Raw genomic sequence first — 71,397 nt, 5'->3', positions numbered from 1 at the left:
CGAAACACAAATGCATTCATCTTTAATCATTGTATATAACATAATCATGCACAACTTGCACTTATACAATAGAATTACTACTAAAATTTTACTCATAAAAAACTAATCATGTTTTTCTTTGCATAAATCAGAAAAATTATATGGTGATTATGGCAAGAAAAACTAATTATATGAATAATTGTTTGAAAATTACAAATATGGTAAGATTAATTCAGACATCTTCTATTGTAGAATTTGAATTTTGGACTATTTATCATTATTTAATTTTATGTCATTATGGGTTTTATCCTTCTTTCAATCTCATGATGTCATATTGTTATTAGAGAACTTAATTTTTTGGACTTGGTTTTGACCAAAAATAAATGACAAAATGACTGGCGTAAGGCGGTAATTCTTCCTAGGAAATGATGAAGCATTCTCAATTCTCAAGCTGCCTCTCCTCTAGTGCTGTCTCTTTCTCTCCTCTCGCCAGTTTGGAGCTTCACACTAATTTTTACTTCGCTTGATTGATGTGGTTTTAGACGACAAATTAAGAAGAAAAATTGGAATTGGTAGGTTTTTGTTTTTTTTTCTGTGATTTTTATTTTTTTCTTGTGTAAATAGGACATGGAAAACAATTCTTTGCCTTTTCTTTTACCATTTTTATTGCCGTTGCTCCTCTGAACGCTGCTCACAGCCAGCGGCATTAAATTTTTGTTTTTTTTTTTAACAATTAAAACATGTATATCACTTGTGCATCGGCTTTTATCCTTTTTTTGGTCTTCGTTTTTGGGTTTTATGGACTTTTTCTATACTTTTTTTTTCAGATCAATCTCCTGCGTCTTCTAATTTATTGATAAGTTATTGGCATTCATCTCTTCAGGCACTTGTCGTACCAATACACTTAAAATTAGTGAATTGGGTTTTATGCAATTCTTGATTATATAATTGAATGCAATGCATTAGCTCTTGCTAACATTCCCCCCCCCCCTTCCCTCCATCTTCACAGCGATTAGCTTCAATTTAATTTGCGACTTCTTACTTTTTAAATTCAAAGGTATGAAAATATATATAACAATTTAAAATTTTGAAATTTTATATATAAAAAAAATGAAGAGTTGGAAGCATTCTAACTTAGATACATTAAAAACCCCTTCTCAAATTTATATAAAAGGAAAATTTTGGTAACCTCTCTTGAGATTTCTGACAATTTCACTCACCTCCCTTCAAATTTGAATAATTACACTAACCTCTCTTATACAGTAAAATGACTATAATATCCTTCACTTATAAATAGTTCTTACAAACAATTGTTGGAACTAGTCTTTCATTTTAAAGTAATAGTTGTCAGAAAAAATAAACTCTTTGTTCCTGCCTCTCTTTCCTACCTTCTTTCTCCTTCCTTTCATAATCTCCTCTTTGTTTCGCAACAGTCATCTACACTATAGATACTCCCTTTTTTTCATTTTTACTTTTATTGTAAGTATTATCGAATTGAAGTTATATATCAAATGCAAGTTGCAGTATGAAATTTGTTGCAAACCAAATGAAAATAAAAAGGGTGGTAGTGATACAGAATATAGAAGAGAAAATAAAAGTGATGGCTAAAAAATGGGCATTGATTAAGAATTGAGGAAGGTTACACTATCATGTCGATTGTGCAAAAAAGATTTTTAAGATAATAAAAAATGCAATTAGATTTGCCTAGAGATATGGGATTTGGTCTCTAAGATTGCTCTAGGTTGCTCTATGTTGGTATATTGGTGGGTTAGATTTTTTTCTCCCTAAAAACAAAGGGGCATTTTAGAATTTTTTTAGAATAAATTTAATATATTGGGTCTATATTGTTATTGTAATACTAATAATAGAAGAGATAGGTGTAATTTTTTAAACTAAAGAGGAGCTGCCTGCAATAGTTAAAAACACGAGAAATTTCTAAAATTATTCCTTATATAGATGTAGATACATTTTTGATCAAAGACATGTATATCAAGTAATTATCACCTGTCGAGATTAGTTGTTTTTACCATATTTGGTTAACCTCGAGTGGATACGAAGCACCACATCATTCAATTATCGTTTATCTACGTTACGAGAATTCACCTTATCTACTTAAAATTCGGCACTTATCACAATTAGAGCTAATATATTTTATTTTAAATAGACCAAAATTTGGAAGAGTAATAAAATTATAATATCTGTCAGTATTCCAAAGAAATTGTCGCCACTCTTTTTTTTTTATGACATTTTTTTTTTTTTTTAGTATAAACAGGAGGACTCGAACCCAGACCTCTCACTTACACTCCCTGCCCCCGTACCACCCAACCCGCCACTCGTTACCATTAATTCTAAAATAGTACAACAATTTTGTTTTTTCTTTGATAACATACCATCATTAAATACTTTTAACAGAGATTGTAAGTTCAGCTATATTATGCGTTGTGCTAGACATATGACTTTTAATTTTTAATGCAAATGTATCTTACAGCAGATTGAACTTTTCTATCATTAATGGATAATGGTTATTGCCCTTTTCCTTTTTCACATTTGTTGGAGTTGACTTAAAAATAGAGTGAAATTTGGGTCTTTTGGAGGAACTATAATTTTTATTGAGATAGTCTCCCAAAATTCAGGCAATCAAGCATCGATTCTAATCTTCCAATTGTCAGAGAGAGTTTTGAATAAGAGATAAGTTCCGTAGATGGATGAAGGATAATTGCATGGTGTCAATTTTCATCGGTTAAACAACTATAGTTAAGACCAACCAATCTCAACCTTTGGTAATTTTCTGATGTATGTGTCTTCTCATCAATACTGTCTAATACCATTACAGATGATTTTTTAAACATTTCTTTGATTAGGTTGTACCTCTAAATATAATAAAACAATCATGCAGCAATAGTATATTACTAGTGTGAATACCCGTGCTACTACACACGATACTGATATTATTGAAAAAATAAAATGGTGAACAAATAAAGGTGAAAAAATTGGAATAGTTTAGCACCTTTCAGCAGTGCATGACCTTCATTGTATTGAAATTGAATTTGAAAGGCATAAAATTCACGCATTGAAACAAATTGTCTCATTCCCATCTATAATTTGTAAAATTCATATTTGTCATTGTCATTTATATTTACTATGCTACTGTAAACGTTTTCTATTTATAAAATTTGTTTATAATTTTTGTTTCATTTGTTACTAATCTTAACTATCATCTACGTTTTCCACTTTCTATATTCATCGTAACTAATTTTACTTAATATATAAGTCTAATTTTTTTATTTATTTTCATAGCTTATTTTTCATTTTTTATAAATTCTATCCACTTAGAATCTGTATAGCTATTTTGTTTTTTATTTTTTGAATCTTGAGTATTTGATAGTGGAGTAACCTACTATCGTTAATAAAAAAAAATGATAGGATCCAAGAAATAGAGAAATTAAAAACAAATCTTTTAAATATTTAGTGTTTTAATGTGTTTTTATTGTTTTTTGTATTCATGATTTTTTAGATTTGTAAAATTAAACACCTTCACGGAGGTGTCAAATATTGTATTTTTCGATTTGCAAGTCTATTTTATATTAATGATTTTATAGAGTTCTAAAATTAAACAATAATATTGATTTGTAAAATGTTGTATTTCATGATTTGCAAGTCCATCTTATATTAATGAGTTTTTGGAGCTGTAAGATTAAACAATATAATTGATTTGAAAAATAATATATTTTTTAATTTGCAAGTCTATTTTATATTAAAGATTTTGTAGAATTGTAAATTTAAATATTATTATTCATCTGGAAACTATTGTATTTTTAGATTTGTCAATTTAAGTCTTTTCTTTTTTCTTGGCAGAAGGAATTATAACCCTGAAAATCTGATCCTACGTTATAGGTTAACTGGTCACTATGTAACCATTCGAATTGAGGTAGGGCATGATTAGTTAAATTGAAAATGAATTGATTATTTGGCCCACGAACATCCTTAATTTGCATACTTAAGATTGCATTCAAGAAAGTATTAAATATAATTACATGAGAAAGGTATGGAAATATTACAAGTTTGTTCTGCTGTAACCATGTTAGCAGGCTCGGTGTTGTGCGTACCAATTTGTTGTGCTGTAACTAGGTTAACAGGCATAGTATCTTGCGTAGCCAGAACAAATTCTTTAGATGAGTCTGCATAATTTTAATAATTCACAAACACTATATCATGAATAGTAAATATAAAAAAAAGAGGTATAAGCTACATTAATAAAGTTGAAAATGCAATGGTAATGATTAATTATGTGTTTAAAATAAGCGAGAATGCTAGATCTTACCATCGTCATGGCCATTACATGGCGACGTTGGTGTGAGAGGAGCTTCAAAAATAGTTGACTCATTATGTATTCCATCTAATATTATGTCATATAAAAAGTTGATTTAGCAAGATAGGGCAGCCAAAAAGTGTAAATGTAAGATGAGTTTGACGATATAAGAAACTGTATATTTACCATGATCACGCAAAAGTATTGGTGATGCGGATGGCTGTCAAACTTGAAGAGAGGCAGTATTTTCATTTATTTGATCTAGAAATAAAATATATATTAAATAAAAAATAAATAGTTTTTGTATTTATTTTATGTGTAGTAAGTGATACATTGTATGAGAATTGTTAACAAAAAAATACAATAGTTAATATAGAAGTAGCATTAATAGATTTTAATACAACTGTGTTGTAATCAAATGAAAATTACGCACCAATAGAATTGGTGTTACAACCCATACAATTGTATTGTTTCTAACGCATTCGATCCTACACCCAAATTTTCCGTTGAAAGGGTCTACATACTTCTCCACTAATCCAGAGATCAAAGACTTAAACGTTATTCTAGTAGGCACTTAAAAAAAATGCCATATATGAAAAAGTATATTATTTCCAAATTTCCCTCTTAAAGAATGTAAATAATAGTATGTTAATCGCTTTCAATCTTTATTTTCTAATAATGAGTTGTACTTCGATTGCACTTGAATATTTTTAGTCCAATGAAGCTACTGGCAATTTCCCCTTACTGAACCTCCCCTTAGCATAATCCCGTTACTGGAAATTTTTCCAACTTCCAGCAAGTAGCCCACCAGCGCCAGCCACACATATTGGCAACCCAACCCCCCAAACCCCGCAAAACCAACCACCACTTATTGAAAACAAACCAATAAATGCACTAAAATGTCTTCCATCTATACCTCAAATTGCACTTTAACCCATGAATTTTTATTTTAGGTACTTTGACAGCTTATTGTTATTTTTTTGTACGAAATTATCCCTCTAATTGCTTTTGTTCTTTTCGATTTTTTCACATGTTGCTAACTGCCTCATTCCATCTGCTATCACTTGTATATTTAAAATCAATTTTTAATATTAAATAAAAAGGAATGTATTAGTTTATAATATGTTCATAATGTAGATAAATTATTAAATTTGGAAAAGGGCGTATGTTCTTATAGGCTTCTTTTTTTTTCTTTTTTTTTTTTTTGGGAAAATGAGTTTGTTCTTGTAGGTTTTTTTTTAATTTTTTGGATACAGAATTGTTTTTCAAAGATTTTGGTTCGTAGTCCCTACTATGTTTAAACCATCTGTTAATATCCAATTGAATATTGTCTTTTAATTTGGTAGCCTCTATAATATTTCATTTATTCTTTTGGTTTAAGTTCAGTTAGAATTCAGAATTTTTCAAATACCAAGAGAAACCAGATTTTTTTTAAAAATCACCGTCTTGAGTCAGGTAGAGCGCCGAAATATGAGTCAGGATTATTTCCTTTATGCAGTTAGATTCTTGATATTTGGTATGATATATAATTATGTCCCTTGGGTTTTTTTTCATGTAGATATCGTTAGGTCTTTGGCATCACTGCTGAACATAATCCAAGCTTAGAAGGGCGCGTTTTTCCTAATCCAGTGGATGCAAAAATACAAAAATACAAAAAATGAAGGTAACTGAGAAGAATAAAAATACAAATAAAAAATCCAGTGGACGCATTTTTAATCAATTGAGAAGAATAAAAATACAAAAAAAAAAAGTAACCGCTGCGATGACAATGAAGGTAACATTTTTGCTGAGCTTAGATGGTATCTGGAAGGTGCTTATGATCTCCCCATATTTTACTTTCCAGAATTGCTATAGCATACAACTATAATCGTAAGTAGTCTTCCTTGGCATCAGGTTGTCCTACGTTGCGCTTGTTATTAAACATTATTGTGCCGGGTCCCGTGATACACACATTGGATTTTGGGATTAATTCTCGAGGATATGATTGTGTCTTAACACTTAATGATCACTGGGCTAGAATAACTTGTATGTGGTTATTTTTTCTCTTTTCTTATTTTATTTGGGCAAACCCATGAAGTTAATGAAAGGTTATTTAGGCTCTGTTTGATAAAACTGAATCTGAATTCTGAATTCTAAATACTGAAACAATTAATTTGCTGAATATCAAGCACTGAAAAGAGATATATGAATATCTGAATCTTAATACTGAATATATTTATACTGTTTGATAAACATTTATAACTTAATGCTTAATAAGCTAAATTGTACAATTTTGCCCTTCTATCTTTTAATCCAAAAAGGAAATAGAACCTATGATTTAATTAGCTTAAAATTGTTAGGTATGAAAATGACAATATTTATTTTTAAATCAAAGTAATATAAAAGAAGAAATATATTATGGAAAAGTCCAAATATCGGTGCAAATATATTTTTAAATTAGAGTTTGATAAGAAAAGTCCAAATATAAGCAAAAGGAAGCTGCAATAAACAAAATTTTAAATTCACACCAAATTATATAGAAATTTAATTACTTCAATGGAAAAATGTTGACGCTACCTTGGAAATAATGAATTTGAAATCGGTGAGTACAGTAGCAATACAAAAATTGGGAGGAAAAAAATGATAAAATTATGAAAGAGTAGAAAGATGGAAAAAGATAAGGAGTAGACAGATGTGAATAGTATGAAAAAATTGTAAAAATGTCATTAAATAGGGAGAAAATAGAAGTAGAAAGCCATTAGACAGAGAATATCAGGTTGTTTAATTAGATAAGGATTTTGAATGTAATTAACAAACAGGGATAGATTTGGTAGATAAGATAAAGTAGTTGAAGTAAATCTCTTGATTCTTATCAAATTAAGCATTCAGTTACGATTCTTGTGCTGAAAAAAATACATACAAATTCAGCACCACTTAATAAGTTCAGCAGAAAAAATTTTATTTATCAAACACTCACAATATCTGAATGTTTGAATGAATTCAGTTTCAGCACTTTTTTATGTTATCTAGTGTCTGTTTGATAACATAAAAAAGTGCTGAAACTGAATTTATTCAGACATTCAGATGTTGTGGGTGTTTGATAAATAAAATTTTTTCTGCTGAACTTATTAAGTGGTGCTGAATTTGTATGTATTTTTTTCAGTACAAGAATCGTAGCTGAATGCTTAATTTGATAAGAATCAAGAAATTTATTTCAACTACTTTATCTTGTCTACCAAATCTATCCATGTTTGTTAATTACATTCAAAATCCTTATTTAATTAAACAACCTAATATTCCCTATTCAAAATCCTTATTTAATTAAACAAAACAACCTGATATTCTCTATTCAAAATTTTTTTTTAACAATAATATTTTTTTGCAGTAATTTTCATCCACAAACATTTATATTTTGATATTTTTTTTGTGCAAATAAATATTATTTATGTGATGCAGCTTATCCACACACACGTGGCTTTATGACACCATATCGAAATATTAGATATTGGTTGTCTGATTTTCGAAATGCTTCTCGTCCAAGATCAAAAGAAGAACGCTTTAAACCAAGCACATGCAAGATTGAGAAATGTAATTGAACGTGCTTTTAGAGTATTAAAAGCTCGTTTTTTCATTCTCAAAACGATGAAACCATACCCTTTTCCCACACAAAGAAACATTGTCATTGTATGCATTGCTCTTCACAATCATTGTCATTTTCATACCTAACAATTTTAAGTTAATTAAATCATAGGTTCTATTTCCTTTTTGGATTAAAAGATAGAAGGGCAAAATTATACAATTTAGCTTATTAAGCATTAAGTTATGAATATTTATCAATTAGTATAAATAGATTCAGACATTCATATATCTCTTTTCAGTGCTTAAAATTCAGCAAATTAATTATTTCAGTATTCAGAATTCAAAGTTCAGAGTTCAGAATTCAGATTCAGTGTTATCAAACGGAACCTTAGTGATGGTGGTCGGACATGGGTTTTTAAAAGAGTCAAAATTGGTAGAATATTATCATTTGATGGATTGGTTTGCATGCTAAACTTGTTCCATTTAATAAGGCTAATGTCAGTTATCAAAGAAGATCTTTTAGTAATATTTATGTTCACTGGTCTCTCTTTTAGAGAATTTGTAGAAGTGGTTGTAGGATAAGTTAAGATAGTGAGATAGTGGGAATGAGATGGTGGGAATATTGATTGGTGATAAGGTGGGTTATAACCCACTACATTTTATATATTAAACTAAATACAAAAATCTAGAAAAAAGAATGAGAAATTTAGAAGTCATTGAGAGGGTTTCTGCTAAAAACTCCTTCCTGAATACATATAGATATAGACTTCTGCTGCAAATATTCCTTCCCAACTAATTAATTAACCATTCATTTACTCGTTTACGATCATCAATCCCAACCAATTAATTAACCATTTATTTTACTCTTTTACGATCATCAATCCCCCACATCCATTCATGATATTTGCTTCACCTCATAACCACTGATATATTATACATATTTACCAAAATTTGTAGGACTAAATACCTTTTTAAGGTGACTGCATTGCCAAAAGCGGATAAAAAGGTCAATTATCATGGATGCTTAATAGTAGGAGAGGCGGTAATCGGGAATTTGGTAAAAAAAAAAAAAATTGTTCAGTAATTTAGGAATCAATTTTTTAAAACCAATATCCGCTTATCGTCCAAACTTTAGTTTGGTCAATTGGATTGAAAAATCGGCAATTTGGTAATATCTGAAATCTGAAATATCAATAGTGAGTTAAAATATTTTAATTTTCTCTAAAGAATTATTGTAACAAAACATTATCTCATATGTTTTTCCAATAAAATTCAATCACCTTAACTCAAACAAACATGATATGAAAAAATAATAATAATTAGGTTCATAATATTAGGTCCTAACTCATAATCTCAATTGTTAAATAACATTAAAATAAACAAGAACTCAAAATTTAGTTGTCGTTAAACTCCAACATATCAACTTCCATCAAAAATTGACTTCCAAGTATATGTATGGTTAAGTAAGTTAATTAGTAATTACTAATTTGTATTTGTAATAGGATTAAGATTCACTCTTATATTTAATTTGATATATATATATATATATATATCATTTTATTACAAAAATTTCAATAATATAGCCGGTAATTGATAATTCGATAATGTATTTTTAATATCCATTCCCAAACTGTTTTACCAAATATTACATTTTGGGTTTTCTGAATTCCATTTTATCGAAATTCCAAGTCCAATCTAGATTGGATCCCGATTTTTTAGTTTTTTCCAAAATATGAACACCCTGCTTAATATTCCCACATATATTGAATAAGAAAACAGAGTAGTGAACAAGGGCAACAAAGGAAAATAAAGAAGGAAATAAGTACCACAAAGTTACCAAACCCGAATTAAGTAATAATGCTTGATCAGATTTTATGATCAGTAAGTAAGTTGTGTGATGACCGATTCTTGGAGAAGAGTTGCCAAACCAACAAGGATTGATGCTATCCTGCAGCTAAGGATGTAACTGACACAATTTCTGGATCAAATTCAAAGATTGGCATTTCAACCTCATTCAGGTTTACGCGAACCTCAACTCCAGTGCCACATTTGGTGTCCAACAAACAAAACATCTCAGGACGTCCTCCGACATTACCAAAAATAATCCATGACGGCTTTCCCCAACCAAAATCAGCTCCATATAGAGGGAACCTGCACAAACTTGTGGAAAGCCGAGTATCAACTTCTTTGTCTCCTAGCTCCTTTTGTACTTGGTCCTGAAACTTCTGAACCATTAAGAAAATCTCATCTGCTGAGGATGCTTTCGTGTAGACAGTGCGTGCTTCTTGCAATGTTGTCATGATTAACTGCACAAAGTGATGCAGCTCCATTTTGGTTTCATCGGGGATGAACTTTATAGGAACAGCCACAAACAGGTTGCCGAAAGAGTTATCTTCAATTCCTAGAGCTGTTTTCCCTCTCAAATTTACAGAGATTGCTGTCATAGACGCTCTTAAATACCCATGCCTTTTCTGAGCAGCACGGATAAGACCCCTCCAGATGAATGCGGTGACAACCTCAAGCCTTGAAGGGCGAAATTCCACCGATGCATCTATATCATCATGCAGAGCTGCAATTGTAGTACTGCTTTTCGTTGCCTCGATGACTTTGTTTTTCAAGCTTTTTATTGCAAATTCATCGAACAAAAGCAGCTTACTTACAACCTTAGCTGAAGGTCTTAGCACAGGACGAGGCACTGCAGGCAAGTCTCTAGATGGAAAAGTTGAAGCTAAATTGAAACTTAGGCACTTAATATCGCAAATGTTGTTATTATCCTTGCCATATCCACACATTTTTGCCCACTCATCGAAAAATGTACAACCAGTGAATCCATCAGCTACCGTGTGTGATATGCTGCAAGCTAGAGCAAACCCTCCACACAGGAAGAAAGTGACTTGTACCCTCAATAATGCACCATCGCCATTCAGACCGCCATCAGGAATGAAATCTGCAAGAAGTTCAACATCTTCATACGCTTGATTCAGAAACTGATTAAGCTGGCAATTCACCTTTGCTTCTATGTATAAAGCTCCTTGATCTTGGCAATCAACTGAGCGCCTCCCATCATCCGAAATCCTTCCAGCAAGTGGGCGAAAGTGACTTAACGTCTCTGCCAGCGAAATTTGAAGTATTTCATGCCTCTGGACAACTCCAGCCTCGTCGTAATTGCCCTTACAACTATCATTATTTTCGTAAAAGTAAACAAGGTGCACAAGTGACCGAGGAGCTAGCTGATCAAATGAGGATAATTTGTAGTTTTGCAGGTGATTTGGTGTTGGGGACGATGGTTTGACGAGTTTCTTGGTCAGGACCTCAACATGCTGCAATGGCTTCCGGTTGAATTTGGTCGTGTCACACATTTTTTATGGTTCTTGACACAGAGGGTGGGAAATATGTCAAAAACTTTAACCTTGAAATTTCTATATATCTAAGAATTTACTTATCACGCTGATTCAGTCAATAAAATCTTGTCCTCAATGAAATTATACAGGAATATTTAGCCCAAATTCTTGAAGATGAATTGTTTGCACTGGATTGCACTTTTCCTTTCTTCTTTTTTTTAGGGGAATTATTTTTATGTTTTGAATTTAGAAACAAAAATTTCCTGTATTTGGAGCCTGTTTGGAAGTGAAAATGCTGCAGCAACAAAGGATAAAAGAAAAGGTAAAGATATGATGATATGCATTACCAGGGTAATACGCACAGCATGAAGTAATTTAGTGCTGGTTGAGCAATTCTTGCAGCAGGTTAAGCTGTTGGTTGAGGTCCAGCCTGATCTCCGGCAGCTTCCTGATCTCCGGCTGCTTCAGCCTTCAGATGAGATGACAGCTAGGACAAAGGAAAAGCATGTGTGCATGTCCTTGGATACATGGTTCAAAGTCGCGGTCGCGGCTTGGACCGTTTCACATCAGTTTCGACATATCGGTCGCGATCTCGACGAAACGCGAATTTTTAAAATATTTAATATTCTAAAAATTGTAAAAAATATGATAAATAAAAATAATTAAAAATTAGTAAAAATAATAAAAATTCAAGTTGACTCGGAATGACTCGGAGTGACTCGATCGTTTCAACCCTTCACGGTGACGTCTCGGTCTGTCACGTATCTCGAAAACGTTTCGTCGCGGTCTCATCTTGGACTAGGCCGAGACGGAGACGACTTGACCGAGTCTTCGAACCATGCTTGGATAGGATCACCAGCGTCACAAGTTTTATTTCAAACCAGTTGACGATCGGGTAGTTTTTTTTTTTTTTTTTTCAATACCAAAATCCCATTTGTTTATACTTCACCTCTACTTGAGAGAAAAACTTGTTTGAAATGGAACTTATGAGGCCCTGATCCGAAATAGAACAGATTTAATTAGAAAGCGAAGAGGGGAAGAAGAGAACAGCGGTCATGAGAAGAAACAAATGAAGCAAAGCATAGCAATGACAATATTTTTTTTTCTATTTTTCATGTTTGAGATTTTAGAGATGATATAAACCTTATTGACGTTTGGCTTGTCTAGACCTTCATAGTTCATATCACAAAGTCAATATTTCTTTTTTTTAAAAATACTACCATTATTGGTGAGGAAGTAAATGATAAATAATAAAAAGAGAAGTAACTGTAGAATGGTCTTTTCTGGTGTTTCCCTCTAGTTCCGAATGGATGCATAATTGGCACTTGGTGGTGATGATGGTAGCCATGATTTAGAGGGAGGGGGGAAGATGGTGATGGTGGAAATGAGCCTTGGGAAAATAAAGCGTGAAAGGATGAATTCATTTAATTGGATCAATTTTCTTTAGACGATTTTGCCTTGAAAACCTAAGACATGAACATCATGTCGACTACATTTTTGTTTGATTTAACTCCAAAAATAGACAGAATGATAAAAAAAATCACATTTTTCAAAGTTAATAATTTGATGATCAACTTAATTGCTGGCCTTGCTCACGAGTAAATAAAGTGAAATTTGTATGTATACCCATTCTAGAACTGGGACCTGTTAATTTGTGATGACTAATCAACAATTCACTTCACCTAATTCACCAAGTGCCCATTAATTTAATAGTACTAAATTAACTGGAATACGCCAAAAGGAAAAAACAAATGTCTACAGATTTGATCACAATTTGAGCCAAAGATTTTCATCAATATATATATATATATATATATTTTTCTTGGTACAATTGCGGCTTCCATAAGATATCGCTTTTCATACGAAAGTTGTCATGTGGTATAAAAAATGTTCGGTAGTTCAATCAACTCACATGAAACTGCATGAAACTGTCTTGTTCGTTCAAGAATTGCGGTTTTCATAAGATATATCGATTTCACAAGAAAATTGACAGATGGTGTAGAAATGCTCCTTTGTTTCTGATAAATAACACTGCAACAAACTGTCCTTTTAATTCATTTGACCAATGCGACTAAGATATTTAGTGAGGTATGGAATAAGAAAGCCCTAGCATCCTTTTGAGGTAGGGGAGAAAAAAGCTCTAGCACCCCTAAAAGCAAAGCCTGAAGAGAAAGAAGCAAGCCAGGTTGATCCCATGGTTTAGTTATTGTGCAACTGACTGTGATGTGCTAATCTAATTTTGGGTTACAATATAAACCATGCTTTATGCCAGCAAGAAGTTGAGATTCATGCTTTATGCGATGTAAGGCTCGTCCCTTTTAGAGACAATTATGACCCACATGATTGATTTTAAAGTGACTGTGATTGATATTTTGTCAATAATTAATTAGTATCCCCCGTTTATTAATGATTTATTGGTATTTTCTATTAATCAATATCTTATTCAATCAGTTAACCAATCAATTAGTCAGAAAAGGCTATGGATTATGGCAAAATTTTTTGATGGAAGAAAATCCTTGGGATTTAAATACTTGCCAGCAAGGGTCTCTAACCTTACCTATAAATAACCTGTGATATTCTTTCAACACACACTTTTTGGTTAGGCATATGTTAGAAACTCCCTGCTCTAACTTCTTCTTCTTCTACATATTTTGATTTATTAGAATAAATAAGAAGGAATCAAAGACACAAGAAGAGATTAACTTGTGCTTGATAACAATGATTGGAGGTGAGTCTATTTAGATTTCCGCTCCCTAATACATTCACATGTACATAATTAGTTTAACATGCCGTACCAAATCTTGTAGTATATACTTTTGAAAGATAAGTCATCTTACTGCCACTTGTCTTGCTTAAGATGTTAACGATTAGACTGAAATGGATCAAATTCGTGAGTTTGAATGCGATGTATCTAAAATTGCAATTTATGATCAAAATAAAAATCGGATACAAGTTAGGGTACCAAGTGGAAAGTCCGTTAATGCACGGGGAGGAAAGATAACTCCTAATTATAATATTTTGGAGGGTGGAAACATGGGATCATTGCCATTAATTGAATGAAAACTGCAATTAATAGTAACCTGCAACTTGCTACACGGTTCGAGTCCTTATGGATTCTACTTCAATAGCCGGAAAAAAACAATTTTTTCAGGGTTCATATAATAGTAGACTAGACATCAGTGAGTAAGAAAGATGCTGGAAATTGTGGTAATATCAAAGGAGTTTATCAAACCATCACGTCCAACACCCCAATGATAGTAAGGACTTTAAAGCTGTCCTTTCTAGATCAATTGCAATAAGCACCAAAATCACGAGTCATCATCAAATATTGATGAATCCCAAAGATCCCAGCATCTAAAACAGTCTTTACTAGAAGCACTAGCAATATACTACCATTTAGCTGGAAGGGTCAATGCCAAATTTTCTTAAGTTAATTGCAATGGCTCAGGTGCCTTTTTTGTTGAAGCTCAAGTTCATGCCATGGTTCAAAGCCTCTGCTGAGTCATCACCGAAACGGAGCTCTCCGTTCTGATACCAGGACAAAATAACTTCGAAATACATGGATCGCCTAGAACTCAGCCGAGAGTCACCGAGAACTCGAGAAGTTTTCAATACGGATAGAAACAGTCAAGTAACCCCAAGTTATCATGAGTCAACTGGCCAAGATTTTCTTGCCAGTGCACAACTTGCTATTATTTGCACCAGATGAAAAATAATCCTAGCTCTTTGACCAATCGTCGCATCCTATTTTAGGTTTGTGTTAGATGTTAATTCCAGTTATAAGTCATCCCTATCAACAAACATGCTTCCCTAGCACAATTTTTTGTCCTTTTTTTTTGAAAGACCATTGGCACGAAGATGCTTCCTTTTTTAATGATATTGGTGAATCAAGACGTGTCAATGTAAATGGTGAAAGGAGACGGTTCCATTTCTCCGGTTCCTTTGAATGGTAAGTAAGTAAAAGATCCTAAATTTAAAAACTTTTATTTACACTTGTAAGACCCAAAGACAACCTAAGAGGGGGGTGAATTAGGTTGATTAAAAACTTAATTGAGTTTTCTTTAATAAAAATTTACCTTCTTTTCTAGTAATGATCAACCAAGTAGATTAGAAGAAGAGAGCAATGTTGACTAGAAAAATAAGTATAGATAAGCAATGAGAATTTTATTAAACAAAAAGAATAAGATAGAATATCAAACCGATTGTCTACCAAGCTTTTCTCAAACTTGAAGACCAATCACTAGGTTGAGCAACTTCACTTTGATGAAAGATGATCAACTAGATGTACAATGGAGGGAGCACTTCCTCCTTGCCCTAAACCTCACTTAGTCAAGCTAAGAAGTTTTACAATCACTCAGATAACCCTCAACAAAGCTACACTAATGAAACTTTCAACCACAAGAGAAATGCTCACAAGAAATTCACACCACTTGGAGAACAAATCTAGTTTTGGAGACTATTTTCTAGCTAAAATATCTCTTGAGATCTTGTAAACAAAGTGTGCAAAAGTTCCTTCTTGGTTCAGAACAGTTTGTTTTTAAAGGGGACCAAAAATGGGTTTCATCAATGCTTCTAACGGATAGAAGGCAGATGAAGAGTCAGCTAGCCGTTGGGGCTGTCGGACGTCCGACAACCAAATCATCGTCCGAACCTATCGTCCGAAAACAGCCAAGTTGTAGTTCGGACGTCCGATGCATTTTTATTGTTCGACAGCATCAGCGTCCGATCGTCGTCAGAGAGTTGGCAAGTTTTCTTGGAATTTTTCGGACGTCCGACGCGGTTGATGTGCGTCCGAGGCGTGCGTCCGATCCTTCTGGAGGTCCGACGCTTCCTTAAGAGCGTCCGACAGAGCTTCCTTCTTGATGTTCTTTATCCTTTCGGACGTCCAACAGATTCCTTCGGACGTCCGACATGAGTGTCCTGTTTTTGCTTCTTCTTTTGGTTGATTTTCATTTCTTGACATATTCGTACCTGATTCTTTGATAGGCAAAAAACACTTATATTTGAAGAGAGTTAGATAAACATTTCAAAATACTTTGTGATCATCAAAACCAAGAATAACATTCTCCCCCTTTTTGATGATGACAAAACAATGGTTTGAAATGAGATTTGATGATTGCAATATAAGCTCCCCCTTTCTCAATTGACAAAAACTCCCCCTTACTTAGTGGATCATAGAGCAAAAATTTGAAAAACTCCCCCTCACTTGGCTACCAATTCAATCCATCAAACAATTCAATTTTAATTAAATCATCAATCAATCCAATCCAGTCCTCTCCCCCTTTTTGTCATCACAAAAGGCCAATCAATCACATATCCATACAAAAACATTAACCAATAACAAAAACATTCATCACATCCATACATTCATCATTCAAAATATTTAAACATCCATCCACATATCCATAACCATTACAGCCATAATCATCCATCAAAAAGTACTAAACGAACACAACATAAACATAAGCATTACATCTACATATCCATTGTTGAACACCACAAACACTAGAAACACATGAAATAGTTAAACAAAATGCAAATGACTCTATGTGATCCTAAATGGTGAACTAAGTGGATCTAGGTGTCCTTCGAGAAAGTTGATATTGGGAGAGGTCCTCCTCTTCAGTTTCTTCATCATCTTCAACAGCTTCTTCAACTGGTGCCTTGCCTTTATCTGATGTGGAAGAGCCATGAGGAGTCACGAGAATTGATGAGTTCGGGTCTGGAATTGATGAATTTAGATCAGTGGGGCGTGGCTCTTTGCCATGGGAAACTTCCTCAACCACAGGTGGGGGAAAAAGAAGGTTCTTTTTGTCTAGGTAGGCTGTTTGTTGCTCAGAGGACATGGTGAGCATTAGACCATGTTCCAGAAGAAGAACATGCTGTTTGAGTTCACGAAAGAGCTCAATCACTTCATCATTGGAGGAGGAAGATGCATTAGTGGCAGACTTCTTGGGATGAATGGGAGTGAGTGCAACAGATGAAGGAGTGTGTAGTGGATCATGTGCAGCCTTAGATCTAGGTTCACTAGATGATGCCCCCTTATAAGCCCAAAGATTATCTTTAAAGACAAGATTTTTCGTTTCAAAATGTCCTTTGGTAAAGGCATAAGAGGATGATTCTTTGGGACAAACACCTAGAATTGGTATTTTGTAAAACTCAAAAATCTTTTGAAGAAATTTTTCATAAGATAATTTTCTGCGAGAATCAGTGACATAGCGAAGTAAAAACTTGCACATGATAAAACCAAAATCAATACGAATCTTTTCTCGAAAACAGTAAAAGAGATACAACTCCATTTTGTTTGCATCTGTTCTATGGCCATCAGTAGGCACAAGCAGGTTTGAAATGATTGAAAAGGCAATTAGATTCACAGGGGCAAGATCATTCAGTTTAGCATCAGCAGGGGCAGAAAAACTTCTTTTAAAATAAGTTAACATCTTAGCCCCATCAAAATGATTATCAGCAGTAGGATGCTCTTCATAGGAAAAGAATTTACAATTTTACTTTTGCATCCATGTTCAATAGTAGTATTTAAGATGGCATTCACAGTTTCAGAATCAAATACTAAGTTTACCCTATTAACCCTGGATATAATCTCAGTTTGATCAGTGCCCTTCCTAAGATTGGCAAAGAATTGAAACAGCATTTCAGGATAATAGACATTAGGCATAGAAATGAGATGTGACCATTTCTGGAAAGCAAGCAGACTCAGAATGGATTCTAAACCTATTTGGCGAAATTCAGAAGAATTTACGGTGCGTTGAGGGATGACACATTTCTGGGATATCCAGGAGTATTTATCTTTTGCAGCATCATCAAAGAATGTAGGGACTGTGGTTGATTTTGGAGGCGGTTGAGATGAGATTCCCTGTCCAGGCTCAGGCTGAGGGGTGGGTTGTGGTGTAAGCTGTGACATTTGACCCTTTACAGCTCCCCTCTTGAAGCGTTTGGATGATCGTTTGACCGTAGGAACATCATCATCCTCATCCCTGAGTGGATGCTTGCGTCCGGCAGTGACCTTCCCTCTTCTTAGATTCACCATTGTACAAAATGTGTGGAATGAATGATGCAAATGATGCACACAGTAGTATGGGAGTGAATCACACAGAAATTTTGGGACAAAAAGGCCTTGAAGAAGATTGGACAGAGCGGTTATGAGAAAATAGGGTTTTGAGGAAAATTTGAGAATTTGCGAAATGTTATGCGAGTCGGTGAAATGATCAGGAGAAACAAATCGCAATTGATCAGGAAAAGTTTTGGTTGAGTCAATTTGGGAATGAGAGCTTCAGAATGGTACGAATTTGAGAGTGAGAAACGAGAGAGTTTTCGTCCGAGAGGAAATAGAAGAAGAAGAGTTTGAAGCAAATGAGGAAGAAAGTTATTTTAAAAAGTGAACCGTTGCACTGTCGGACGGCCGAACGTAGTCGTGCGTCCGACGGTTTCGTCCGAACAGATGTTTTCTGGGAAAATAACTGAAGAACATTATCGGACGTCCGTTCATTTTCTTTCGGACGTCCGAAGGTTTTGAAAAATTTTAAGATGATTTTTCGATTATCCCTAATTTTGATCTTAGATGAATGAACTGATCTAATGGCAAAGCTTTTATAAAAATATCAGCAAATTGATCTTTAGAACAAACATAATTTACACATGCTTCACCTTTTTTAACAAGATCGCGAATAAAGTGGTGCTTTATATCTATATGCTTTGTCCTAGAATGTTGAATTGGATTTTTGGTCAAATTGATAGCACTAGTATTATCACAGAATATAGGCATGCATTCATATGACAATCCAAAATCATTCAAGGTATGCTTCATCCATAAAAATTGAGCACAACATGCACTAGCGGCAATATATTCCGCTTCGGTTGTAGACAAAGAGATTGCATTTTGTTTCTTGCTAAACCAAGAGACTAAGCAATTACCAAGAAAGTGACAAGTTCCACTAGTACTCTTTCTATCCACACGACAACCTCCAAAATCAGCATCCGAATATCCATATAGTGCAAACTCACTAGATCTAGCATTCCAAAAATCATAGTCTAATGTACCTTTCAAATACCTAAAAATCCTTTTAATAGCATTCAAATGTGATTCTTTTGGACAAGATTGAAATCTAGCACACAAGCAAACAGCAAACATAATATCGGGTCTACTTGCGGTTAAATAAAGCAAGTTTCCAATCATACCTCTATAGTGCTTTTCATCCACATGTTTACCTTCTTCATCTTTGTCAAGTTTTGTTGAAGTGCACATTGGAGTTCCAACTTGTTTTGAGTCCTCCATGCCAAATCTTTTCAGCAATTCCTTAGTGTATTTTGCTTGATTTATGAAAATGCCCTCTATGGCTTGATGTATTTGAAGTCTAAGGAAGAAATTTAATTCTCCCATCATACTCATTTCAAATTCTCTTTGCATAATGGTTGAAAAATTCTTGCATAGATACTCATTAGTAGCACCAAAGATAATATCATCTACATATATTTGCACAATAAGGAGTTCATTTAGCACTTGCTTAGTAAACAGTATGGTGTCCATAACTCCCCTTTTGAAATTATTTTCAATCAAGAAACCACTCAATCTTTCATACCAAGCTCTTGGAGCTTGTTTTAGCCCATACAATGCTTTTGAGAGTTTAAACACATGATTTGGAAATTTTAAAATTTCAAAATCGGGGGGTTGATCCACATATACTTCTTGATCAATAAAACCGTTTAAGAAGGCACTTTTAACATCCATTTGAAACAGTTTAAAACCTTTGAAGCAAGCAAAAGCAAGAATCATTCTAATTGATTCTAATCTAGCTACGGGAGCAAATGTTTCATCAAAATCAATTCCTTCTTCTTGAGCATACCCTTTTGCAACTAATCTAGCTTTATTTCTTACAACTACACCTTTGTCATCCAATTTATTTCTAAATACCCACTTAGTGCCAATGATAGGGTGATTTTGAGGTCTATCAACTAGTGTCCAAACCTCATTTCTTTCAAATTGATTGAGTTTCTCTTGCATTGCCAAAATCCAGTTTTCATCCTTTAAGGCATCATTGATATTTTTAGGTTCAAAAAGAGAAACTAAAGCAAAATTGTCTATCAATTTCTTAGATGAGGAACGAGTGTTTACCGTCTCGGATGGATCACCAATTATAAGTTCTTTTGGATGATTTTAGCTAAATTTCCAAGCCTTAGGAAGATCTTTGAATGAATCATCATTTTTGTCCTCATTTTCCCTTTCTTGATCTTCATGAGCTTCATTCTCCATTTCCTTTACTTTCGGTTTAGAGTTTCCTCCATCTCCAATTTTTAGTTTTTCCATTCCTTCACGAACACCTACATCATCATTCTCACACGAACTTTTGAAATTATCATCATTAGTTTCATCAAATGTTATGTGTATGGCTTCTTCTATCACAAGAGTCCTTCTATTAAAGACTCTATATCCTCTTTTGTTCTCACAATATCCCAAAAATATTCCTTCATCAGATTTTTTTCTCAAACTTACCAAGATGTTCCTTTAAATTTAAAATAAAACATTTACAACCAAAGATTTTGAAATATCCAACCGTAGGTTTCTTATCAAAAATCAATTCATAAGATATTTTATTCAAAATGGGTCTCAAAAGAATTCTATTCATCACATAACATGCAGTGTTTACCGCTTCAACCCAAAGGTATTTTGGCAAACTACATTCACTTAACATAGTCATAGCAGCCTCTTGTAGTGTCCTATTTTTCCTTTCTACAACACCATTTTGTTGTGGAGTTCTTGCAACAGAAAACTCATGTGTTATGCCATTATGATCACAAAATTCTGAAAAACCACAATACTTGAATTCCGTTCCATTATCACTTCTAATCCTAACAATTTTTAAACCAAACAGATTTTGCACTTTAGCAAACAATGAAGTGAAATTCTTGAAGGCATCATCCTTATGAGTAAGAAATATCACCCAAGTATATCTAGAATAATCATCCACAATCACAAAGCAGTATTTCTTACCTCCCAAGCTAGTGATTTGAGTAGGACCAAATAAGTCAAGATGCAAGAGTTCTAAAGGTTTAGAAGTTGATACACACTTCTTTGGTTTAAAAGAAACTTTTGTTTGCTTTCCAAATTGATATGCATCACAAATTTTATCCTTTTCAAAACTGATTTTTGGCAAGCCTCTAACCAGCTCCTTTTTCAAAATTTCCTTTATTAATTCCATGTTAAAATGACAAAGTCTCCTATGCCACAACCAAGGATCTTCATTTGAAGCTTTAAGACATTTGAAGCTAGATGAATCAATTTTATCAAGAATCACAATATATATGTCATTAAACCTCTTACCTTTGAACACAACATTGTATGTGGAATCAAGCACAATGCATTCATGCTTTTTAAACAACACATTCAAGTCTTTATCACACAATTGACTAACACTAAGCAAGTTATAACCTAAGTTATCAACTAAGAGCACATTATGAACAAAAGTTTCACCATCCTTACCAACATCACCTATTCCAATTGTTTTAGCTTTCACATCATCACCAAATGTCACCTTTCCACTTGATTTTGATTTTAGCTTTATGAACAAAGAAGGATCACCGGTTATATGCCTTGAGCAGCCACTATCAATAAACTATTTGGACTTGTTTGAGCCTTTTTTTTTTGAAAAGAAAAAGTGTTTGGTACCCTTTTTAATTTTTGGGTCCACAATAGTTAGCATTGTGTCTAACTAACCACATGCATCTCATCCCTTTGTTCAGATTTCTTTTCACATAGCAATCTCCTTTCAAATGCCCTTTTTGACAACAAAAATCACATATAATGGAAGAGTCCTTAACATGAAATGGTTTGACATATCTCAATCCACTTCTTCTATATGTTGTGAAATCATGTGCATTTTTGTTGTGTGCTAATGTTCTTTGATGAGCAGTAAGAAAGGTAGATGACATGTTCTTTTTGAGAAAATCTTGCTTTCTTGCTTTCAAAGTCTCATCCAAATTGTCCATTCTTTTCTTCAAATCACCATGTCTTTCCTTCAGCCTTTCACAAATACTTGTCTTTCTATCAAACTCATTTTGAACATCAAATCCGGCTCTTACAAGACATTCATTGTCAGTCTTTAGTTGTTTATTTTGTTGAAGAAAACTTGCATTTTCATGAATGAGAAAAGCAATTTTCTGTTTTAGTTGCTTGTTTTTATCATAAGATTCCTTCAAGGCATTATGCAGTTTTTCAACAAAAGATTCAAGATCATCATCTTCTTCATCATCACTTTCAGATTGAGAGTGTATGGAAGTTACCTCATTATCTCCAATAGCCATGAAGGTCATTTGAGCTGATTCTTCCTCTTCTTCAACTTCTCCTTCGGAGTTGCATTCATTCCAAGTAATCTGGAAGTTGTTGAATCTTGGCTTTCGATCAGTTTTTTCATCTTTCATTTTCTTCATGGGGCATTCGTTTGCATAGTGTTCAGGCTGTCCACATTCATAGCATTTGTCCACTTGCTTCTTGTTGAATTCTTGTTTTCCTTTGTTCCTTGCATTTGATGAATAATTTTAAGATTGATTGCTAGGTCCTCCCCTTCTAAACTTTCTTTTATTCAAGATTCTCTTGAAGCCTCTTGTGATGAGAGTAAGATCATTATCATCACCATTCGAGTCTTCATCATCCAAGTGAGATGGATCATCTTCACCTTGTGTAGTCTTTAGACCAATGTTTCTCTTTGCTCTAACATCCTCTTCCTCCTGCACTTTAGATTTCAATTTCAACTCATAAGAAGTTAGTGAGTTAATGAGAGATTCAATAGGCACAGAATTTAAATCCTTAGTTTCCTCTATTGCAGTCACTTTATTTTTCCATTCTTTACCCAATGTATTGAGAATTTTCCTGTTCTTCTTTCCCAAGGTGTACTCTTTGCCCAACACCTCAAGATCTTTGATCAAGTCATTGAACCTGCAATATATTTTATCAATATCTTCAAGAGGTTCAATTTTAAATGATTCATACTTTGTGACCAAGATAGCCTTTTTTTGTTCTCTCACGTTGTTACCACCCTCATGGATTTCTCTTAACTTATCCCACATTTCTTTGACCGATTTACAGCCTTTTACTTTAATTGATTCATTTGAATTTAAGGCACTATAAAGAACATTCATGGTTTTGGCATTCAATGTGAGATTAGTCCTATCTTGAGCATTCATTTCAACTCTCGTTTTTGGCCGAAGTAAACCTGTATCTGCATCAAGAAAGTTAGATTCATGCGGTCCTTCAATCACAATAAACCATAGCTCAATATCAATAGGTTTCAAAAAGATAATCATCCTTTCTTTCCAGCTAACATAATTGGAGCCACTAAACATGGGAGGTCTAGTAACAGATTGCCCCTCAACAAACATAGCATGACTAGTTGTCATCTTTACTCCAAGCCGCTTGAACTTAATCTCTAGGAGACCAAGTTCTGATACCAATTGTAAGCCCCAAAGACAACCTAAGAGGGGGGTAAATTAGGTTGATTAAAAACTTAATTGAGTTTATGTACTTTTTCTTTAATAAAAATTTACCTTCTTTTCTAATAATGATCAATCAAGTAGATTAGAAGAAGAGAGCAATGTTGATTAGAAAAACAAGTATAGATAAGCAATGAGAATTTTATTAAACAAAAAGAATAAGATAGAATATCAAACCGATTGTCTACCAAGCTTTCCTCAAACTTGAAAACCAATCACTAGGTTGAGCAACTTCACTTTGATGAAAGATGATCAACTAGATGTACAATGGAGGGAGCACTTCCTCCTTGCCCTAAACCTCACTTAGTTAGGTTAAGAAATTTTACAATCACTCAGATAACCCTCAACAAAGCTACACTAATGAAACTTTCAACCACAAGAGAAATGTTCACAAGAAATTCACACCACTTGGAGAACAAATCTAGTTTTGGAGACTATTTTCTAGCTAAAATATCTCTTGAGATCTTGTAAACAAAGTGTGCAAAAGTTCCTTCTTGGTTCAGAACAGTTTGTTTTTAAAGGGGACCAAAAATAGGCTTCATCAATGCTTCCAACGGATAGAAGGCAGATGAAAAGTCAGCTAGCCGTTGGGGCTGTCGGACGTCCAACGACCAAATCATCATCCGAACCTATCGTCCGAAAACAGCCAAGTTGTAGTTCGGACGTCCGATGCGTTTTTATTGTCCGACAGCATCAGCGTCCGATCGTCGTCAGAGAGTTGGCAAGTCTTCTTGGAATTTTTCGGACGTCCGACGCGGTTGATGTGCGTCCGAGGTGTGCGTCCGATCCTTCCGGACGTCCGACGCTTCCTTAAGAGCATCCGACAGAGCTTCCTTCTTGATATTCTTTATCCTTTCGGACGTCCAACAGATTCCTTCGGACGTCCGACATGAGTGTCCTGTTTTTGCTTCTTCTTTTGGTTGATTTTCATTTCTTGACATATTCGTACCTGATTTTTTGATAGACAAAAAACACTTATATTTGAAGAAAGTTAGATAAACATTTCAAAGTACTTTGTGATCATCAAAACCAAGAATAACAACACTTTAGAAAAACAAAAGTAACTAGAGAAACGGGACGGGAGATGCCAAATCTAATCTAATTAATCTGCAATGGACGATCAAGATCTAGGCCTGCGGACACCAGTTAATGGCCTCCGATATTTAAAGACTCCGGTAGATTGATCGACTATATACGGAGGCTGAAAGGGAAATTAACTTAGGTGAAACCTGATTGTTGCCAAGTTCCTCATTTCCAGCCTTAGGCCGCTGATTTCCCAAGGCCATAATCACTTAGAATCTCACTTTCCACTTTAGGCCCGACTCTGCAGGACCTATTGAAGCTCAATCCAACCATATAATTGGTTACTCAGTCAAGTTGGGTTCCCTCATCATGGTCTTTTGTTTTTGCTTTTTTTTTTCATCATTAAGTTGTATGTTTTCCCATTAAGGTACAAACGCCTAAAAATGAATTTTCAGCTCTTCTTCAGAACTCAACTCAATTGATAGGGACATTACACTCAGTCGACTGACTCGACTCTCAAACTCTCTCTCTCCCCTTTCTCCTTTTCCTTTGTAACTAGGAGGCATAAACGCGCTTCGCGCGATAGAAATGTAAAATGCCCTACCCACTTTTGTATACAATGCAAAATAAAATATATGAAGTAATAAAAATTGTAATTTATGCAGAAAAAGTATGCGAATTATTAGTAAAATCTGAAAGGAATGGATCCTTAAACATGCGAATTATTAGTAAAATCTGAAAGGAATGGATCCTTAAACAGGTAGTCTATGGAGTTAAACCGGTAGTCTATGGAGTTATGTCTGTTCCATACTTTGTTTTGCATATGAAAACCATTTGCAAAGAAATGACAATAAATTGTATCTACGTCTCATGTACGACATCATAGCCATTTCTTTGGTCTCCCTACCACACTTACCTTCATCTTTCCTAGTAGAAAACCCAGGCAGCCATTCAATTAACTCATTCTTGTGGAGATTATACACCATCCACATTTGTATAAAGAACTTTGTTTCTGAAAATACTCTATAAAGACGACAACAACGCTTCTGAGTGTATGTATAAAGAACTTTGTTTCCACAGAAGCTACGACATATCCCGCGTAGAAAACACACACTCAAGGCGGGCAACAAAATTGACATTGCACGTAAACAAAAATTGGTGGAAACAGGTACCGCATCATCATTTTGCCAACATTACTTTCATTAAACACAAAACTCAATGGCCAATGCCTCTACTAATATTACAAAAATACCAAATCCGCACTAATTTGAAGGCTATGAGGGGAAAAACAGATTTTCTAGTCTTCAATTGTTTAAGCGATAAACAAACAGAGAGAACTCCAGCACAGTACAAACTTAGTAACCCCCTTTGAGATCGACCACATTATATGGAATTGGAGTTACAGTCTCCAAAGTTGCACCTTCTACCATGAAACCTGGTTTGGGGCCTTCAGGTTGCCTCTTAGTGTTGTTGACCTCACCTCTTGCCTTTGCTGCAGCCTTCAATTCATCATTTTTTCTGTTCTATGCTTGATTTCCTCATTGCATCGAGAAGGCTGAACATGCTCTACGCGAACATGAATCCTCTTCCTAATAATCATATTATCAACCTGTAGGTAAAATTTGTGGAAGCAAAGATTAGCTTGCTTTCAAGATAATGCAATATAAAGTAACAATGTCATGATGTTGTGGAACAGGACCATAGAAGATACATGAATAGAATAATTAACATGCAATTCTTGATGCGTAAGGCCCAAAAGAAACCATACCAGTAACAAAATAACAAAGTTAGGCTAGATCTGTGTTGCTGGATCTTCATGATCATGTCCGTCATCTTCACTCTCATCTTCTTCATCCTTCCTCTTTTTATTAAGCTTCCCATTCTGATCTCTGTTACCTGTATTCTGATGCCCGTGACAGACATCTCTATTTCCCTGAACAGCCTTGTCTTCATAAGTAGACTTGCCTTGTTTCTTGGTATCAAACTTCTTTTTCCTGATAACATGTTGCCAAATATTCCTCAGCTCCTTAATTCGAACAAGTTTCACCAAAGTCACATGCACCATGCATGACCCCTTTTATTACAAGCTTGGGATCACTGTTTGCTGATAACACTGGCAGAATTCAAGGAAGTATTAGAAATTCATATGGAATGATCAAAGGGTTTCTATAACATAATGCCCAAATGCTCAATATGCATATATTTTGAAAGACAAAATAGTAAAACGTTCTTACTTCACGCATTTGAGCAAATAATGCCAAAATAATGCAGATAAGTAAATGACATGCTTCATGTTCCCAAATGCATTCCAGAAAGGAGTAATCATAACATTCTCGAATGACATAGAAGAGAAAGTTTGTTTGCTTACTCATGACAGGAAGGTCCATTTCAAGTCCAACAAGCTCCAAAAGCTTATAGCCATCCATGTCAGGCATATGAACATCCCTAATTAATTACTAAGTCAAATCGGTCCTTATTTTCCCTCAACGTCTTCAACATGGCTTGCTGGGTATTTTGAGTACTGTAAGTTGAATGAGACTGAAGAAAAGAAAGAAAAACATAAATGTTTGTACTAAAGTGAGCATTGTCAGCATGAAGTTGAAGACATTTCAAATTCAGTGTGGAAAAGTACCTGATACAGCCTTTTTTTGTTGTTTCCATCCCACACACTAACATAACCATCACAACCCCCAGTAGCAAATGTACCATAGCTGCATATTTAAATCAGTTTTGAGATAGATTACAAGAAGAGGCTAAAGATATTCAATCAATAGAAAATTGTAATAGATCCAGCTTCACTAGTGAAATATCTTAGCATTGATTTTCTTTCTTAACAAAACTTGAAAAAAAAAAAGAGGCCATACAATCCAACTTCCAATGAATGACTGCTGAACAATAATCTCTTTATTGTGGATAAATGTATATGCACCACTTATATAAGATGAAATGCAATTGAATTCAATGGGGTAGACAATGTCCCTTCCAGCTCCAGATTTTCGATGACACTTGAATGCATATCTACACATATAAACCATCATATAGTAGACAATTATCAAGGTCTGCCTGTTTCATTCTTGTTGAATTCTTGATATAAGAAATTTACTCATCTTATTCAATAGCCAACAGAAGTTTTAATCCACCAGATCATAAGGAATTACACACATGTCAATATCATTGCACCATGTTTCATTCTCTAACAAGTAATTTTAAGGTGAGATGCAAGAAGGTAATAGTACAAAAAACTGGATAAGAGCCTCTATGAAGAGCTAACAAATTGAGGAGGACCGAACATAAGAATGATATTGGTAAGGTACCATAATAGCTTAGTTCCTCATTCCTCTCCTCTATATTACTCTCCGAATCAAAGTTGCCATAACAGTAAAACTTATGCAGACACACAAACTAAGATTGATCATATCCTGTATACTACTCCAAAACTGCCGCCTCCTATTCTAGTTTGAGGAAAGAAAGTGTCATGTTGCTGACCTCAAAGAGTTGTATGAGAATAGCCTAACATTGCTGGTAGCAAGCTCTAACCATGCAGAAGCAGATAGAAAACCAGAGAATCAGAAGTGATCATATACAAAATCATGGAAAAGAGTTGTAGATTAGTATATGCACTATTCAGATGAAACCATAACACCCATCCTAAAATATGCAGTATAAATCTCACAAAAAAAATTCAGGTTCTTATATCTTTGAACTGAAACTGTTATCTAAGTTGTGAGCCGCTAAAGGCACTTATGTCCCGCTTAGATTAAGCTCAAATTGAAACCTGACTTTGGAGCTTTTTCTGATGTTAACTTTTTTCTGAACCAAACAACTCTAAACTGGGTAACATAGCTACCTTAAGAATACATGGATCGACTCCACTTATCAAGTTAGAAAAAACAGATGTTTCCTAAGGACGCATAGTTATGATGAGAAGCTTGAAGGTTGTGATTGCCTGGGGAATATCTAGAGTTGAAAATTGGAAATCGGGAAACATAAATTCAGGTTCAATTGCTTATTCGTAAACTGTTAAATCCAATCAACAAAATTATCACCATGCTCAAATTTAGCAATAATTGAGAAAAACCTCCATTCAAGCCTAAACTAAAAATTGAAATATTCTTGGTTCTTACCTCATGGCACATGTGCTTTATTTGTCCCTTGCAAGAACCAAATGCACTGAAACAGCTACTAAACCCCATCTCTCCTTTTACGCATCTGATGACAAGACCCAACCAAGAAAAATCTTACAATCGTTGATGCACCTGCTTCAAATCCAGACCCATTACCTCGTAAGATAAGACAACAGAGTATGAAAAACCGATTGAGGAAAAAAAAAGGCAAACCTTTATCCAACTTCCCACAGGTTGTTTTGGACGGCAGAGGAGGATTATACTCGAATTCGGGTGCCGGTGAATAAGGAAGTAAACTATACGTAGTAAGATGGGATAGTGAGAGGAAAGGGCAGGAAAGGGAGAGGAAGTGTGAGAAGAGCGGCGGGGATGAAAGGCGGGTCAGCTTAGGGGTAGGAAAAAGGGAAAAGGAAGATGCTTTAATTGTTCTCTTTCTCTGTTTCCTCCAAGCAAGGATGGTCTGGAGATCTGGAGGAGTCGATGATAGGGTATTAATTGTTAGTAATTTTATCGTTAATTCTCCTCTTTATTCTTGCCAAATATTGTTTTAATTGTCAATATATATTTATATTTGGTATTTGGATATAATTTCAGAAAATGGAGCAGAAAAATGCTAAAAAGGGGACATTCTTGAGAAGATTTCTCCACACGAGAAAGCTTCTAAAAGCTTTCCACAATCAGCCCAAATTGTGCAAACCAACGGAATTGCTGATGAAGAATTGAATTGATATGATGAAATCCACTAGCAATAAGAAATCAAAGCGGGGACCACGTAGAAAGTTGAGGAATTGCTTTAGACATTTGGTTCCTCTTTTGGGAGATGTAATTGATTAGCTATGGCTGGCATTTGATCAGGAGATTACTTTTCCAATTGCTCCCTACGTAGCTAGTCCCTTAAGAGACTAGTGCTCCAATAAAATAAGAAGGCACTAGATTAGTGGGCTCAAGGAGAAAAGACTATGAAAAAGCTATGAAGACTAAAGGCTTGCCTTATATATATCGGACGATGGCAGAAGACAGGAGACAAGGAAGTTTTAGTTTTCTTTCCAGAGAAGCTCCGTAGGAGCTTAGAGGTAGTTTTTGGTTTTCAGAGAAGGAGTTCTTCCTTCTCTTGTTGTGTGGTGTGCAACTTTTCTTAAAAGAGTCTACCGAGACTCAAGTTTCTTCCTAAATTCTTAGTTACTTATTTATGTCTATGAATTCAATTGAATTGCGTGGGAATTTTCTTATGAGGCGTGGCTAATTTTCTCCTCTAGTCAAGGATCAACGCGACGACGCAGTCCCATATATCTGTGAGATCTAATTAATTTTACGTGTTCCTTAATTTGTTAATATTTGCATGTTTTCTGTTTTAATTTCCATGGGATTATTTTGTTAATTGGATATCAAGGGCCCGATGTGCAATTTGACTTTTTAATCTCTTGTCAAATTAATCAATTAAATCCGTAATTGTTTAGTTGGTTAATATTAGTGGCAACTAGTATTTTCACATACTAGGAGAACATGCAATCCGATTTAAATAACCCTCGTAGCGTGTTATTAATTTGGGCTAGGCTTTTCTAGTTTTTAATGCAATTAGAAAATTAATTCCTACGGTCGTACCTAGGAGTATTTCCTGGTTAGAGGTAATCAACGGTCGTACCTTGGTTATCAATAAATTAAGGAAAAGCTGGTCGTTAGAGTTTATCGGCGGCTATAACTAGCCTATTAATTAAATTAAGTGAACCCCTGTGCATCAATGATCGGATGAATGGACTGTGTCTGCATAGTTGTATCCTTGGCTAGAATTTATTTATTATTTATTTAATTGCTATTTACAATTGTATTAATTAATTATTTATTTTTGGTTAAATTATTTAATTGTTTTTAGTTAAATTGTTTAATTATTTATTTTATATTTCATTTTGATAAAAATCCCCCATTTCTCGAATTTAAAAAGAATCGAATTTTTTCCCAGTCCCTGTGGATTCGACCCTACTTACTACTATACACAGAAAATTTATTTTTCTTAAGCAGGTATTTATTATTGCACAGGCACGACACCTGTCAATTTTTGGCGCCGTTGCCGGGGACTGGCGTTAATTATTTGTTTCTTTTTAAATTCATTTTTATTCTAATTTTCTGGTATTTTTCTAATTTATGCCTCGTTCTTCTCGTACAGGCGAATTAATTTTCGACCCTGAAGTAGAGAAGATCGCGCGTAGAACGAGGAAAGAAACCAGGCGGCTCAGAGAAGAGCAATACGGTATTGCACCTCAAGGACTTGATCCAGAGGTTGAGCCGACAAATTTGTCTGGTGACAATTCGAGTGATTCAGACCAAGAGGAAGTCACTATGGCAAATGCACGAACACTAAGGGAGTTGGCTGCTCCTGATTTAAATCAGCAGCCCTTGTGCATTACTTTTCCAAATTTAAATGATGACACTCCCTTTGAACTAAAATCTGGTCTAATTCATCTCTTGCCATCTTTCCATGGTCTACCAGGTGAGGAGCCCTACAAGCACTTGCAAGAGTTCGACGTCGTTTGCAACAGTATGAAACCCCCGGGAATTACAGAAGAGCAAATAAAGATGAGGGCCTTCCCCTTCTCTTTGAAAGACTCCGCAAAAGACTGGCTCTACTACCTACCGCCTGGTAGTATCACCACGTGGGACCAATTGAAGAAAAAATTTCTGGACAAGTACTTTCCGGCGTCTCGAGCTGCGAGCCTAAGGAAAGAGATATGTGGTATCAAACAACACCCTAGCGAGTCTCTCTATGAGTACTGGGAGAGATTTAAGAAACTGTGTACCAAATGCCCTCAGCATCAGATAAGTGAGCAACTGCTTATTCAATATTTCTATGAGGGGTTGCTTTTCAGGGACAGAAGCATAATCGATGCTGCAAGTGGAGGGGCGTTGGTGAACAAAACCCCTCGAGGAGCATGGGAGTTGATTGAAGGGATGGCTGAGAACTCACAGCAGTTTGGTTCAAGAGAGGACATCCCGACGCGTAGGGTGAATGAGGTGGAAACGTCCTCTATCCAACAGCAGATCTCCGAATTAACATCTTTCGTAAGACAATTAGCTGTGGGGAGTGCTTCACAAGCCAAAGTGTGTGGGATATGCACTGCCGTGGGTCATCCTATGGAAATGTGTCCACTGGTTCAAGAAGAAACTGCAGAACAGGTGAACATGGCTGGCCACGCGCCCGCGCCAAGAAAGCAGTACGACCCGTACTCAAGCACCTACAATCTTGGTTGGAGGAATCACCTCAACCTTAGCTATGGAGGAAATAGGCAGTCTAACTTTGTGCCAAATAGACAGCAAGGACACCAACAACAGTACCATCCTCGCCCACCACCACCACCACCCCCTTCAAACTCAAGTCCGTCCATGGAAGAGATGATGAAGCAATTACTTGCTAACCAACAAAAGACGGATTCAGACCTGCAAAGCATGAGAAATCAATTGGGACAGGTGCAATCATTGCAAAATCAAATGAATCAAATGGCTATAACAATCAACCGTTTGGAGTCCCAAGTTCAAGGAAAGTTGCCATCTCAACCTGAGGCAAATCCAAAGAATGTAAGTGCAATGACCTTAAGGAGTGGCAAGGAAGTTCAAAGACCCGAACCGGTGATTCCTAAAGACAAGGACGAGGAACGGATTGAGAAAGAATTGGAAGAGGAGGGCAGAGACAACAAAAATGTAAAGGTACCCTCGAACCCAATTCCTACAACTAAAACTAATCCACCTCCCTTTCCTAGCAGGTTAGAGAAACCAAAGAAGCAAGACAAGGAAAAAGAGGTCTTGGAGATCTTTTGCAAGGTGGAAATCAACATACCCCTGCTGGATGCGATTAAACAAGTACCCAGGTACGCAAAATTTTTGAGGGACCTGTGTGCCAACCGCAAGCGGTTGAAGAGGGATGAACGAGTTATAGTTGGGGAGAATGTTTCAGCAATTCTACCAAGGAAACTTCCACCAAAATGCGGAGATCCAGGTATGTTTACTATTCCTTGTAGGATAGGTAATACTTTGATTGGAAAGGCCATGTTAGACTTGGGAGTCTCAATTAATGTCATGCCAAAGTCAATTTATGCTTCCTTAAACTTAGGCCCTTTGAAAGAGACTAGGATAATAATCCAATTAGCTGACAGGACCAATGCATACCCTGACGGGTTGATTGAAAATGTTTTGGTAAAAATTAACGAATTGGTTTTTCCAACTGATTTTTATGTGCTCGACATGGAGGATGAACACTCCCGTGATCCGTCACCTTTGTTGTTAGGTAGACCCTTTTTGAGCACAGCCCGAACCAAAATTGATGTTAATAAGGGTACTTTGTCTATGGAATTTGATGGTGAGATTGTTCACTTTAACATCTTTGAGACCATGAAATATCCATCCGATTCAAATGTTGGCTCTATTTTTTCGGTAAATGTTATTGACCCTACTATACAGGAGGTTTTTGAAATTGAAGGCAGGGATGAGCTAGAGGTCGTTCTGACCAGACACTTCGAGTCCGAAATGACCTCTGGAGTAGAGTTGAGTGAAGAGCTTAAATGCGTGATTGGATCGTTGCAAACGTTACCAACCACGAAGACAAGGTATGACCTCGCACCCATTTTTATACCTGAACCTCACAAAAGGTTACTTCCATCTGTGGTGCAGGCACCTGTCTTGGAACTGAAACCGCTGCCGAAACACCTGAAGTATGCATACTTGGGTGAAGAGGAGACACTTCCAGTGATCATCTCCGCGGGTTTATCAAAGGTTCAAGAAGAGAAACTACTTCGAGTTCTTAGGGAATATAAGCAGGCGATAGGATGGACCATCGCCGACATCAAGGGAATTAGCCCCGCGGTGTGTATGCACCGAATTCGACTCGAAGAAAATGCTAAACCCGTACGGCAAGCTCAACGGAGATTAAATCCTCTCATGATGGAGGTCGTAAAGAAAGAGATTTTAAAACTGCTGGACGTTGGAATTATATTTGCAATATCAGATAGCCCGTGGGTAAGTCCAGTATAGGTGGTCCCGAAGAAAGCAGGGGTGACGGTAGAATCAAACCAAAAGGGTGAGCTCGTACCAATTCGAAAGCCCACCGGATGGCGACAGTGTATCGATTACCGAAAGCTAAATGCCGTCACGAAAAAGGACCATTTCCCCCTCCCTTTCATTGACCAAATGGTGGAGCGATTAGCATGTCGAGCTTACTATTGTTTCTTGGATGGATTTTCAGGTTATTTTCAAATTGCCATCGCACCCGAGGACCAAGAAAAGACTACTTTCACCTGCCCATTTGGAACATTTGCATATCGAAGGATGCCATTTGGATTGTGTAATGCACCTGCTACCTTCCAAAGATGCATGGTAAGTATCTTTTCAGAATATGTTGAGAAAATTATTGAGGTTTTCATGGACGATTTCAGTGTATATGGTGAAAGTTTTGAAAACTGTCTAGATAACCTGAAATTGATCTTAGTAAGGTGTATAGAAACTAATCTCGTGTTTAATTGGAAAAAATGTCATTTTATGGTTGAACACGGGATAGTTTTGGGTCATGTTGTATCATCTACAGGTATTGAGGTTGATAAGGCAAAAATAGATGTTATATCTACTTTACCTTACCCCGCGACTGTGCGGGAAGTTCGTTCCTTCTTGGGTCACGCAGGTTTCTATAGAAGGTTCATCAAGGATTTCTCGAAAATTGGAGCACCCTTGTTCCAACTTTTGCAAAAAGATGTATCCTTCGAATTCGATGAAACATGTAAGGGGGCATTCAATAAGTTAAAGGAGTTATTGACCACCTCACCTATTATCCAACCCCCTGACTGGAACCTCCCATTCGAGATCATGTGTGACGCCAGCGACTATGCAGTGGGTGCGGTATTGGGTCAAAGAGTAGGAAAGGCAGCTCATGCTATCTACTACGCATCTCGAGCCTTGAACGGAGTTCAATTGAACTATTCAACCACCGAAAATGAGCTTTTAGCAGTTGTTTTTGCCTTAGAAAAATTTCGGTCTTATTTACTTGGTGCTAAAGTTATTATTTTTTCTGATCATGCAGCTTTGCGGTATCTGTTGACCAAGAAAGAGGCAAAACCGCGATTGATACGGTGGATATTGTTGTTACAAGAGTTCAACCTGGAGATCCGAGATAAGAAAGGGGCAGAGAACCTGGTAGCAGATCACTTGAATCGAGTACAAGTCGTCGAAGGGGACCTCCCATTGAGAGAAGCATTTCCTGAGGAGCATTTATTTTCTATTAATTCATCCTTGCCTTGGTATGCAGATATTGTTAATTTTCTAGTCACTGACAAATTTCCTACAGGATGGCCTAAGGCAAAGAGAGATAAGTTGAGGAGCGATGCAAAATTCTACATTTGGGATGATCCTTACCTCTGGAAGCGGGGTGCCGATCAAATCATCCGTAGATGTGTAAGTGAAGCTGATTTCAATCCATTCTAGCCTATTGTCATTCTTTTGCATGTGGAGGTCACTTTGGACCGAAGAGAACGGCTCGTAAGGTGCTAGAGAGTGGATTCTATTGGCCAACTCTATTCAAAGATGCCTACTCATTTTGTAAGTCATGTGATAAGTGTCAAAGAGTGGGTAATATCTCTCGTAGGGGTCAAATGACTCAAACCCCAATGATTTTTGTTGAAATTTTTGACGTTTGGGGCATTGATTTTATGGGTCCTTTTCCTTCGTCCTGTGGTTTTTTGTATATATTGCTTGCTGTAGATTATGTTTCGAAGTGGGTAGAAGCAAAGGCCACCCGTACTAATGATTCCAAAGTGGTTGCAGAATTCGTTAAGTCTAATATTTTTGTCCGCTTTGGGATGCCACGAGCAATTGTAAGTGATCGGGGTACTCATTTCTGCAACAAAACGATCGCTGCAATGTTTAGGAGATACGGTGTCTTGCACAAAGTCTCTACATCCTACCATCCTCAGACAAATGGTCAGGCGGAAGTATCGAACCGAGAGATCAAATCAATTCTAGAAAAGATGGTCCGACCCGATAGGAAGGATTGGAGTGTGAGACTAGAGGATGCACTATGGACATATAGGACGGCATACAAGACACCCATTGGCATGTCCCCTTACCGATTGGTATTTGGAAAGCCATGTCATCTCCCGGTAGAGTTTGAGCATAGACCGTTTTGGGCGGTCAAGCAATGCAATATGGATATCGAGGAGGGCGGAATTCAAAGGAAGTTGCAATTACAAGAGTTGGAAGAAATCCGAAATGAAGCATATGAGAATGCAATGATCTATAAAGAGAAGAATCGGATCTTTCATGACCAACAGATCTCTAGGAAGACATTCGTCTGCGGGCAAAAAGTTTTACTATACCACTCCAAATTGAAGTTATTTCCAGGTAAGCTACGTTCTCGTTGGATTGGTCCCTTTGTTGTAACTAATGTCTTTGATTATGGTGCAGTGGAGATCCAGAGTCTGAAGACGGAGAAGAAATTTGTCGTGAATGGTCATCGTCTCAAGCCTTATTATGATGAGGCTCCAGTTGAGCGAGTAGAGATGACGCATTTGGAGGACCCAATTTGCTTGGTTTAAGCAAATTATGGGCTATGTCTAGCCAAAGACATTAAAGAAAGGCGCTAGTTTGGGAGGCAACCCAAATATTAGTTTTGTTATTTCTAGTTGTTTTGTTCTTTCTAGTTGGTTCTTTTGCATTGGGTCATTTACTCGTTGGGTAGTATCAGTACTCATATTTCCTTTACTGAAATCAGGAAGTGAGATCTTGGCGTGCCCACGCGGCGTTGGTGTCTCCTGAGGTCAGTGGATGTTTTATAATCTTGGCATGCCCACGCGGTGTTTGACGACCTAAAAAAAAAAAAATCCTTCTTTTTCTTCTTTTCTTTTTCTTTCTTCTTTCTTCTTTCTTTCTTTCTTTCTTCTTTCCCTGCTTTCCCCTTTTCTCTGGTTCCTTCAACCAGAGCCACCGCCGCCCCAGGTCTCCTCCCTTCCTCCTGCTCCACCGACGCCATCGCCGCTCCTAGCGCGGCACCTAGAGCCCGCCGCTCCCTCGCGCGCGCTACCCCAACCCGTCGCCCACCACCCGCAGTCGCTGAGCACCACCAGATCCAGCTGCCGCAAACTCTTCTCTCTCACAGCCACCACCTTCATCGCACCACTGGCTTCGTATGCACGCGTCTGCTTCAATCTCTTTTTATTATTTTTTTTATTTTTTTATTTTATTATTGCAGCATGTTTTTATTATTTTTATTACAGTACATTTTTGAAAGTTTTGCGTGTTTGGACTACCTGACATTTCTATTCCTCCTTAGTTGGGTACTTCTGTGTTACTTTGCTTGTTTCTTTTTACTTTGCTTGATTTTTATTTATTTAGTAGATTGATTTGTGGTTAGTCGTGTGATTTACTTATTCCTTATACGTGCACCGATGATACTAGTTTAGGGTGTTTTGCATATCTTTATTGATTTTACTTCGACACCTGTCATTATATATATATATATATTTTAGGTCGAATTGTGTTTAAATTGCTGTAATTTGTGTCCAATTGTGGGTAATTTGCTGAGATTGTTTGTTAAATTAGGAGGTGCTTGTAATGCTTAAATTTGCTTATTGAAGTAGATTGTCTCTAATTGCCTTGTGTGAGAGTCTTTGGTCTTTTCCATTTCAATTATTACATTGATTGGGGTGATTTTGAGGTGCATTGTTATTGCATTTGGCTAAGTTTGGAACCACAAGAGCTTATTGATTGCATTTACTATAAGTGTTGGGGTATTTGTATAACTTGTGGGTGATTGAAGTATGCATTTTGTTGTTTAAATTAACTAAGCGAGAGGCCCCAATATTTATTAGAATTGTTATTACAATTTGTTGGAAATGGTTGTCTATTGTTCATTGGAGTGATATTTGGAGAAAATGGTGAGACTCAGATCAACCCCAAGGGCTAATCCACCGATGTCTTGACGATTTCAGGGGAGTTTCGTTGCCCTTCTTCTTACTTTTTCTATATATTTGTTACATTGAGGGCAATGTATATTTTAAGTGTGGGGGGAATGATTTGGATTTGATTGGAGTTTCTTTAAATTGTTGCTTTTCTTATTGTTGTCTTGATGAATAAATGTGGCAACTCACTCTTCTATTGCTGGTTGTGATTTATCCTATGAATTTTGTTTAGATGGCAAGTAAACGCATGTTATCTCGGTGAATATCATGAGTTTAATGACTTGGTGCAAATTGTGGTTAACTTGTTTAGGCAATATAAATATTTTATTAGCAATTGTTGTGTGGATTGGGCAATTGTTGATCTTAGTTCTCCATATTAGGAGATGACGTGGGCCATGATCTTTAATTATCTGGTATTCTGGTACTTTAATTGTGATTAATAAATGACTCTACTCCGCTAGTGCCGTCACCCAGTAATCGGGAGTCTTCACCACAAGTGTCGACTTTCGCGTCAAAAAGTGGCAATATCTATGAGTAGTTAGTCCTGAAGCTGTGAAAAGTTGAGTAACTGGGCTCTTTCATCTAAAAATGTCAGAGTTCACGTCAAAAGACTTGAATAGCTTGGGACTGAGCATTTATTAAAAAAAAAATTTTTAATTATTTATTATTAAAAAAAAAGAAGAAATAATAAGTAAGCTTATGATCATGTTGGCCTGCCGATCCTTGTTCTTTAATGTTGAGATTTTGGTTGTCAGTTGACCCAATTGCTAACTTTTGCTAGTTTAATATTTTGATTTCTTAGACGAGTTAGCTATGAATTGGACGAGTCTATGATTTCAGGAGCTAACCGGGAGAAATATGTCTTGACACTTAGCCACTAAAACTTGATTTTGGGATAAGCATAGCTTGGCAGTAAATGAAATGAGAGTTAGCCATTGTTGAGTTTAGTGTTCCCATACTTGAGGACAAGCATGATTTAAGTGTGGGGGGAATTGATAGGGTATAAATTGTTAGTAATTTTATCGTTAATTCTCCTCTTTATTCTTGCCAAATATTGTTTTAATTGTCAATATATATTTATATTTGGTATTTGGATATAATTTTAGAAAATGGAGCAGAAAAATGCTAAAAAGGGGACATTCTTGAGAAGATTTATCCACACGAGAAAGCTTCTAAAAGCTTTTCACAATCAGCCCAAATTGTGCAAACCAACGGAATTGCTGATGAAGAATTGAATTGATATGATGAAATCCACTAGCAATAAGAAATCAAAGCGGGGACCACGTAGAAAGTTGAGGAATTGCTTTAGACATTTGGTTCCTCTTTTGGGAGATGTAATTGATTAGCTATGGCTGGCATTTGATCAGGAGATTACTTTTCCAATTGCTCCCTACGTAGCTAGTCCCTTAAGAGACTAGTGCTCCAATAAAATAAGAAGGCACTAGATTAATGGGCTCAAGGAGAAAAGACTATGAAAAAGCTATGAAGACTAAAGGCTTGCCTTATATATATCGGACGATGGCAGAAGACAGGAGACAAGGAAGTTTTAGTTTTCTTTCCAGAGAAGCTCCGTAGGAGCTTAGAGGTAGTTTTTGGTTTTCAGAGAAGGAGTTCTTCCTTCTCTTGTTGTGTGGTGTGCAACTTTTCTTAAAAGAGTCTACCGAGACTCAAGTTTCTTCCTAAATTCTTAGTTACTTATTTATGTCTATGAATTCAATTGAATTGCGTGGGAATTTTCTTATGAGGCGTGGCTAATTTTCTCCTCTAGTCAAGGATCAACGCGACGACGCAGTCCCATATATCTGTGAGATCTAATTAATTTTACGTGTTCCTTAATTTGTTAATATTTGCATGTTTTCTGTTTTAATTTTCATGGGATTATTTTGTTAATTGGATATCAAGGGCCCGATGTGCAATTTGACTTTTTAATCTCTTGTCAAATTAATCAATTAAATCCGTAATTGTTTAGTTGGTTAATATTAGTGGCAACTAATATTTTCACATACTAGGAGAACATGCAATCTGATTTAAATAACCCTCGTAGCGTGTTATTAATTTGGGCTAGGCTTTTCTAGTTTTTAATGCAATTAAGAAATTAATTCCTACGGTCGTACTTAGGAGTATTTCCTGGTTAGAGGTAATCAACGGTCGTACCTTGGTTATCAATAAATTAAGGAAAAGCTGGTCGTTAGAGTTTATCGGCGGCTATAACTAGCCTATTAATTAAATTAAGTGAACCCCTGTGCATCAATGATCGGATGAATGGACTGCGTAGTTGTATTCTTGGCTAGAATTTATTTATTATTTATTTAATTGCTATTTACAATTGTATTAATTAATTATTTATTTTTGGTTAAATTATTTAATTGTTTTTAGTTAAATTGTTTAATTATTTATTTTATATTTCATTTTGATAAAAATCCCCCATGTCTCGAATTTAAAAAGAATCGAATTTTTTCCCAGTCCCTGTGAATTCGACCCTGCTTACTACTATACACAGAAAATTTATTTTTCTTAAACAGGTATTTATTATTGCACAGGCACGACACCTGTCAGTCGAGCCTATAAAGGGCGAGGGTCTGGGTCCGGAGGGTTTGGAGATCTAGGGAGGAAAGGCAGTGAGAGATGCCGATGATGGCGAGGATCTTGCTATGGAATTGAAAGGCCTCCCAAAGGCTGAGAGATAAATGAGAGGAAGAAGGTGTGGCGGTGGAGGAGAAATGGTATAAAAAAAAAAAAAGGGAACAGCGAGGTTGAACTTGAAGCAGAAGGAGGCGAAAGGGGAATCCCAGGGCCAGTGAGAGAAAGCGGACCTCTGATGCTGGGTAGAAAAGGAGCCGATAGAGGAGAGGGAGACAGTGTGTCGACGGAGGAGGAGGAGGAGCGAATGGACAAAGTATGAGGATGTACGTAACCCTAGAGGAAAGGAGAGAGAAATTGAGAGGACAGAGCAACATTGTTGTGGAAAGAAGAAGAGAAAGAGAAAAGAGGAAAAAGAATGACAGAAGAAAGAGAGAGAGAGCAGCTGCAGAGAGAAGGCAGCAGGAAGAGAGAATGCAGCAGAAGCACATGGGACACTGGCAACGAGGCCAGGTGGGAAGCTAACGCGCAAGGCGCGAAGGACTGAATGCTTCTAATCACACGCCGGGCACGTGAGAGGACAACGAAAGTTTTGGCTGAATTCTGTTGGGACGTTATCTACTTATGTTGAAAATATTGAAATCTTTCCCAAAGTGAATTCAATCTATGAATGATTATATGAGTTTGTGTTGGTGTATTTCTTTCCTTTCCTCTCTTATATTATGTCGTTCGAGAAATTGGACGTGTCTTTGAAGAGAATAGCACTTCACCTAAAATTCTTTTCTTGCTTCATAATTTACACACTTTACTGGTCTATCAAATTGCTAAAAGCAAAAAAAAAACAAGGGATAGGCAGTTATAGTTTTACACATTCTTTTAGTTTACCTACTAATGATACTCCACTTCTTACAAGTTACAACCACAATTCGCAGTGATAATAAAACGAGAAATCATCATGACAGAAACTGAGTTAAGGACCAATTAAAATTGGATGCAAATCGAAATCACTTTTTTCCACAAATGGAATTTGTTGTTCAGTGACTATGTTGGGTACAACATACGTGCCACAATCCTTTAAAACTAGTAGCTATTTACTCAGACATGAGAGTTCACAATTCATGCCACCACGTTCTTCTCTAAAAATCATGATTTGCAAGTGAAAGAAAGTCACTTGGGAGCAACTCCATATGGTCTTCCGCCATGTTAATCCATGCTTCTATTCCATCACCACATTTGGTACTCATCAAAATTATGGTGTTTTTCCTAGGCACAGCTGCCGTGCCAATTGCAAAAGGCTTTCCCCAGCCAAAGTCCACTTCATATACAGGAAACCTACACCAGCTGGTAAAGTTACAATAACACATCTCTGTCTTAGACAAAAGTTTCCTTGTTTCACTCAAAATCCTCAGATAAGGCTCTCTCTGTTGAACAACATTTTTCACAAAATCATCATTTACGTTTCTTATTGCATATCTCAAATGTCCAGCTAAATTATGGCATTCTTTCTCCATCTCAGGCATCAACACGGCAGAAATAGGCAGGGAAACATTCCCAAAGGCGAATTCATCGTGTGGTAATTTCATTTTTGGTCTCAAGTTCACATTATGGATTGCAACAAACATGGTTTCAGAATCAAGTTTTGACCGATTTACCTCAATGAAATTCTTGCAGATGAAAGCGGAAAGCGCTTCTACTCGAGTTGGATCCCTTATTGTGGAAGTGGAGTCTGATGAAGCTAGTTCTTTGATTCTTTCCAGCTTTTCCTTGCTGAATACAAACCTCTTTGCAACAATCTTTTGTTTATCTGCAACTGATATCAAAGGGGCTCTGGGGACATCTTCTGGAGGAGGAAAATGAAGGCATCCCACATCAAAATTTGGTGTCAGAATCTCCCTATCATCACTACCCCTGCATATAGCAGCCCATGAATTCAAGAACATCACGACAGACAATGCATCAGCTATTCTGTGCGATATGCAAACTCCAACAGACATGCCTCCACACTCAAAGAAACTGATTTGAACAGCTAATGGGACATCATTTCTCAAACTATTCTCAATAATTTCGTAAGGCTTTATTGGCAGATAATGGTTGAATTCCTCAATTACAAAGTTTTGAGTTGCCTCTGAAAGGGAAGAATGAACTTGAGCTTCGATGAATAAAGCCCCTGAATCATTACAATCGACGAAAACGTCATCCTGTATCCTTCCTGCTAAGGGGTAGAACTTGGTTAAGGCTTGAGATATGGACAGTTTTAGCTGCTGGGAAATTTGGGAGCGATCAGATGAAGCATGATTTTGATAAAATAGTATGAAGGGAAGATAGATTGGCGTTGGAAGACGATCAATGAAGGACAGATTTTGATGTTTGAGGTGAAGGGGTGTCGGAGAAGATGGCTTGATGTACTCCTTCAATATTATCTCTACCTGTGCCATTATTTTTGCTCATCACAAGTATCACTTCTGAAATAATGAGGCAGTTTTATAGGCAGCATTAGGAACCCAACCTTGCTTTGAGTACTTGGGAACGAATTTTCGAACAAATAAAGAATGTATCCACTACCAAGGGAAGATTATAATATTTTACAGGCTAAATTATCAAGGGAGAGAGATCGTAATCTTTGAAACCAATAACAAATGCTCCATAATTGCTCTTGGAAAGATGAATAATGATTGCAACAAGCACTTTAATGCTTAACCCCTTTTGGGAATTTAGTGGTTAGTGATTGTTTGATGTCGTTAAATTATACGAGCAAGTGGAAATCTATTTGAGAGTGCAGAGGTACTAAAAAATGGACCTATTCGGAATTGCCATTAGCTTTTATGATTCTTTAATGTACATATTTCATAAAGAATAATAGAAAGGATAAGGTTGACAGCTATGCCATCTGCTTGGACTTTCAGATCAGCAGCAATCCCAATATTCTGCCCAAGAAATGGAGGGATTAAATCCACACCTTTCCGTCCTAAATCTATACCTTTAATCTATTGATTGATTATTTGTACAATTACGAATGAATGTTATTTATACCAGAGCTTGAGTTTAGAATTGAGAGGTGCATAGATTTGGTATTTTAAACAAACTGGCCAAGGAAAATGACCAATAATATATGCCAATGATTTGTAAGCACCATTCGACTACAAAATTTCAAGAAAATAATTGGTGTTGACAGAAACGGTTTCAGTCAAGCCTCCAAGGTTTATTTATAGGTTTCTTTGGTGGATCTATAACCCTTTTTTTTTTTGCATTTCATACCCTTCATTAGTCATGTAATCCCATTCTCACCCGTAATTCATACGTTCCAAATTTTATTATACATTCCAAAATATTCAAAATCTTGTCAAGATATGATTATGTATCTTATTTACTCCTAAACCACAACAATATCCTTCTCTTTTTTTTGCTACATTTTTCTGATTTCTACACTTTGCAATATTCTTCTGATTCCTTGAATGCAGTTGTTATTCATTCCGTGCCCTTCATTATTCATCTGTTCCCGTTCTCACCTCTAATTTAAAATCTTGTCAAGATATGAGTGTATGTCTTATTTACTCCTAAACCACAACACTATCCTTCCCTTCCATTCCTCTCTGTCTCTTCCTTGTGTGTTTCTGTTTTTGTGCAATACTGCAACTTTTCTGTTCAATGTAAATTTGAAATTGTAATCTGAGTGAGTGATATAAAAATAAATAAATAAATAAATTCACAGCCAACTGAGTTTGCTGAAGCACAAAATCTACTACGCTGGAAATCCATATCCTTTCTAACAAATTAGAAGTTTGGTATGCAGAGTGAAAATCAGTGTAAAATTGAAAGGGTCCAAAGAGTAGTTACGTTACAAGAGTAAATCTGAAAGGCAAGCCTCGGCATCATTCTTGATCATATAATATGGAACAACATCATGCACGAGCAAGAACTGAAATGAACTCGTCATCATGTTGAAGCATCTCGAATTCGTCTTCAACCATGTTCGCCAATGCTTCAATTCCATCACCACTTCTTGTAGGCGTCAAAATCACAGCATTCTTGAAAGGAATGGCTGTTGTGCTTACCCAAAGAGGCTTCCCCCCACCCCAAATCCACCTCATAAATAGGAAATCTACACCAACTACTAAATGTACAAATATCCATCTCTCCCTTGGAGAATAATCCCAATGACCTCATGATATAATCCAAATTCTTCTCTTTGTTCCGTGTATATTCGGGACATTCAATATTCACTCTTGTAATCCCATTTCTCAGTTGGATTAGTAAGTCTTCATATTCTGTGGTGGTACTCTGATTAGAAGATGAAAATGCAAGAATAAACCTCCAGAGATTTCCAAAAGTATGCTCTGGACAAGGTGGCTTCACTCTTGGCCTCAGATTTAAAGCATGCAGCGCAGCAAATGTGGTTTTGCCTCCTATTTTAGCTTTCCCGACATCCACGAAACGTTTCCAAAGAAAAGCTGTGACAGCTTCAACTCGAGTGGCTTCTTTTATATCAGATTCAGAGGAGATAACATTTTTGAGTTTTGACAACTTTCCCTGTCTTTTTTGTTAGTTTTTTTTTTTTTGTTGCCGTCTGACATATCCTTCTCCACACAGTTATTAATCCTGATTCTGATAGTGGGAAAAATTCTACGAGTCCTCCCTTTGCCCAGCCCTCATTGTTTTTTGTTACGTCAACAAACAAAGCCATTAAGCTCTTTATAGGATTTATGATTTCCGCAGCTTGCTAGGACTTGACAAAAATTTTTACTTTGTTCTAAGTCATAGGTTCTCAAGTTTTGTCCTTAACTAACTTTTGATCAAGCATGACTCGCACATTTATCTTTTTTTTTTGAGTTTAAACTTCTCTCTTGCTTTCAATCTCCAAAATTGATCACATCTTTTGCCATTTGTAACCTAGCTTTTCCTGGTCTACATATACTTTCTGAATCAAATTTGAGGCCATTTGATCTCAAATAGAAGCTTCAGTGTTTAGCTAATTGGCAATGGAAAAAATTCTAAATGCAAGAACTCCATGTCAAGAATTGCCAGATAATTAACCGCTAGTAGTGGAGAATGTTCAAATTTGAAAAATGATTCAAAATTGAAATGGGATGCTGGTGAAAAATCAACCTCAACAGTACAAGCTTTGAGAAGTAACCAAATCCTAGTCTCTGTTTTTTTTCCCCCTCGATTTTCTGATTCTACTTTTAGGAATTTACTGACATCAACTTCAAGCAAAGGCAGCAGAAATCAATCTCAAAAACCATCACATTTCCTTCACAACAATACAAGATTATTCTTTTCTTATGTGTTTTGTTATGCAAATGCAATCGCTTATGATCATCCATTATTATCCTGCCAACAAAGAGCACCAGTTTCGAATTTTCCTGCAAACCGATTTCATAATCATACTACCATCAGTTGAAAGATAAGGACAGTTGAGGAAAACATGCCTTGTACTCTCCGCAACATGTCTTGAACCACAAATTCAAACCATACTTGAGGATTTAAAATAATTGCTTCTTTTTTATTTTTCTTTCAATTTATGTAATTTTTAATATTCATTTTTAAGATTTAAAATAATTATTGATTCAAAACTATTTATGGAAGCAAAGATATGATTTTTATAAAATAATAAGCAACAACTTTTTTCTATTTTTTTGGATTGCTTCAGGGTTAATAAAATAAAAATATGTTCTTTTTTTAATGCAACATGGCCTCAATAAGGCCATTTTCGGCATTAAGGGGGTTTTTGTTAAATGTTTGATCATTCAAAGGGTGAGACCGTTATTTAGACAAATTATAGAGATTGATTGGTAATATGGCCAAACCTCAGGGGAGGTAAATGTAATTAACCCAAAAAAAATCAACTAGGAGCCTTTACAAGATTTAGGAAACAAATAAATAGTATTGAGCAACTAGCTCTGTTGCAATAAATTTGATATGTATGTTATAACTCGGTATAAAGCATCTGGAGAAAGATAAAGATAAAAATAACTAGACAAGACAAGGACCAAATACAAAATCAAACAAGAAAAAAGGGAAGGCAAAAGGATAAGCAGATAGGGAATTAGGGAACTTGTCTTGGTTGTCTTGCTATGCCTCCAATTAATTATGCGGCCGCCCAAGATTGGACTCTATCTTACTACTGTCAATACAAGTTGATTCCGGAAGAACGGAAAACTTTCATATAAAAGATCGTATATTCGAATTTCATTGTCGACATGAGAACTATATAAATGAGTAAGCTATAAGAATTCTTGTGAGCGATCTATGATTTATTGTCGAAATGAGAACTATATAAACGAGCAATCTTTAAAAACTGTCGTAAGCGATGTATGATTCATGTTCTGATCGTGATGGTGACCGAAATCAAACGACTCGAGCTTTTTTCTACTCAGAAAATGAAAAATCTAAGTACGACTGGGCCAAGCGACTAGGACAAGTCCTATTTCCTACGCTTCCAAAAGTAAGTTGAGTGCATGAACCTTGGTCACTTGGTCGCCAACAGAATGGGTAGGAAACCCCATGTGAATACAATTTCGAGGCATGTGGATTGTGGATGACACCAAATTAGAGAACTGGGCGCAAATGTTCCCCAGATTTGTACTTTTGCATCTGGGCATTTTCACTTTTTTTCAAGCACAGGTAATTGTTTGCTTTGATCTGGTTGTTTGTATTGTACCAATGCCCTTTTGGGAGGAAAAGAGTGCAATATCAGTCAATCCCCATAAAATACCAACCAAGAACTCAATTGACTTGGTTCCCTTGAAATTGAAGTTAATTTCTTCCGTTTACATGGATTTTGTTGTTATCAGTCGTTTTATAAATAATTTTAAGGATTACTCATTAGCAAATGTCATTGAGACGTATCACTTCTGTTTGTTCCTTCACGGAATGTCATTTCTTTTTTTGAGCTTTGAAATATCTTTTTAAAACAATTTAGACTCTAACGAATTAGCAAATGCCCCCCTATTATTATTATTATTATTATTAACGGCTTTTAGAGTGACTGGAGCTATCAATTTGCTGATTTAGGAACCAGATAATATATATCTAACCGGTCCCTCTGCTTTCTAGCAAATTAATGTTCTCCTGCAAGGAAATGTAATGTATAGCAATTAAGTCCAATTATCGGTGGTAGTTTAATCAAATTCATTGAACAGAATTGCAAAATATACCCTCTGCAATTCAGAATAACTTGATTCCAAGGAAGCTACTGTTTATGTGCTCTTCAAAAGCTATTTAACTTTGAGTAAATCTTATATACACTGACAGTGTATATACTATCATCGTTTGATACATGACACATGTGCAAAAGTTGAATTTTAAATTCAAATTTTGCATAGTTGTCATTCATTTAACGCTGACACACTGTCAGCGTAGAAAATATTAATCCTTTAACTTTTGCTTCTCTACTCCAAATAGCTTAAAATTTGATACTCCATGTGGACGTTACTTCCCTCGCCACCCCACCCCCCCCCCCCCCAACCAGAAAATAAAAAAATAAAAAAAAAGAGTAAGTAAAAGGGAGTGTACAAATGAAGTTTATTATGTACGTAAAGGGAGTTTCTGAATATAGACAGCAGTTGCAAAGGTTACCATGTTGTAAAGTTTGAACTTAATTTTTTTTTTTAGTGGAAGCGCATTAGATAACAAAAAGGGGATATGCAAATTATGGGGAGACAAATGGTGATCATGGTAAATAGGTAATTATATCTAATGGTACTTTATTGTTTTACTAGTTACAAAGAAATAATAGAAGATACAGACTCTATATTATCAATCTAGGTAGTTGGTTACTTCAAAACTAATAATATTGTAGATGATCCTATAAAAGGAGTACAAGATTAAAGGATCAAAATCTCGTCTTTAAACATGACTAGGCCCCCAAATGTTTTAGACCTTTTGGGGTGTGCAGGCAATGCAAGCAAGCAAAAGCATAGCAGAAGAAATGCCATCTTCTTCAAGATTGGAAGTGCTTCTCTTGAACTTGCCAGTTTTTCCTTTGTTAAGCAAGATGATCTGCTTCTGCACTTGTTGATGTTCCTCTTGCTTCTGCTGCCCCTGCTTCTTCTTTGCTGCTGCTGCTGCTCTAGCCACCATCTTTAGTTTTGGTTTTTCAGAAGATAAATTTTGAATCTTTCTGGAGGTTGGGAGTTTTGCAGTTGAAAGAAAATGTTTGATGAGAATCAAAGTTGCATGCCCCTCCTCAATTTATAGCCTTCAGAAGTTGCAGCCAACTACACATGGTAGGATTTTAGGACCACAAACTTAGGTAACTTTTAAAGGTGGATAAGAATAAGATAGTGCTGTAGATTCTACTATTACAATATTTTTGTAACATGCATCATTATTACTTTCAGCTGTCTTTGAATTTTAAATAGGTTTAACTAGTGGGACCAAAATGTACCATTTCAATTCTTGATTTGGGGTCTAATCCTTGAGTTAAACTTACAGTCTTTAACTCTTAATCAATTTATAATACCGCTCAGGTTTTCTAATCAAAGACAAAACAAACATATCTACACAGATCAAAATATTTTTATCTTGCCAAACCAAAATATTGTGTGCTTTTGCCAAAGAGATATATATATATATGACCTCAGAAGCCCCTGGTGTGGATGATCTGGAACAATTCTTGAAGACTCGACTGAAATTGATATCCTCTGGCCCTGAATAAAAGCAGTAGGGAAAGGAGGAAAAGTTCTATGAAATTCACAGGTAAAATAATGGGGTGGACCATTTTTTAGAGCAAGATTCAATTCAAGAATTTAAAACTTCTCCCACCAAACTTACCCAGTACAGAGTATTAACAAAAGTAGGTTTTGAATGGCCAAAGTCTGTGAATGCTTTGTGTATATTGCAGGCTTTGCAGTTGGAATAGTTATTATTATTGTTATTAGTTATTACTAGTCTTTCCCATCAAATTAAAATATGATGTGGAGTCTGAAACTGCCAGCTTATGACAACTTTTACTCTGTGATATACACATGATCTCCAAGGGAAATGAACACTACTTAATTTTCAGTAGTCAATCTTGATCAGATACAGGAAATAATTGGCATATGGGTTAGTTATAATGCTAAGGGATTTGCAAATACTCCTGACAGCAGTTCTTATTAATATACACAACTCATTGTTTAGATATTCACAATATTTATTGTACCATGTTATTCAATAATTTACTTAATTTAATTTTATGTTTTTAAAAGTAGAATTAATCTTCTATACATTGACAGTGTATACACTTTTACTATTGGATGCATGACACATAATTCAAATTTGAATTTGAAAATCCAAATTAATTTTGCATATATGTCATGCATCTAACCATGACAGTATAGTATATATACTGTCAGTCAGTGTACATGAGATTTACTCTTTAAAATATTAACACTTAATATCTCAATTATGAGTGCCCCAAGAAAACTTGTTACACAATTCCTAAGCTAAATCGCTCATATCGAAACATATGCATGAATACATGCATAGAATTCAAGTTCACTTTCGTGAGTTATTTATCTCAATGAATAGCACCTATGCATAATGCATCTCCACATGCGAAAAGGACAAAACCAAATGTGTAAATTAATTAAAAGCTTAGCTAATTAACAGAGGAGAAATGTGGATAAGTTTGACAAGTAAGCTTATATGACATATATGTTTAAGGACCATTTATGTTGCTAAGCACATGGCAGTGGTGTCTTCTTACAAAACATACATAAAAAAAAATAATGTATTCTTTTTTTTTCAGACTTTTGAAGTTAGTTAATTAAACCTAATCCCAAATTTAACCCCAAAAAGCCGGCAACTCTTGAGGCAAACCCAAGAACTTAACTACCCAACCCCCCAATCCCGAAAAAACGATATGGGACTACGGAAAAGTTAGTAGGGCAACCTCTACTAAGCCTTAAAATTAGTAGGGAAAGTTATAACTTTTGATGTATTCATCTCCAACAATTTTTGACATTAGTTTCCAACTGTATCTTTCCTGGGTTCTTCTTTTTTCCCAATCATTGATGGAATCTAATATGGAAATTAATCAACTCTATAATGTTGTTCGTATAAAGTTATAATATCTAATGCAAGAAATAGACAAGACTAATTACCAACCAAAATGACAAGCACGGCAAGGATACCGAGTTTGAGATGTAACAATGATCCATCTGGGCACTCTGCAAAATGCAAAAATAAGAAGTACTAGTCCTCCGTTTCATTTTATGAAAATCATTTAAGGCATTTTACTTGGCTTTGTTCAAAATTCAAAAATAAGTTATTGTACAATAGAAAGCAAGAATAAATATATGTCATGAATTATTTGAAACCTTCCATATCTGAAAATAAAAAAAAATACAAATAAAAGATAGACGGCGGTTTTTGAGAGTGGGATATAATCCAATTATTTTAAGTTTCTTTGTAAAACAAAGGTTTTATTTTCAACTATTCCATCCTCTCTTCTCGATTTGTCATTTTCATTGTTATTAAAGAGATGAACAAGATGTTGTTGGTTCTGGATAATTTTGTGATATGAAGTAAGAATTATGCTACCCCGCAAAAAGGTTGAAATTCCACGAATTAGATGTCATAGATTTTAATTATCCTGTTCCCTTTCCACTTCTTCAATTTTATCCTTCTCCTGCTAGAAAACCAAAAAAAAAAAAAAAAAAGACTACCCCGCAAAAAGTTAAAGAAAGAAAGGTGCCTTTCACTAATCTTTTTAATGGTTGGCTTAGCAACCTCCCCAAGTGTCTAACTACATTTAATTAAGTACCTAACTAATTCTAAATGTGCGTACAGTCCGGCAAAACAACGTATGCCTAATTGCAAGCTCATGCTCACTCCTTTCCACAAATTAAAATTCTGTTTGTTTTCCTTTTTTTTTTTTAGAGTTAAAAAGATTCAAGAAACTGTCATTCTACTGTAGGAAAATGACAAAACATGCAAGCATTAAAGAAGGTTATGATCGAAATTCAAATTACAAACTTTTGATGTTTGAAAGTATGACAACTTCAGTGTACCACAATGGAAGTACTAGGGTAGTAGCTACTCTAATTTATTGCATGTAAATCAAAAGAGTAAAAACTCAAAATTCTACGATCTCGAAATTTTGAAATACTAATGCTGTGGTAATTTCTTTTACCTCTACCATCAACCTAAGCAGTAATGATTGAGCGTTGAAAGTTTGGCCAAAGAATAATGTAGAGAAGAAAACAAGAAATTGTGGATATTTTGCACATTTTGTGAAGAGGGTTGTCCTCTACACAACGTGCAAAGCCATGTGAGCATGTTCCACGATCTGACCCCCCTCTCCCTCTCTACACAATGTCCAATTTTTTTCTGTGCATTTTTTTGTTAGTTCGTTTTCTGAACGTACATTTTCCTTGATATCCAGCCAGTTGTAAAAAAACATAATGTACTACTACAGTTGCTTTCATTGATCAGAACAAAGGTTAGAGGCGAAGTCTTTATCACCAATCCTCTTTTTCTGTTCTGCGGTAGTAAAAAAGATTGAAAATTTATGGTTTAAGACGTTTCTTGTTTAGTCTATTGTCAACTTTCCATAGTCACATTGTATATATCGCTATATAATGTATGATTATCCTTCCAAAAAACAGATAACCATGATGAAATTGAAACCCTTTGAGTTAGTTGCAAGATTTGAGAGAGTTATATTATGATCAAAGTTCACTGCCGATATTAATTTCTTGCACAAAGAAAGAAGAATTGCATGGAACATGACGGGACCTCATTATTGCAAGAAATTTTGTTTCATTTGTAACAGACAAGGAAAGGGAAATGAGTGGATGAACCCATTATTCTTGACATGCAGGGGCCATAGCCATGGAAGATGGGTTGTTGGCCAAGCTGAGAACAACCCATATTTGCTCGTTTGACTCATAAAAACTTGATGTAGACTTCCCTTTCTTGACCATTTTCTGTAGTTGAACCAATCATACACGATTCAGATAATTTAATCAAGATGGAATATGGATTCCTTTTTACTACACTAACAGTTTAGTAAAAAAAATTTATTTTTATACTAACGGTTTTAGATGTATGGCATATTTTTGTACAATTTAAGTTCATATTATGTGGCATGATCTAAACTTACTAGTGTAAAAAAAATTATACACCGACAGCGTATAAAAAAGTTATCCATACAATGTTGTACATACTAATTTCCTGAAATGCTACAACATTTATATATCTTAGGGGGTACACCACAATATATACAGCTCAACATTAGACTGGATCATTTGTCCTCCCACATACCTAAGACAACTAAGTAAAGACTTAAATATATTTGTCCTATGATTGCTTACATATAGGCGTTAGACTAAATGAACCACAATACAACTGAGGATTAGACTGGATCATTTGTCATCCTATACATCTAAGGCAACTAAATAATTAATGATTTGGATATATTTGTCATATGATTGGTTTAAAATAAATGAAGCTCATATGTGGACAAAAACCCTTCAATCCTTTTTAATTTAAAGAAGAAAGATTTTTTTCATTCTCAGCAATTAAGAAAAAAATCGTGTTGTTGATTATTTGATCTTTTTCACTAGAATGAGATGGAATTGACTCTGGGTTTATCATCATTTTAAAGATAAAATTGTGTTTTTAAAAAAAATATTGATGTTAAGGGAAAAATTGACCATTAAGTTTGATCATTAATTTTGGAAAATAAAGTGACTAAAAAGTAATGTTAATGAAAAAATTGACAGTGATACCAAATATTAAATCGGTAAAGTGATTATAACCTAAAAAAAAAAAAGGGTAGTGCAATTATATAGTGAGAGGTGGCAACTTGGTCTGTTCCCATCTGAACAGGATGGCAACCCATCACTTTGTCTAGATGGACTTCGGTCAAACAGAACTTTGGAACGAATGCGATTGTAACGCCATATCGACATGGGTTGTCTCTTGTTTGCTGTTTGGAAAATGATTGAGCCCATTCCATGACCAGCCTCTGAAATCGATGGGCCAGAGTCAGTTTTATTTCTTTTTATTTACAAAGTAAAAAAACATAGTAATAAATAAACTAACAAAGTTAAAAGAAAAGGAAATATCAAAAGTGAATTTTTTTTTTTTTTTTAAAAAAAGCACCTCTTTCAAATCATCTACTTTGTGCTGTGTCCCTCTTTTGTGCATTTTTTTCTTTTTATTGCTTTCGAGAGTTATTACAGTATTTAGTGGTTCAGAGAATAATCCAGTTGCATTTTCGCCTTTTTCCTATCTTTTTTTTTTCATTTATTTTTTTCATCCTCCACTCCACTACACATATTTAGCGTCAAAAATTTAGCAACACCGTTCATGTTTAGTTGTGTAAGTAAGTTTTTGTACTTGATATTCCATGTCTATGCTAATTTGATTACTTCACCTTCTGATTTTGTACAATCAATTTTTTCTTTTATTTTATGTTCTCACTGCTTTTGCACATCGATTTAAAAATTTTAATGTTCAAAATAGGTTAAAAATCTAGAATTTATGTGATAATAACTTTAGATTATTTTTCCCGATATTCACTTTTCATAATCAGTTTTTACAAAACTTGAGCAAACAAGAACATAGACTCTACATATGGACAAAATTTCAGTCCATATCTGGGAGCCAGCTTTGTTTGGACTGTAATTTTTTGCAGAAAAATTTTTACATTTTCTGTAAACACATTTTTCAATTACATTTTTATTTCACATAACATACATCAAATAATTACAGACCCTCCGTGGATAACTCGGTTGGGACTGATCGTCTGTAGTTACAGCAAGGTCTCGGGTTCGACCCTCATGTGCTATCGTTGTTGGGTATCTTTGGAACAAAACTCTGCCTCCCCTGAGGGGATTATCCTCCTGACCTGAGAAAAAAAATAGTTACAATTTATTTTTCTACAAAATCTTTTAAAATTAGCAATCTAAACGGTCCTAAGGACTTTATAGATGTATCAAAAATCTCCAAAAGCTTTCTGAGAACAATTGGAAAGATATCATATGCCTACTGGGACTTTATAGACGTGCTTATTGGTGTAGTGGGATCGAGGTGGAAACTAGAGGTGGCAAAATGGGCGGGATGGGCGGGATTTGCTTGGGTTTGAGATGGAACCGAGTCATATGGGTTTGGGTCCAACCTTACCCATATGTGTTTTGGGACTAACTTGGGCGGGATCATTTTGGGATGGGTTTAGATTCATCCCGCCCAATACCCAAATTCATTTTCTACATATTTTTTTTCCTTTAATTCATTTTTTATTTTTTTATATAATTTTAATATTTTTGATTTATTAAATTTCTTTTAGTTTTATTAAATAAACATGCAAGTGCTTTATACTCAAGATTCCCACCAAAAATTGGATTAACAAATAAAGGAAAAGATAGATATACAGCCATATTCCAACATATATCAAGATGGCCAAGGTCCTTAGGATGTTGAATATTTATCCTCATCATTGTCCAAGGATGACAGGTCTAAACTAACTGAAATGCTGGAAATTCTTGTGGATAATGACTAAGAAGACTACTAGATTATATTCGCTGGTATGACTATAAAAATTGTTAAAGATAATTTTTGAATCTAAGACTCTGTTTGGATTGACTATTTTTTCAAAAAATAAGTTTTTCAAATACAATGTTACAGTAATATACAATAACTCAAGAAACATCCCATCCATATTAGTATATCAAATATTTCAAAAAAATTTTATAGTAAAAATTTTTCATATACACGGCTACAATAAAATATTTCAAAAACACCTACCAAAAACAGCTAATCCAAACGGAGCCCTTGCCATTTGAGCCCAATGGGTACCCAAGTATTTCCCATCCTTTCCCATTCATTAATGGGTATAGTTGGGATGTGTCCCAACTTAAACCCAATACCAAATTATAATACCCATCCCGCCCAAAGTTCCTTTGGGCATGGGTAGCCCATTGGGACTTGGGACAAATTGCCAGCTCTAGTGGAAACCGAGTTTATATTTTTGGTTGTATGGATGACTATGACAAAATTCCACATCAGTAGAACTTCAATGGATTTAACGTGGAATCCTTCAGCTGTAACCAAGTCACATCTAAAATAACTCAAGGACCAAATTCTGGTGAGGTGCACCAACTATATAAATGTAGTGTATATGGAAGAGTTTTCTTTTTCTTTTTATTTATTTATTTATTTCCCTTTCTTGAAGAAACAAACAATTGATAAACCACCAACTATACCATATCTTTTTGGGACCTACCAATTATTTCAAAGTCAAGTTACTGAAAATTGTTGCACAATATTTGGAGTAATATATATAGATAGTTTAACATGTGACGGTATGAAAAATGAGAATTAAAGCAATCACATGAAAGTGTCCTTTGATTAATTGTTAAGTGTGATGGTTGTTGTTGTTGAGATATATAAATAAATGCCTTTCAATCAACTACTTTTGAATGCATTTGCTCTCAATTTTCAATTAGCTAAAGAAAAAGATCGAGCTAGAATAAATAATGGGGTTTTGTTTTAGTACGAAAAATGTGTATATATAATGGAGTTGAAATAGTCAGGGCAAATTTAGATCTCTCTCTCTCTCTCTCTCTCTGTCCAAGTTTATATAAGTACATTGCTAGTGGCAATGTGAGGGAGTTAAACGCTGAATTACAAGTGAATATGATCTGTAATCGACAGATCACAGGTTCGAGTCATCAAAAGAATAAGTGGAAAACAACTGTTAATTTTCTTTAAAAAAAAGTTGGCATTGCTTAAATTTTGTACAAGTTATGAATGACGTTAACTCAAACAAAAAAAAAAGAATTAATCTTTTATATATTAACTAATGAATAAGGGAAAAAAGGACAATATTTTGATTTAAGATTTGTAAAAATTCCTGACTAACTGTTCATGAAAATTAAATCCAATTATCCAACGATTTATCTAATTTATCTTGTAAAGCCATAATCATGGCAAACTTTTGACATGCTTCGTCCTATTGACTCACTTAAGAGCTAAAACTCCAATAGCACCAAGGTTTAATACGTGTTGAAGTAAGCATTCATTAATTTCAAACATTTCTACCAAAACCTAGTCTCTTCTTTGACGGGCTTTATCCTACTTTTCTGGGATAACAAAGGAAAAAGTCATTGAAATCTCGTATAGGTTTTCTCGTAAATTAATTGCAAACTAAGAACAGGTCAATTGTGTAAATTACAAAAGTTTACAAGAAAACCAAGGGTTAGAAAGCATTGCCCATTTGCCCTGCCCGCAATCATGAATGTTATAGAAGATAGTAAAGGCTAGCTGGTGGGCAGGTACTTTGCGAGCCTTCAACTTCTCTCAACTTCTCCGTTTCTCTAATTTCTCTCGATTTCTCCTCCTTTTTAAAAAAGTCTTCCCTCAAAGAGGAAAACCATCCTATGGTCTCCTTTCCATAAATTTTGCTTCCTTTTTTTTTTTGTTTTCCTAAAAAATTCTCTTCTAAGTTTTTTTAGTGAGAGTTTTCATTTCTTTTAGGAATTCCAATTCTTAATGAAAATTTTCTGTTCTCTTAGGAATTCTTATGGACATTTTTGTATTTTTTTTATCGTTAGATATGAAATTCTTTTTGAATTTTGAATGTATTTCAACCGATCCCAACATTATTATTGGAGTTTAAAAGCGTTGATTAGTAAATACGACGAATGCAACATGTACATAAGGGAGTTGCAGTTATTTATCTGTTACAAGACAACTTTAAAATTTCGTGTATTTTTTTTCAAATTTGTTCATAATATTTGAAATCTATTATATATATTTGTTAAATTGCATATCTATAATTTCTTAACCTGCTATTTGGGTAATGATGTAGATCAAATCATATACGAAGATTTCAAACTATTTGTTAATGCAAATTTGCTTCCTATAAAAAAAAAGGAAATAAGCTTAATTAATCACAAAATTAGCAAGAGTAATTTAATAAGTATTAAGAGTAATTTAAGTTCTTTTTTTTTTTTTTGGAGGAAAGAGTAATTTAAGTTCTACCGTCATACGTCATTTGGCCACTCTTTCAATTTCAATATAATATCATATCAACGTCCATTGGTCAACTAAAGCAAATATCATATCCTGAGCCATCCATACATCTAATCACAGCATTTAAACATGAGGGATTCTATTTCTAGGTGATTTAGTCCTAATTATCCAAACAATTTATAATTATCAAAATTTTACGTTTAGACTCGTTTTTAAGTTGCACTGCAACGGTAAAGCAATTTATATTGGATAATAACGGTTAAACAATTTAAACACAAGGATCTTAATGAAATAGCTCTGGCTTAACGTTCAAACATACCCTAACTCAATGTGATGCCAAAAAAAAAAGAAGTATTGAACAAACTATAAATAGACAAAAAAAAAAAAAAAACCTCTTAATCCTCGACTGTATGTATTACAGTTTTGAAAAGCAGAGGTGTGTTTGGATATGAAAAAATTTGATAAAAAATTATTTGGAATAGAGTGTGTTTGAATAGTAGATTATTTGGGATAATTTTGTAAAAAAATAATGTAGCACTTTTCTGATATTATGTTTGTGAGATAAAAAGGTGGTTGAAAAATATGTTGATAATGCTAGCAAATAAATTTTGGCAAATTATAGTAATAGCACCTTTTGTGATAAAAATAATTGAGAATATAAAAAATTGGTCGAAAAATGTGTTTATAATTAAAGCCAAATAAAATTTGAATATATATATATATATATAAATATATATATGCAAACCCGTGTTTTTTTTATACCTAGATAACAATCTATTAGCTTTGCTTAATCAAATTTAAAATTATGCTACCTTACAACTTCCTAAAAAACACGTTTCTTTGCATTTCACTTTGGACTTTTGAATTATATTCACATTTTCATTTTACTACCTAAACTTTAATTTAAATTATTTGATACTTAAACTTTAATTTTAAATTATTTTATTTTCTAATGTATGAAATGTGTTTCAAATATATCAATGAAATTATTTCTGTGATTTTAAGTAACCAAAGTGAAAATTATCCAATTTCTAAAAAAATCTTCCAATATGTAATGTCTTCTTCTTTTTTGGTATAGTATACATATTTTTTCAAATCTCAATTTTAATTAGTCTTAAGTTTACTAATTAGGAAACAAAGAAGGGACTAGCAAAAAAAAAAAGGAAACAAAGAAGGGACTAGCAAAAAAAAAAAAAAAAAAAAAAAGAAAAAGAACTCCCATTGAAAAAACATCTACTACTATATAACGCTGCATTCGGTCACTGCTGAGCACGGGTCAATGGTAATACCGCCCAAATTCAATTCTTTACCCAATCAGGATTCACGACCATTTCGTCCGGCCAGCGCACCAGCCACCCGACCAAACTCTTGTTTTCGATATTTCAAAATCTTCCCCAAATTTCGATCCCTCCGCCAAAATTTCCACCTTCTCTCTCACACACTCACGCACCAGCATTTCACCCACTTTCACTCTCTAAAGCCGCCCCCGCCCCCGCCCCCGCCAATGTCGTTGTTCCGGTTAGCTTGATTTTTGATGGCCACCTCAGCATTTAAATCAACTACCAAGAGGTTATCTGTCGGCGGCGGGAGCTCATCCGGAGCGTCCGCTGATGACTCCTTCAGCTCGGGTAATAATGACTCAGCTAAAGCTCACCGCCGGTCGAGGAGTCTGAGCCACTTCTCGCGACGGCTTCCCTTGGAGCTAGAAGAGGAGAGTTCAGGTACGGCTGCAGCTGATTATAGAGGTGCACCAAGGGGCAAGTTCGTGAATACCACTCGAGGATCGGAGGCTTTGGAGATTAGTCTCGATGATCTAGCTCTCGAATTTTTCTCTAGTAATAGTACTAATGGTGACGAGGCAACTGAGAGCGGTGAGAGAGGGAGAAGCCGCTCGGCCAGGCGTGGCCAGGAAATTGGGCGTTGGGCGAGTGATACGGCGTCGTCCAGGAGGCGTGGGAGGTCGGTTTCTAGACATCGTGACGGTGTTGAGCATAAAAAGGTGGTTTCGGGTGGTAATGAAAGCAAAATTGGAACTTCTGAGGCAAATTCTAGGCGGAGGAGATCGCTTTCGGTGGCGCGGCATCGAATTAGTGACTCAGAGGTTGTGTCAAATTGTACCGGAAGCAAAATCGGAACTTCCGAGCCGAATTCGAGGCGGAGAAGATCGCTCTCAGTGGTGCGCCATCGGGTTAGTGACTCAGAGGTAAAAAACCTGAACATGTTGCTTACGAGCTTATTATTATTTGCTAATGTGCGATTAGTTTTACAGTTGACGAGGAGCTCTAAAAACTGAATTCTGTCAATAATTGCAATCCAAACTATAAAATTTCTACTTTGTTTAGTCTGAGTCCAGCAAATTCGAGACAAATTTTGGTCAATTGTTAAGGTCATATTACTTGTTAGGTTGAATGATTATCACACGAGAAGAAATATTCCCAGGACGAAATGGTATTTTAAAATAGCTACAATTTGGTGTACTTCTGTAATTTGCTAAAAAAGCTGGAAATGATGTAAAGTTATATGCATGATGTAAAGTTTGTCATCAATCAAAAGTCTACTTCCAAGTTCATAAGAACATGATCTCAGATGGTAAACCAAATAATGTTGGATTCCAACTTAGAGAAAATGGAGATTATATGGGAAATTGGGAAAATCAAGAAATGCTTAGGTCATAATGCATAAAAAAATCTTTCTATGAGTAGTATGGTTTTACCATGTCATCACCGTTCTAGTCTTCTGTCTTTCTCTGTTGACAGAGTGATGCATTTCGAAATTCTCAGAGTCATTACAATGCGAAGAGTATCAACAGCTGGAACAGCCAAGTTCAGAAGACATCAGCTTCAGCGGATCGGCGATTGCAAAAGTCAGCCAGCCAAAAAGATCTTGCTCATTTACATGATGGATATTCTGTAAGATTCGTAACCTTATATGTTTAGAAGCTTTAGTTGTTCTCTGTTGTTCGGCTGTGCTTGCCTTGTATCACTATATGAGGGAATTATGTGAGCATCTTTCTTGAAGGCTTCCCAAAAAATTTGTTATTGGCGTTTCTAAATCTATTAGCAGTATAAAATTAAAAGCTACATACATTAACTTCTCATGTAATTCTTTTTCTGGATGGTGAGTTACGGTAAGTTCTGGTAGGATAGCTTGAGTACAAAAGTTGTTCTAACCTTTCTTGTGGGACCTGTCAGAGTCACTCTTCAGCCTTAACTGATGAGGAAACAAAGGATGCTCGATGTGGGAAAAATGGAGCTGAGAGAACTATTCGAACAGCTTATGCTCAGAAGGTTGGTTGATTTTGCTCTTCCCTGTCATTTTTACTTGGAAAGTTTCTGCTTCACAATTTTCATGTCTTTTGACTCTTTAGGCTCAACATCCTAATGAGGGTGTTATAAATAGCGGGTTATATGAAGTGATGTGCAAAGAACTAAGATATGCTGTTGAAGAAATCCGAACTGAACTTGAACATGTAAGTTATATATTGCAAACAACAGAAAAGTCTACATGCCTACAATATTTTGTGGTTCAGCTGTTTGTGCATGCAAAGGAAGCTTGCTTGTCTAAGAGGTTTAGCGCTTTCATTTTTGGTAGGCCAGGGTAAAAAATGATGAAGGAGTGCCCTCGGACTCTAATGGTCTTCAAGTGTTAGAAACTTATGCAACAAAGTTGGAGCAGGTACACTGCTCTTTGCTGTGTGGGTTTTGTTCTAGATTCGATGTATTTATTTCTTTTATTTGGAAAATGGAAATGCATCTAACTAACACCAAATTTTTGGAACTCTATAACCACTTATGCCGTTTATGGTGTTAGCTCATCATGGTTATTACCAATGTTTGGTTCTTAAAGTACGGCTATCAATTATCTCATGTGTCTCCACTCTTTCCAGAGTTTTTGTCATAATCACTGAGGATTGAATAAATAGTTATCCTCTCTAGCCCACCTTATCACTTGTTTATGCCTTCAAAGGTCATATCTTCTTCACCTCTAGGGACACATCAAGAAATATGTCAAAACTGGCCTTTCTTTTTTTACCTTGACTTTTATACCCCTGTGAAGGATCTCAATGCAGGATGGGGCAATTACACGTAGATAATGCAGGAGACAAGTTTTTCCTTGCCAATCTTGTATTTTCTTGTTTCTCATCTATCACACAATCGATTCATTTGTCACATCTCAATCAATTGTGGAGTGCACTCATTTACTGCTGGGTCGTGCACTCCTGCAATCCTGCTATGGATCTTTGTCTACACTTGTAATAAAGATCAGGTCATCTCTATCTGCACTTAAGGGTGTTCCACTGATCTTGCAAACCTTACTCCTTGATAGCTTTCCCATATTTTATGAGCCTTCCTTTTAGGTAAAAATAGAGAAATAATTCAGTTGAGGGTATTATAATGACAAACTGCTTTGCGTGTAATTTGAAAATTTGTTGGAGCACTTCCTAGTGTATAACGTGCATAATTCTGTTCAAAATAACCTGTTGGAGATTATTTAAAGTTCCTTGATAACCTTAATCATGAGAGTAGACAGGTGATATCTGAACTTAGGTATCTCACTACATCCATTACTTTTTTTACCCCCCCTCTTATGTTTGAAGTTTAATTCCTGTATCAGTCTCAGAAGCGTAAACAAGATTTACTTGCCGAAATGTTGTTGGAGGAGCAGCATGGTCGGGAGCTTTCAAAAATTGTTAAAGAATTACTTCCTGATTCAAAATGCTTGTCTGATGGTATAAAACCAGCCAGAGCCAGAAAGGTATCGCGCCCTTCATCTCTTCTACTCAAGTTCAAGAGGAGCATGTAATTTTTATCATTTACAGTTACATTGGTATCATGTTCAGAGGGCATTTTAAAAATGCAGGATTTTTTCTGATAATGATATATTATCTCTTTGCTATTTACAGAGGAGTACAGACAGAAATAAGATGTCTAAACGATTGACTGAGGAGGCGGAGAGATACTTTGAGGACTTCATCTCAAATGTGGAAGATACTGATATATCTTCATTTGATGGAGAAAGAAGTGATGGGAGTTCAACTTTAGGAGGAATGACAAAGCCAAGAGATTCTATAATTAGGAATACTGAAGGTTTCCAGAGCCCAGTAGGATGTGATCCACATCCTGTGGAGATGGAGGGCATTATTTTGCCTTGGTTACAGTGGGAGACTAGTAATGATGGTTCTGTATTGGACAAGGTCAGAAAACACACTCCCATAACTCCAAAAACTTTACAATGGGATGCAGAACAGGTGAGTTAAGTGCTGGTCTTTCTGCAAAGAACCAAATCATACTGTTTATCCTTCAATATTCAATGTTTTGTGCATGATAATTGTACCTATGATCATGATGTTGTATCAAACTTTTACAGGCCTATTAAGTGATGCTTAAAGGAGTAAAACTGAAAAGAGTAAAAGGTACAAACACCACACAGAGAGAGGGGAGAGAGAGAGAGGGAGAGATGCTAGGGGAGGGGTGGTGGTTGGGCTGGGGGAGAAGGATATAGAGTATAATAAAATTGAAACACAGGGAAGAATTTGGGGATGAGAGGATGAATTATTAATCTCAGAGGGTGAATAAATGGGATTCTTCTACAATTTGAAAAAATAATTTACTAAGTGCATGGGGAGATGAAATGAGAGTAATTCTGATCTTGTCCATTCAAATGCCATATTTATTAACTTTTTTGCTACTTACTGTGTAGAAGATATTTTTTCTAATATTTTTAGGTAAAATTTTGGGAAGATGATAGTTTTTCAAGCGTGAAATGCACATTATAAGCTCAACTCACTGCTAGAACAACTGAATTCTGTTTTCTGCTACTTACTGTAGAGACAATATTTTTTCTAATATTTTTAGGTACAATTTTGTGAAGATCGTGAAATTCACATAATAAGCTCACTACTAGAACAACTGAATTCTGTTTTCCTAGGATTATTAATTTTGTGTCATATCATTGTTTTGTATGAGGCTTAACATAAAGGTGATGTACAATTGGCAGTTCTCTTTCATATGGATCTCATACATGAATGGAAACAAGTTAAGATACTTTTCTGAAAGCTGTTGTGAGTACAAAATCTTGTACTTCAACACTTACATAAGCTCAAAGAAACTCACAATTTTCAAAATCAGTGATTTCTTGTGCTCATTAATTGTCATCTCTAAGAGAGAGAGTGTACTCATCTGTAATAAAGATCTGCTTGGGCATGTCAACTTTGCATTAGAGCAGGGCAAACGGAATAAATATACATTGGCAGCAAAGGCGAGTAAGTTTTGTACTTCTCATTCGCCCTTGTTTTTGGAGTGTGGGAAGATAAATTGAACCATTTGTCCTCTGAGAGAAGCCGTTAGGCAGTGGTTTTTTGGTAAAAATGTGACAAACATACAAATGGCATCTTCAGCGCATTGAACTTTACATTCTTTCTCATGGTTCCTTTAGCTGATTTCATTGCATTCAATTGTTAAAACTATCTGGGTAACAGCCTTTAAACAAGATACTAATAATTACTATGCCTGCAGTCTTGTAGTAGGCTCTCCGTGTTCTATCATTGTATCTTTTATCCTCATTTATGTAATTTAATCATTAAATTGTGTAGGCTATATCCGTGAAACGAGATCTTAGTGATTACTCCATCAGTAGTCATGGGAGTTCGAGCCCAGGATTTATCAATGTTCATTCGGTGAACTCAAGTGTAGATGATAGAGAGAAATCTAGGGACTCTGGAATTCGCCTGATGTCAAGCTTCGACATGTCAGAGTATCTTTTGCTTCGCCGGAATGATGAACTTCTGTATGAAAGGTACAAAGAGCGAAACCGAATAAATTCAGGCGGTCTTTTGCTTTGTACTAATGTGCTCTAGTTTAGTTTCTCAAAGAATATTTAGATCCAACGTACAATGAGTGAGTGCAACTGTATGACATTTGTAGTATTGACCGTGGCAGTTAAATTGGTCCCGCTAGACTGCATAATTCTTTTGTATTTACATCTCCTTTCCATTTCCCCTAACAAATAAGCCCAATATTCAGCTTGTTTGCTTGGAGATGTAAGCTTGGTTGTAAGACTAAAGAAGAGGTACATAAAGGCTAAAGCCATTTTTAGTTCGAGTTGGGTAACGGCATGATGCAATGCAGCCATTTTTTCATGCTTAGAAAGGAAATGGATACTACAGAACTGATTGCTATTTCCTTTGAGGCTAAAGGTGCCTGGTTCATGTGTGACTGAACTGGGTGGAAAATATAAGTTGACCAAATGTAACTGAATTGTCAAGGGCATAAAAGGGTTTTTGATTCCGAGTTGGTGATTAGAAATTTGGACCGAAATTTCTTGTTTTTACTTCCTAGCTTTCACTTTCTAAAGACTAAAAGGAGAAGAGATAGGGGTGTCATTGGAGCGGGGGTGGGGCGGGGGACACCTCCCCCAACCCCCGTCCCGTTGCATTTTAATTCCCCTTGCCCCCGCCCCCGCCCTACCTCGCTTCTCTCGTGGGGTTCAAAAATTTTTATTATAATTAAATTTGAGCAAATAATTAAGTACTAAAAGATCAACACATCATCAAATTATTATTCATTGTAACTTCATAATTGAAACTCATAAAATAATTAAACAAAGGTTATTTGAATACAATTTAATATGATAAAACAAATATAATTAAAATAATCAAGTTTTCACTTTTGGTACAAATACAATCACTAAATTATTATCGTCTTTTTTTTTTTAGAAAAAAAGTGTTATTGTATTAAGTGTAGTTAGGAATTTAACATAAATGTATTAATAAATTTAGTATAAATAACTAATAATTTCTATTAATAAATATGTATAATTAGTAATATAATTGATAATATCATTATATATATAATTATGTACATATATATATTTTTTCAAACGGGTGTTCGGGGTGGGGGAGTATATCCCCGCCCCCCAATGACCCCCACAGGGCGGGTGCCCACCCGTTGCCATCCCTACGAAGAAATGAGCTTATTTTAGTTACGTTATCTGATGGGAGTGTTGGGGAAAGCTATCTTGTGGCTGTCCAAGTACTTAAAATCTATTGCAGAGGAGTTGGTTACAAGTCTCCAGACACGTCCACAATTCCAATTCCCTTTTTTTTTTTTATATATAGAATTTTAGATTTTTTAATTCAACTCAAAAATACCTACTAACATTTGTTAGTTACTTTCTCCCTGATACGTGAACCTTATCCATTTTTTCCATTTCAAATTGCCATATTTACGTGACTCTTATAGGCTTATCTACTAATTTGGAACACCCAAAATGTAAATCATATTTGTAAAATTTAGTTAAAATTGGGGTAAACCTGTCAACAGCTTCCAAACCTCTCATTCTTTTCTTGATTTTTCATTTATTTTAATAGATAAAGTATATTAAAAAATTGCAACCTTGGCCCCTCTCCTGCTCGGCTAATCAGATTGTGACTCGCGCGACATAAGCACAGACAGCAATATTAAACGAAATGGATACACACAGGAAGGACTGGCACTTCATTTACTGGGAGAAACCACCGACGGGTTCGACCAAAGTAAATGTAGATGGGGCTTCAGCAAGCAATCTAGGGGTGGCTTGAGCTGGAGGGATTATGAGAAATGAGTTCGGTATATGGAAAGGAGGGTTTGAGGTGCATTTGGGTGTAGCTTCGAATATAGCTGCGGAGCTATGGGGAATCATACATGGACTACAGTTGGCCTGGGAAGCTGGACATAAGAGAGTGATTGTCGAAACAGACTCAAAAGCTGCGATTTTGCTTCTGGACAAGCCACCTCACTTGAGCCCTTACTCTAATATGCTAAAACATTGTTTAGCTAAAGATAGCCTCACTAAGGAGTCAGGGTTGTATCGTTTATAGAGCCCACCGGATATAGTTCGGAGATGGATGAACTGAGATATTGCGGGAGTAACCACCCCACGTTTAGTATCTATGTATTGAGCTGCTTAGCTCTCCTTCATAACAAAAAAAAAAGTATATTAAAAACTTTACAATAATGGATTATAGCTGATCCTATCACCAGCCAAATTTAAAAATTAAAAATTTCCCACTAGTCAAATTAAAAACTTCGAAATAATGGGTACGTAGATGAGTCATAAATGGATATGGTTCCAAATGGGTTTGGATTATCCAATTATCCATTTATGATTTACTAGTAAAAATTTTACTTACGTTTATCCTACATTAATTTGATTTAGCAACAAAATAGTATACAATTGTAATAAAAAAAATAAGTTGGTAAATAAAATTTTACTCGAATAAAAAGAAAAAAAATAAAATATTGCATAGACGAATCCAAAATGGTAATCATAGTGAGTTTTAGATTTTTTTAACTCTACCAAGAATCTAGAAATAATTTAGGTATTAATGCAAGCTATCGATTAACAATAAAAAAGTTTATTAAACTTTCATGAAGGGGATGGAGGAAGAAGGATAAAATTTAAAACGAAACAAACGAATGAAAATTGAAGAAGAGGAAAAGAATGACAAATATGTTTTTACAAAAATTAGAATATAATTATCAGATTGGTATTATTTAAATCTACCCACTAGTGATTGAGTTTGAATCTACTTCTAATTTAATTAGGTTTTGAATAAGTGATCTAAATCTACCATTTATTACCTACTAATTCATGAATTTAATTGGGTCACCCATTTAAACCTGATTAAATTATCGTATCCAAATCCATATTTGTTAATGGGCAAGTCAAAATAAATAGGCTACCATTTACAATTATAAATAGGTGAAAAGTACAGTAAAATTGGAGGTAAGTGGACTGTAAAATTAGATCAAAAATAGGACAAATGAGAAAAGATCAGAGTAGGACAATGAGAATGTAAAGTTTGGGATGGAGAGACGTGAGAAGGTTGAACTAAAGAGGTAAAGAAAATGGTATCGGAATTCTAGTTTGTATTTCTAACCGCGAGTGGGGGTTTTTATTCCCTTACAAGGTATAACCAATGGGCTTGTTTGTGGTAAGCATGAAACTAAATCTGAAATCTCAAGGAAAGTTAAGAAAGTAATAAGCGTGTGCATGCCTTTAAAAAGTAGATAGATTAGATGTCAATTAAGTAAAGAAATCTGATCTTTAAAATTTAAATCATGAAACCTATAAGATTGTAGGATCTTAAGAGAGGCTTATCCATAAATCTCTCGTATCGGTTTTAGATCCCCTTATACATATGATGACAACTGTATATACGTAGTATCCTACCAAATTATGAGTTACAATAGTAAGCAAACTCTTTGAGAAAGTCTGGACAACGCAAGATTCTCTCCACAGTCCATGCCGTTTAAGTTTCTTCTCTAACTATATTCATCCCCTCCCTGTGTTAGCCACCATTATCCAGCACAAGGAAACATGGAAAGAAACTCATCATCAGAGCAGAAACGAAGAGCTGCCGATGAGGATATCAATGCTTGGCTTCCTGTAACGTCCTCAAGAGATGCAAAATGGTATTATTCTGCTTTCCACAACGTTACTGCTATGGTTGGTGCCGGTGTCCTCGGCCTCCCCTATGCCATGTCTGAATTGGGATGGTATGTCAAAATACTATGATTTGGAATTTTTTTTTTCAAAAATTTGTACTAGTTTATTTTGGACGTTTCTTTATGCGATATAGTGTTGCTGCGGAGGTTTGGCTTTTATGTTTGCTGGCACTAGGGTTTATGTAATAAAGATTCTGTACGCTTGTGACTTGTCATGGAAGGGTGTAAACAAAAGACAAAAATAAAGGGTGTTGTACAATCTTATATCTTCTGCTAGATGCGACACTAGTAAACTGTTTCCTTTTTCAAGAGGTCGACTCTTAACTTATGGTAACATATATGAGGAATCTCCCTTGATAGGAATTTCAGTCCTAGGATGATTTTCAAATGAATAGTTTGTGGACAGAGAGCTCACGGTTTTGAGAGGCTTCCTTGGCCTTTGCTGAGTATTGGATCTAATTTGCAGTTGTTGTGCTTTTCAGGGGTCCTGGAATTGCCATAATGATTCTATCATGGGTCATTACCCTATATACCCTATGGCAGATGGTGGAAATGCACGAACCTGAGCCTGGCAGGAGACTTGATAGGTACCATGAGTTGGGTCAGGAGGCTTTTGGTGAAAAACTAGGGCTATGGGTTGTTGTACCCCAACAGCTGATGGTGGAAATAGGAGTCAACATTGTATACATGGTTACTGGAGGAAAATCCCTACAGAAATTCCATGACCTTGTCTGCCCCAACTGTAGCCACATCAGGACCACCTATTTTATCGCCATATTTGGTTCAGTTCACTTGGTTCTCTCCCATCTTCCCAATTTTAATTCCATTGCAGGTGTCTCTCTTGCTGCTGCAGTCATGTCCTTCAGGTGATTCCCTCCCCAAGTTCATTTCTTTAAATACTTGTGGTAAGAGAAGTAGTTCAAGATCTCCACTCTCTACATTTCCTTGTGCATGTCTTAACTTGTCACATGGAATTAATATTCAAACTAGTTTTGCACGTGAAATTACTTGTGACTGAAAAAAAAAAGAGGGTAAGATAAATTTTAGCACAATTTGACACAAGAAGTGTGATAGAGGACATGAGCCGAAAAAATCAAGGCTAGCTGCAACCTTAATCATAGTGGAAAGACTATTTCCTTTCACTTTAATGTTCTTTTGCCTGTTGGATTACATGAACTGTTCACTACTTAAACTTGCATGTCAATAGTTGCATTTTAATCTCATATTTTTGCTCTAATATTCGCGAGTTGTTAAACAGTTATTCCTTTATAGCTTGGGTGGCATCTGTTAAGAAGGGGGTTCAACCAGATGTGAAGTACACTCCAAGAGCATCAACCGATGCAGGGAAAGTCTTCCAATTCCTGAGTGCATTGGGTGATGTAGCTTTTGCTTTTGCTGGTCATAATGTGGTGTTGGAGATTCAGGCAACAATGCCCTCTTCACCTGAGAGGCCTTCCAAGAAACCTATGTGGAAAGGTGTCGTAGTTGCCTACATTGTTGTGGCCTTGTGTTACTTCCCAGTTGCATTTGTTGGATACTGGGCATTCGGAAACAGTGTTGAGGACAACATCCTAATTTCATTGAACAAACCAGTTTGGCTTGTTGCAGCTGCTAACTTGTTTGTTGTCATTCATGTGATTGGAAGTTATCAGGTAGATCCTGTTCACTTGATTTACCCCAAAATAATTTATTGGTCTTTCCTAACTTGATTCTAATGAGGCTTTTCATTTGCATATTTAGGTATTTGCCATGCCAGTTTTTGACATGATGGAATCTTTTCTGGTGAAAGTGTTGAGCATCAAACCAAGTCTGCTGCTTCGTATTTGCACTCGAACTACATATGTTGGTAAGTCACTCAAGTAATTAAATTCTGCATCTTGCTAATCTCAGATACCATAATTCTTGAGCAGTAGAAGTCGGGATTACTTGAATAAACTGCTTGTTTAAAATGGATGCAGCCACTACAATGGTACTAGCGATGGCATTTCCTTTCTTTGGTGCCCTTCTCGGCTTCTTTGGAGGGTTTGCTTTTGCACCAACAACTTACTATGTAAGCTATACTATTCATCTCTTTTTTTCTTGTATGAATTCTGAATTTTTTCAAGAATTTCTGAATGCACTTGTTTCATTACTACTACATTTTTACACAAGCTACTCAGATTTTCACCAGATAATCAAACCACTAAGATTCTCCATAAGTTTTGTTCTCCACATGACATAGACTTTTAGGAAGAATTTCACAGGAGCTGTTCAGATTTTTACCAGATAATCAACTACTAAGGTTTTGTACAAGTATTATTATTCAGCATGTGACAAACCTCTAATCTCCGTATATATATGAGGAGTTTTTACAGAAACTCTTTAGTTTGTCTTTATTGGTAATAATTGCTCTAATTTCATCAATTCTCTTGCAGCTTCCGTGCATTATATGGCTCGTCATAAGAAAACCAAGAAAATATAGCTTGACTTGGTTCATAAATTGGGTCAGTATCATCATATTCCTTGTTTGTTGGCCTTCATTCTCTCTCTTGGTAGTGAGTTTTCTGTTCTTTCTCCGGATTTTGCAATCTTCTAACCTTGCTTTCGTTGTTTCAGATATGCATAATTCTTGGTTTTCTGCTGATGGTTTTAGCCCCCATTGGAGCATTGAGAGAGATAGTGTTGTCAGCCAAAAACTACAAGTTGTTTTCTTGATTATCTTGCAAGAAGTAGGATCCACATCCCTGTTGTTTTTTCTGAGGGTTATATTGTTTCCTATTCATGAGCTTGGAGAGATTCCGTGTTTATCACGAGGATTATAATACTTTCTTTTGTTTTGCATTATCAAACTTTTAGGAGTGTGATTATTTATGGAAAACAACTAGATTTTTATGCGAATTTGGTTATGCAATTGAGGTTTGATTTTGGGATTCTCCTGTCAAACTTTGAGTATTAGTATTGGGGTAAAATACCAAAAACCCCCCGTGGATTGCCAAATGTACACTTTACCTTCCTATGGTCTGAAACCTACAATTTAACCCCCTGTCATTTTAACTAGAGTGAAAGTCTGATGGAAAACATCGAAACTAACATCTGAACGAAAAATATCAAAATTGCCCCTTTATAAGTCAAACCCTTTGGAAGAAAGTTTCGTGCATTTGAGCATGGGTAAAATACCAAAAATTCCTCTGTGATTTGCCAAATATACACTTTACATTCCGATAGTTTGGAAACTTACAATTTACCTCCCTGTCGTTTCAACTGAAGTAAAAGTCTAACTAGTATTGCTATTCTGCACACCCCCTCCCCTCCAACCACAACGACAAAGCTGGCTTACTATATATTATTCTTCATAATGATGGGATCTCAATATCTCATTAGCAATTCTCATACTTGAAAATGCATTGGCTATATATGATGCATCAATCTTCTACGAATTGGGGTCTCATGTTAGCAATCCTCTTACTTTTTCTGTTCAATTGGACCAAATTCCATTAAAACGCAACTAATCTTTTAATAATTAATCTCCCACATCTGCTAATAAGGAGTCCTTAAAGAGCAGTAGAGGGATCAAGAAGAATTCTTATGCGAGTCATAAACTGAGACACATCCTGTTGCGTTGTAGAG

The 71,397-nt window shown here is 35.5% G+C and overlaps 5 protein-coding genes, 1 long non-coding RNA gene and 1 other non-coding gene across 12 annotated transcripts; 3 read left to right on the top strand and 4 right to left on the bottom strand.

Annotated features, from left to right (window-relative positions):
- Window positions 1-9,581: 9,581 nt before the first annotated feature.
- On the bottom strand, window positions 9,582-11,689 carry LOC113738422 (epi-neemfruitin B synthase L1AT). Of its 2 annotated transcripts, none has more exons than XM_027265618.2 (2): window positions 11,535-11,689; window positions 9,582-11,216 (listed from the first exon to the last, which is right to left on the bottom strand). In XM_027265618.2, exon 2 carries the CDS (start codon window positions 11,203-11,205, stop codon window positions 9,790-9,792), a length of 1,416 nt encoding a protein of 471 aa, XP_027121419.1. In that variant the 5' UTR covers window positions 11,206-11,216; window positions 11,535-11,689; the 3' UTR covers window positions 9,582-9,789. The 2 variants fall into 2 exon arrangements, with proteins under 2 accessions (XP_027121419.1, XP_071901158.1); XM_072045057.1 differs by having other exon boundaries at window positions 9,582-11,023.
- A 14,201-nt stretch (window positions 11,690-25,890) lies between these two features.
- Window positions 25,891-29,151, bottom strand: LOC113739407 (uncharacterized). 3 transcript variants are annotated; one of them, XR_011813006.1, is made up of 6 exons: window positions 29,046-29,151; window positions 28,833-28,964; window positions 27,341-27,419; window positions 27,077-27,246; window positions 26,477-26,821; window positions 25,891-26,317 (listed from the first exon to the last, which is right to left on the bottom strand). It is a non-coding gene; the product is annotated as an uncharacterized lncRNA (long non-coding RNA). The 3 variants fall into 3 exon arrangements; XR_011813007.1 differs by having other exon boundaries at window positions 28,833-28,967; window positions 29,046-29,080; XR_003460238.2 differs by having other exon boundaries at window positions 28,833-29,074.
- Window positions 29,152-30,971: 1,820 nt separating this feature from the next.
- Window positions 30,972-36,397, top strand: LOC140004664 (uncharacterized). The gene is made up of 7 exons (XM_072044793.1): window positions 30,972-32,817; window positions 32,932-33,014; window positions 33,279-33,833; window positions 34,184-34,190; window positions 34,399-35,000; window positions 35,579-36,203; window positions 36,267-36,397. The coding sequence occupies exons 1-7, from the start codon at window positions 30,972-30,974 to the stop codon at window positions 36,395-36,397; spliced, it is 3,849 nt and encodes a 1,282-aa protein (XP_071900894.1).
- Window positions 31,539-31,645, bottom strand: LOC113709176 (small nucleolar RNA R71). Its single transcript, XR_003452597.2, has one exon. It is a non-coding gene; the product is annotated as a small nucleolar RNA R71 (small nucleolar RNA).
- Window positions 36,398-41,295: 4,898 nt separating the features above from the next.
- On the bottom strand, window positions 41,296-42,890 carry LOC113738405 (stemmadenine O-acetyltransferase). Of its 2 annotated transcripts, XM_027265590.2 has the most exons (2): window positions 41,992-42,890; window positions 41,296-41,671 (listed from the first exon to the last, which is right to left on the bottom strand). In XM_027265590.2, the coding sequence occupies exons 1-2, from the start codon at window positions 42,772-42,774 to the stop codon at window positions 41,657-41,659; spliced, it is 798 nt and encodes a 265-aa protein (XP_027121391.1). In that variant the 5' UTR covers window positions 42,775-42,890; the 3' UTR covers window positions 41,296-41,656. The 2 variants fall into 2 exon arrangements, with proteins under 2 accessions (XP_027121391.1, XP_071902017.1); XM_072045916.1 differs by having other exon boundaries at window positions 41,296-42,886.
- Window positions 42,891-58,575: 15,685 nt separating this feature from the next.
- Window positions 58,576-64,413, top strand: LOC113739822 (uncharacterized). Of its 2 annotated transcripts, none has more exons than XM_027267169.2 (8): window positions 58,576-59,507; window positions 60,061-60,213; window positions 60,496-60,591; window positions 60,672-60,773; window positions 60,896-60,979; window positions 61,919-62,059; window positions 62,208-62,552; window positions 63,897-64,413. In XM_027267169.2, exons 1-8 carry the CDS (start codon window positions 58,839-58,841, stop codon window positions 64,158-64,160), a joined length of 1,854 nt encoding a protein of 617 aa, XP_027122970.1. In that variant the 5' UTR covers window positions 58,576-58,838; the 3' UTR covers window positions 64,161-64,413. The 2 variants fall into 2 exon arrangements, with proteins under 2 accessions (XP_027122970.1, XP_027122971.1); XM_027267170.2 differs by having other exon boundaries at window positions 58,591-59,507; window positions 60,085-60,213.
- Window positions 64,414-67,549: 3,136 nt separating this feature from the next.
- On the top strand, window positions 67,550-70,661 carry LOC113738543 (lysine histidine transporter 2-like). The gene is made up of 7 exons (XM_027265778.2): window positions 67,550-67,842; window positions 68,274-68,657; window positions 69,050-69,443; window positions 69,532-69,637; window positions 69,750-69,841; window positions 70,206-70,274; window positions 70,387-70,661. Exons 1-7 carry the CDS (start codon window positions 67,664-67,666, stop codon window positions 70,483-70,485), a joined length of 1,323 nt encoding a protein of 440 aa, XP_027121579.1. The 5' UTR covers window positions 67,550-67,663; the 3' UTR covers window positions 70,486-70,661.
- The last annotated feature ends 736 nt before the right edge of the window (window positions 70,662-71,397 follow it).

This window comes from Coffea arabica, chromosome 4c (genome assembly GCF_036785885.1).
Source record: "Coffea arabica cultivar ET-39 chromosome 4c, Coffea Arabica ET-39 HiFi, whole genome shotgun sequence".
In the NCBI taxonomy this organism is placed as follows: Eukaryota; Viridiplantae; Streptophyta; class Magnoliopsida; order Gentianales; family Rubiaceae; genus Coffea; species Coffea arabica.
This window is presented reverse-complemented; position numbering and strand designations above follow the sequence as displayed.

Coding starts and splice junctions, on each gene's coding strand:
- LOC113738543 (XM_027265778.2), top strand. CDS start 67,664: ATGGAAAGAAACTCATCATCAGAGCAGAAACGAAGAGCTGCCGATGAG. Junction 69,444..69,531: donor ATGTGATTGGAAGTTATCAG/GTAGATCCTGTT, acceptor TTGCATATTTAG/GTATTTGCCATGCCAGTTTT. Junction 69,638..69,749: donor CACTCGAACTACATATGTTG/GTAAGTCACTCA, acceptor AAATGGATGCAG/CCACTACAATGGTACTAGCG.
- LOC113739822 (XM_027267169.2), top strand. CDS start 58,839: ATGGCCACCTCAGCATTTAAATCAACTACCAAGAGGTTATCTGTCGGC. Junction 59,508..60,060: donor ATCGGGTTAGTGACTCAGAG/GTAAAAAACCTG, acceptor CTCTGTTGACAG/AGTGATGCATTTCGAAATTC. Junction 60,980..61,918: donor ATGCAACAAAGTTGGAGCAG/GTACACTGCTCT, acceptor TTCCTGTATCAG/TCTCAGAAGCGTAAACAAGA.
- LOC113738405 (XM_072045916.1), bottom strand. CDS start 42,774: ATGGCACAGGTAGAGATAATATTGAAGGAGTACATCAAGCCATCTTCT.
- LOC140004664 (XM_072044793.1), top strand. CDS start 30,972: ATGCCTCGTTCTTCTCGTACAGGCGAATTAATTTTCGACCCTGAAGTA. Junction 32,818..32,931: donor ACCAAAATGCGGAGATCCAG/GTATGTTTACTA, acceptor CCTTAAACTTAG/GCCCTTTGAAAGAGACTAGG. Junction 35,001..35,578: donor AGAAAGGGGCAGAGAACCTG/GTAGCAGATCAC, acceptor TATGTTTCGAAG/TGGGTAGAAGCAAAGGCCAC.
- LOC113738422 (XM_027265618.2), bottom strand. CDS start 11,205: ATGTGTGACACGACCAAATTCAACCGGAAGCCATTGCAGCATGTTGAG.